Source organism: Monodelphis domestica, chromosome 2 (genome assembly GCF_027887165.1).
Source record: "Monodelphis domestica isolate mMonDom1 chromosome 2, mMonDom1.pri, whole genome shotgun sequence".
NCBI lineage: Eukaryota > Metazoa > Chordata > Mammalia > Didelphimorphia > Didelphidae > Monodelphis > Monodelphis domestica.
The window spans coordinates 191,668,210-191,727,917 of NC_077228.1; the positions used below are offsets into that span (position 1 = coordinate 191,668,210).

At 40.8% G+C, this 59,708-nt stretch overlaps 1 long non-coding RNA gene across 2 annotated transcripts; it reads right to left on the minus strand.

Annotated features, from left to right (window-relative positions):
• Window positions 1–19,855: 19,855 nt before the first annotated feature.
• Window positions 19,856–59,108, minus strand: LOC103096512 (uncharacterized). 2 transcript variants are annotated; one of them, XR_461975.3, is made up of 3 exons: window positions 58,439–59,108; window positions 36,508–36,997; window positions 19,856–23,260 (listed from the first exon to the last, which is right to left on the minus strand). It is a non-coding gene; the product is annotated as an uncharacterized LOC103096512 (long non-coding RNA). The 2 variants fall into 2 exon arrangements; XR_008916340.1 differs by lacking the exon at window positions 58,439–59,108 and adding an exon at window positions 45,975–58,425.
• Window positions 59,109–59,708: the final 600 nt, after the last annotated feature.

Genomic DNA, 59,708 nt, shown 5'->3' on the forward strand with positions numbered 1-59,708 from the left:
AGAAACAAAGGCAATAGGAAACAAAACATACTGATAAAAATTAAACATTTTGAAATAAAAGAAATTTTAGTACAGTTACGATCTTGACAAACATAAAAGAAAATGAGACACAAAATTCAAACACAATAATGCCTATTTAAAAATGTTTTGTTATTTTTCAGTTGTGTCTGATTCTTGGTGATCCCATTTGAGGTTTTCTTAGCAACAATACTAGAGCAGTTTTTCATTTCCTTCTCCAGATTATTTTATAGATGAGGAAACTGAGGCAAATAGAGTTAAGTGACTTGCCCAGGATCACATTGTTCTTGTTGTTGTTCAGTTGTTTCATTCATATCTGACTCTTGGTGATCCCATTTAGGGTATTCTTGGCAAAGATACTGGAGTGGTTTGCCATTTCCTTCTCTGGCTCATTTGACAGATGAGGAAACTGAGGCAAACAAGATCAAGTGACTTGCCTGAAGTTACACAGCTAGTAAATGTCTCAGATCAGTTTTGAACTCAGGTCTTCCTGCTTCTTGGTCCAGTGTTCTGTCCTCTGCACCACTTAACTGCCCCTTTAAAAAGTTTAGACATTAGCAAAATACAATTCATGACATCTTCATTCTTCTATCTCTGGTCTCTTTCTGAAGAAGTCTTGTCACTGTTGTTTTTCTGCACTTATCAGTGTAGCTTCTGAGTTTCTAATATTTAATCTCTTGTTTTGTATCATTTCATAGGTTTTTCCAAATCTATATTTCTTGGAATAGATTGGGATCACTGGGTGGAAGGGTATAACCAGTTTTGCAACCAATAATCGTACATGCTGCCAAACTATATCCATGGACTCTTACAACAATATGTCTGTCAAATGCCTTTGTTCAATAAAATGATTCAGGAGCTGGATGGCTTCTAAGTAATAACAATAATAATATATTTATGCAAGTGCTTACTATGCACCAGGCATTCTGTTAGGCACTTTATAATTATTATCTTATTTGATCCTCACAACAACCTTAGGAGGTAGGTGTCATTTTACAAATGAGGAAACTGAGGCACATAGTGGTTAAATGATTTGCCCAGGGTTGAACAGCTAGTAAGTGTCTGAGGTTGGATTTGAACTCAAGTCTTCCTATGTCCAGACTCAGTGCTCTAACTACTGCACCATCTAGTTGACCACAGGAACCACTCTTCAGTCAGTCAGTCAATAAACATTTGAGTGCTTCCTAATGTACCAAGAGCAGTTAGATGGAGTGGATAGAGTTCCAGGCCTGGAATTAGGAAGACTTGTCTTCTTGAGTTAAATCCGACTTCAGATACCAGTTGTTTGACCCTGGGCAAGTCACTAAACCCTGTTTGCCTCAGTTTCCTCAATTGTAAAATAATCTGGAGAAGAAAATGACAAATCACTCCAGCATCTTTGCCAAGAAAACCCCAAATGGGGTCATGAAGAGTCAGTAACTGAAGTGACTAAACAATACAAACTATGTGGCAGGCAGTGTTCTAAACACTGGGGATACAAAGGAAAGCAAAAGATAATCCCTCTCCTGAAGAAGCGCACAACCGAATGCAGGGAGACAACTCGTAAAGAGAAGCTGAAAAGGGGGGTTATTTCTAGTGTGCGGGCATGATGAAGTCCACAGGAGCGTGGCCGAGTGGGAAGTGAAGAGATGGCAGTAATGGGCCCCCCCCCCCTTAACTGGAAGATTTGGCGTCTTCAACTCTCTCTGCAAAATATTTTCCTCAAATGGCCCCTCTCTCCAAATATGGTTAGAAATATTAATGATTATAATAGCATTTGCATAATGTTTTAAGGTTTGACAAGCACTCTGCAAATATTATTTTATTCTCATGATAACTCTGGCAGGTAGGTGCTATTATTATCCCCATTTTACAGATGAAGAAACTGTAGCAAACAGATGTTAAGTGACTTCCCCAGGGTCACAGAGCTATTATGTGTAAGAGCTTGGATTTGAACATTCTTTGAAGGCAGAGAGGTGGCTTATGGATAGAGCACTGGGCCTGGAGTCAGGAAGTAGTGAGTTCAAATGTGGCCTCAGACATTAGCTAGTTGGCCCTGGGCAAGTCACTTAACCTCTGCTTGCCTCAGTTTCCTCATTTTGAAATGAGCTGGAGAGGGAAATGGCAAACCTCTCCAGTATCTTTGCCAAGGAACCCCAGTGAACAACTCCATAAATCAATGGTCCATGGGGTCACAAAGAAGCAGACATAATTGAACAACAACCACAACTTCCTGACTTAAATTCAATTATGTAGTCATTAAATCCCACATTTCACAGATTAGGAGATGGAAATTTTGTGAAGTTGCCACTTACCTCTGCATGGTCTTGTAGCTAGTGAATTATGAAACAGTATTCAAATCTAGGCTTCTTAGCTCCAAATTCAGCCCTATTAAGCCTCTTTTTTGAATTATTCTAAATGTTCCGTCATCCAAGAAAGATGGCTAGAACCTTTGGCCCAAGTGTAAAAACTCACATTTATTTAATACTTTCTTTTTTGAAACTCTTAGTCTCTCTTAGAATCAATATTATCAGTTATCAATATTATCAGGCCAAATTTGAACCCAGGATCTCCCATCTCTAGGTTGGCTAGCCTAGACTCACCTAGCTGCTTCTATTTAATATGTTAAAGTTCCCCAAACAAGTTCCTCACAACTATCCCTTAAGATAGGTAGAATAAGTATCTATTTCCCCACCTGCAAAATGAGGATAATAATACTTACTCTACCTATCTTAAGGGATAGTTGTGAGGAACTTGTTTGGGGAACTTTGAAATATCCCACGCCACCCTCAAGGTGTCTCCCTCTCTTCCCCAGAATCAAAGTGTTGGCCTCAATATATCACCCACAAATAGCCCAAAACACCAAAATGAGATGTCTCTCAAAGGAATACAATCTGTAAGGGTATTCAGCGGGGTGGATATCTACAAAAGGGGACAAAAATCCTCAATGGATTCTGATCCAATGCCTTGGAGCCATGATCATGAGGGAAAAGACAGCCTCTTTCTCCTCTCATTCTAAAGGGAGCGGAAATTGTGAGAGGGAAAGGAGAGAGTATGAGCAACCATACTGAGTGCCACTGCTACCATTGCTGTTGCTGCCACAAATATTGCCCCCATGTGACATGGGGTGAGATGATGGAAAAAGATGGCAGCTGATCGATGTGGGGTCTCCATTGCTTACTTTGCCAAGGACTGATTCTAAGGCAAAAGAGCTATAAGGGCTAGGCAGTTGAGATGAAGTGACTTGCCCAGGGTCCCACAATCAAGAAGAATCTGAGCCCAGGTCCTCCCAACTCCAAGCCTGGTGCTTTATCCACTGTGCTGCCCGAGTGCCCCATAGTAGGTCTTTAATAAGTCCTAGTTGACTGACCTTCCTCCATTGGACACTATATCTTCATCTCTGTTATTTTATTTTCTTCTCACAACACATCTAGGACTTCTTTCTCGCTGACACCATCAGATTAAGTTCTAGAAGTCTAGGGAGGGAGGGAGGAACAGCAGGAGCAGTATGGTCCGGCATCTTTCTTTGAACCCAAGCTATGAATATGGCACCTCTTCTTTCTGGTTTTCTCTTTCCTGCTTTTCAGTGGATATTGGAGAAGGAATGAAATTGGTTGTGACCTTGGGAGCTTTAATGTGCCAGGAGAGCCAGTGAGGGTCCAAAGTTTACTGACAGCAAAACCAAGTGAGACACCAGTTCTGTAGTAAAAGGCTGCTTGTATGACTCAGCCCAGCAGTCAAGAGGACTGCTCTCCCATTCATAAGTGAACTTGGTGTGGGGAATGCTTTAGCAAACACTTTCCATTTGGGCTCATTCTCCCCTCATGAATGGAGATGGGATAGAGGATCTCGTGCCCCAAATGGGTAGAGGAGAGAAAAGGATGTGTTTGAACTTCTCTTCTTACTATAACTTCCCAGGAAGTTGTGTGTAGTCATTTTTCAGGCACATTTAACTCTTCAAACCCCATCTGGGGTTTTCTTGGCAAGAATAACTGGAGTGATTTGCCATTTCCTTCTCCAGCCTCTACAGATGAAGAAACTGAAGCAAACCAGGTTAAGTGACTTGCCCAGGATCACACAGATAGTGTCTGAGGCTGGATTTGAACTCAGAAAGATGAGTCTTCCTAACTCTTCAGGAAGATGAGTTTTCCTGACTCCTTCCTGCCTTTATGAAAGCTAATTGATTGAGGAATGGTGCTAATCATAGGGGTAATCAGTTATATAGAGGAGATACTAACTATAACTGGTGATAGATAGTGGGGAGAATACACCAGAATGGGGGATAGAGCTGACATCATTAGAGGGACATCCCAGTCCCTCAGAGATCTCCCTAGAGCCACTAGGGGAAGATGTGGTCTTGCTCCAGTTTTCTAACTTGTCAATGTAAATGGGAGCTAGATAAAGACCCCCCCCCCAAATTTATATAGACCATATAACAAGCCCCAGGAATCAAGCTAAGCTTGTCCCTAAATCTTGCTAATTTTGTTTGTTGACTTCTTCTAAACACTGGTATTGTGATGTGGGTTTTTTTCCTATTCTTTCATTGCACATTTTGTACATATTAGTTATATTATTGTTTAAGTAGACTGTTAGACACTGGCTTGAAAACCTGGTTCCCTTTTATAACAGAGTTTCTAGGGGAAAATGACTCCCAGAGTCTACACTGATTCACAAATGAACTTTAGTAAAGAGCCTGATTCCAAAACAGATCCTGTCTCTGTCACTAAGATTCTATTAAAAAGTGGGCTAGAACAACAAAAAACAAAACAATAATAAATAATAAAAAAAAAAGTGGGCTGGAAGGAGGATCACTGGGTGGCTCAGTGCATTGAAAGTCAGGTCTTAAGACAGGAGGTCCTGGGTTAAGATCTGGGCTCAGACACTTCCCAGCTGTGTGATCCTGGGCAAGTCACTGAACCCCCATTACCTAGCCCTTACCACTATTCTGCCTTAGAACCAATTCACAATATTGAGTCTAAGACATGAAGTAAGGGTTAAAAAACACACACACACACACAAACAGCAGCTGGATTTGCTAAGCTACACAGGCAAATGATATTCAAATGTCCATGCAAATTCATTAGACATTCCTATGTCCATATGTATCTATCTGATCCCTTCTTGGAAATCCTGGGGTGGAGTGGCAAAGGGGAGCAATCTACATTGACATATTGGATATTGGTTCATATCTGCTGTTCCAGGACCATAGCCCTGATAATTTAGGGTAGATTGGTCTAGACAGGGGAAATATTCTTAGAATCAAGGGCAGGATGGTAGGGAATACCATTCCTTTTTTTTTTATCTCTTATTTTCTTCCTTAGAACCATAAGTAGAAAAGTGGTAAGGGCTAGGCAATTGGGGTAAGTGATTTGTCCAAGGTCACACAGCTAGCAGAAGCACTTAGGTGACTCAGTAGGTAGAGTGCTGGGCCTGAGATCAAATCCAACTTCAGCTACTTACTAACTGAGAGACCCTGGGCAAGTCACTTAATCTCTGGTTGCCTAACAAAAGGATCCACTGGGTCTGTTGGAAAAGTAAATGGCAAACTTCTTTAATATTCTTACCAAGAAAAACCCTATGGATAGCTATGGTCCATGGGGTCATAAAGAGTCAGTCATGGGAGCAACTAGGTGGCTCAATGGATTGAAAATCCAGGCTGGGAGACCAGAGGCTCTGGGTTCAAATTTGGGCAAGTCACTTAACCCCTACTGCAAAGCCTTTACCTCTCTTCTGCCCTAGAACCAATACAGAGTATTGATTCTAAGATGGAAGGTAAGAGGTTGTTTTTTTTTAAATTAGTTTATTTTTCTTTAAAACCCTTACCTTCCATTTTGGAATCAATACTATGTATTGGTTCCAAGGCAGAAGAGAAGTAAAGGCTAGGCAATTGGGGGGGGGGGGAAGGGGGTTAAGTGACTTGCCCAGGGTCACACAGCTAGGAAGTTTCTGAGGCCAGATTTGAACTATAGGCCTGGCTCTTGGTCCACTGAGCCATCCATCTTCCCTCCAAGAGGTTTAAATTTTTTTTTTAATTAAGTAAATTTATTTAAAGAAAGAACAAGTCAGACAATCACTGTATACTTAGGAGGCAGCTGGGTACTTCAGTGGATAAAGTACTAGGCCTGAATTCAGGAAGGTCTGAGTTGAAATCCAGGTTCAGAAACTTCCCAATTGTGTGACTGTGGGATAGTCACTTAATCTGTGCCTGACAAAAGGATCCACTGGAGGAGAAAACAGCAAACCACTCCAGTATCCTTACCAAGCAAACCCCTTGGAAAGCTTTGATCAATGGTGTCACAGAGTTGGACACAGCTAAACAACTAAATGACAATAACAACAATGCCCAGCTAGTAAGTGTCTAAGACTGAATTCGAACTCAGATCTTTCTGACCATTGGCCTTGTGCTTTCTCCAATGTACTAACGAGCTGCACCCAGCCCAGACAAATAACACGACTGCCTCATGCAAGATCTCTGATCTCTGACTCCAAGTCAAAATAGTCTGTTCCATTTGAAGTCCTGCCAAGGGGAGGGGAAATAGAGCTACGCATTGTCTTTGTTTTATAGATGGGGAAACTGAGGCACAGAACAGTGCCCCATCCCCCTTTCAAAAGTCAACCAGCAAGTGTATGAAGCAGAAGAGTAGAAGACAGGGAAAGGAATGTTTAATTACTGCCCTATCCTTGGGCTACTGCAAACAACAGTTGGGAGAGATAAGCTGGAAAACGATGGGGATAAGCAGTCCATTGACCCTGGCTTGAGCTCTTCGGGGAAAACAGGTGCAGATGACAGGACAGGCCTGAAGACCAGGACCAGCCCAAACAGATATGGAAGCCTTGCAGGAAGGGCAAAGGGAGAGCACAAGGGGAAGGACGGGAGAGGGAATTGCTGAGCAAGCTGAATAGAGAGAGGCGCAGCATTGCGTGTCTCAAAGTAAGCAGGGGCACCTGTACTCAGCGCCCACCAGAGACCCCCTAAACCAGAGGAACCCAAACAGGGGGAGGTCTAACCCAACTCCTTTTTGCCTCAGGCAGTCCAGTTGGTTGGTTTAATATGGAGTGTAGTTCTATTTTGTTTAGTTGTGTCCAACTCTGTGGCTCTATTTGGGGTTTTCTTGGCAAATACTCTAAATGGTTTGCCACTTCCTTCTCTGGCCCATTTGACAGATGAAGAAACTGAGGCAAACATATTTAAATTACTTGTCCAGGGTCACCTAAATAGTAAATGTCTGAGGCTTGATTTGAACTCAAGTCATCCTGACTCCAGGTTTGGTGCTCTATCCACTGTACTATCTACCTGATAGTTTCAAGTAATTGCTAAGGTTGAGATTTTAAAGAATGAGTACAATGGACACACAGAAAGTGAGGGGCCTGGGCACTTTTACTGGACAGCCACAGGGCTACTGTCTGGGATCAACTGAGTTAGTGTTATAAATACAAAATAATTCACATTCCCATAACTTTGTTCATGTCAATTTGCATGTGTCTATTGTGCCTTATCTGCAAATCTTAAAGCAATATAGACACACATTTGGGGGGAAAAAACAACAACCTTTCTTCACTATAATCTTGTGCAAGAGTATTATTATCCTTTCTTTACAGATGAAGAAACTAGGGTTCAGAAAGCTAGGCCCACTGCTAGGCCCTGGATCCATGTTTACTTTTGTCCACTTGGGTCTGCTCTTGGAGGCACTGGTAATGGGACAGGGGAGAGGGAAACGATTTAGAGTCAGAAGACTTGGGTCCAAATTCTAAGTTGATTTCTTCCTATCTGTATGATCTTAAGCAAGTCACAGGTTTCTTATCTGGAAAATGGGAAGGGGGGAATTGGAGAGGCAATTTGGTGACATTATGGTTAGGCTGTTGGACTTGGGTGGGTTACTTAATTTCTGAGTCTCAGTTTCTCCATATGAAAAATAAAGAGGTGAGACTTAATGTTCTCTACACTCCCTTCTAGCTTCCAAATCCAAACCAAACTAAACCAGAGATTCAATGGAGATATTCTCTTTGCTTAAGAGATGTTCTGCAATTAATAAAAATTCCTCAGAATCATTCCTCCAATAAATGAAATGGGAACAGAGTGGCCTAGTGAAGTAAACACTAGATTAGAAGTTAGGCTGTAATCCTGGTTCTTCTACTAACTAGCCAAATGAGCTTGGGTAAGTCACTGCCACTGGAGAGGGCTGTCCTATGATGTAAAATGGGGGGATTGAATGAGATGATCCACCAAGTCCTTTCCATCTCTGACATTCTGTGTCCTGAGGTTCTTCCATCCCTGACATTCCATGTTCTGAGGTTCTTCCATTCCTGACATTCTGTGTCCTGAGGTTCTTCCATCCCTGACATTCCATGTTCTGAGGTTCTTCCATCTCTGATATTCTGTGTCCTGAGGTTCTTCCATCCCTGACATTCCATGTTCTGAGGTTCTTCCATTCCTGACATTCTGTGTCCTGAGGTTCTTCCATCCCTGACATTCCATGTTCTGAGGTTCTTCCATCTCTGATATTCTGTGTCCTGAGGTTCTTCCATCCCTGACATTCCATGTTCTGAGGTTCTTCCATTCCTGACATTCTGTGTCCTGAGGTTCTTCCATCCCTGAAATTCCATGTTCTGAGGTTCTTCCATTCCTGATATTCTATGTCCTGAGGTTCTTCCATCCCTGACATTCCATGTTCTGAGGTTCTTCCATTCCTGACATTCTGTGTTCTGAGGTCCTTCTAGCTCTAATGTTCTAATTTCTAATGTTCTATGCTCTGAGTTCTCTCATAATATTCTATGGTCTTAGGTTCCTCCCAGCTCTAATTTTATGTCCTAATGTTCTGTGTTCTAAAGGTCCCTTTCAGCTCTCACATTGGGTGTTCTAAGATCCCTTCTAGTTCTAACACTCCCTCTTTCAGAAGAAAACCAGCTCTTTTCTGGGGCTGTGGGAACAGTAGATGGTGCTGTGGTTGTGTTCCTTCTCTAGGCCCTTTTTGTTTCCTTCCAAAACAATCTTGCTTTGCATACTAAAATCTCTCCAAGCAAAGGGCGTTTCTTCTTCCCTTCCAGTAGTGGTAAAGAAATAACTAACTCCATCTTTGCAGACTCTCAGGGATTTGCTTGGGCCTCTCTGGCCGAGCAAGCAGGCACCCACCCTGACTGGGCTGAGGGGTGAGACTCCTTGAGCTGGCATAGGGCTAACAAGACGCTCACCCCAGTGACTCCACCAGTGTTCTGGTTCAACCAGAAAATCTAGATGTGCCCTCAGAGAATCAAGGGGCCTTTTCCAAGTTGCCACGGAGCAGGTTTTCCGGCTTGGCTGTATCAGCAGAGACTTTGAAGCCCTGAGCTTTGGTGATTGCCTTTGTAGACTATAGGTCTGGTTTCTATTTGCCTTTAGCTACCTGGGCATTTAGAGGAAGTACTTGTCTGGCCACCCCTATCATGGCTGTCCAACATGACATGATTTGGTCTTTTGAATGGAGTCCTCTATTCTGTGAATTCTCAGCTCATGGATTTGTTCTCTTTCTGTCCAGAGATTTGGGTAGGTGCTTGCCTGAAGGAGGAGGAAGGAGGAGGGAGAGACATATGGCTCTGCTTCACTTTCAAAAAATCCCCCCTGCCCCCCTCCAAGACATTGCTGCTGGTTGAGATTAGAAGGAGTTGAACCAAATAGGGGAGGGTTTAAGGATCTATTTATACCTGAGTTTAAGCAGACACAGTGTAGGCTGAAATGCTATAATTATTTCCCTTTTGCTGGTTCTAACCATTCTGTGGCAGCATTTTTAAACCCATTCCCTGCTATGCTCAGGCAAACTAAAAACAAAACCCCAAAAAAGCCAAAACAAAAACAGTAATAAGGAACCACCGGCTGATCGATCTCCTTGGGCTCCCCAGATCTGCTTCCTTCTCCGGGCCTACTTTACCACTCTGGGCTGGGACAGTTCCTGGAGCCTGTGGGTAAATATGGAGTCTCTTTTGCAATCCGTTTTTGCCACCTTTGAATTTTACCACCTGCCACTCTGCTGTTCTCTGGAGCCAAGAGGATGGGCCTGGCTTCTCAGCTCCCCATCAGGAATGCTTTAAAGTCTCAAGGATGGGGCTGCCTGATGAGACAGAGGTCAGGCATTTAACATTTATCGATCAATCAGCAAGCATTAATTATATCCCTACTACACTCCAGGTGCTGGGTTGAGTTCTGGGGAGAAAAAGAAAAAAAAATGCACTGTCCTGGCTCTCAAGAAGCTCACGTTTCCCAGAGATCAGGACTAGATCTGCGATTTTATATGGGGAACTTCCTGATAGGGAAACTCCCTCTACCAAACCCAGGTCAGTACCTTCTCTGAGACTGCAGCCTTAGAGTAGCCTGGAGCTCGCTTCTGTTGGGTAAGTGAGGCAGCCAATCTGTGTCAAAGTCAAAACTTGAACCCATGCCTCGGTCCAAGGTCCGCTCCCTAGCCACCATTTCATGGGTGTAAGTTTAGGGTGCCAAGAGAGGTCCCAGCTCTATTTTCTTTTTTAAAGAGAATGTTTTTATTGACTTTACATTAGAGCAGGTGGAATTTGTCTCACTTGTTTCACCATTTTTCCATTGATAAAAAAACAAAAACAAAACAAACAAAAAAAACCCGAAGTGTTAATAAAAGCTGATCTTTCAGGATCCCTGAAGAAAGAACTGTTCACGGAACAAGGTTTCAGGGGACCCAGAGCGGCCACGCTGGTGGACCTGGAGAGTCCCGGCCTGAACAATTTAAGACAATACTTATCCCTCCCCCTTCTGGGAAGGCTTTTCCATGCGCAAACAGAGGGAGGCCGCCCCACTCTCTGCAGTCAGGATTCAGCCAAATCCTCTCCACAGCTCAGTTCCTCAGACTTCTCTTTTCTAGGTCTCGAGTGATTCCCTGGCGGCTGAGAAAACCCTTCCGCGCTTCCCTCGCCCACTTCCACAACTCCCTCCTGGGCCAGCACCTCCCTCCCCGGCTCACCCAACCGCCTCGGTCAGGGTATCTACCCCAGGGGCTGTCGGGAAGACCCCGGCACACGGTCCGAGTCACGGCTACGCTTCCCCGCCAGCTGTGGCCTCGTGGACTGCCTCTGCACACTTGCCTGCTTCTCACTAAGACGTAGCCGTAGAATAGCAAATAGAGCTGGACCAGCCTTTACAGGTTACCTAGGCCAGGGGCACCTGGACCCTCTCCCTTTGGCAGGATGGTGAAGAAGCGGAGGGGCCATTTCTCAGAATTTTTACACACACACACAATCTATCTATCTATCTATCTATCTATCTATCTATCTATCTATCTATCTATCTATCTCATATAAATATATGTATAAAACATGTATACAAAATATTTATAAATATACACACATGCACACACATATATTTAATATATGTATAAAACAAATATATACACATTATATATTTTATATAAAGACATGTACAAAATATTTATAAATATATATACATGCACACACACATATATAAAATGCATATATGAAATATATAGTGTATATAAAGTATACATATACAATACACATATTATATATTTATACAAATATATGTACAAAATATTTATAAATATATAGATGCACATACACATATATATTAAATATATGTATAAAATATATAGCATATATAAAATACATTGTATTTTATATAAACATGTGTACACATATTTGTGAATATATACACATACATACACATATTATATATTATATATGTATAAAACATATAGTGTATAAAATATATGCATATGCACATTAGGCATATACTTTATAGGTATAAATATGTGTGTATAAAATAAATACATACACACATATTACACATAAAATTATATTAATAAAATATATGTATAAGCACATTAGAATATACATACATATAAGTATTATGTATAAATTGTGTGTGAAATATGTGTAAATATATACACACACTTTATATATAAAGTATATGTCTAAAATATGTGTGTAAAATATGTATAGATGTATATACAAACACATACACATATGCTGATGTATAAACATGCATGTGCATAATGTATATAAATATAACCACATGAAAATATGTACACATGTGTACACACAGAGATGTTATATTAGATGTATGTGTAAAACATTTACGTGTGTATAAAATATAAATATACACATACATATATAAAATTATGTGTATAACTATATGTGTAGAAAGAGATAATTATACACATATAAATCACATGCATAAAATACACATGTAAACATGTGTGCATATATCAGATAGAAATATAAAATATTAATGTGGGTGTTTACATTCAGGTACACATTATATATTAATTCTACACATAAAATACATGTATATATAAATATATGCACATATACATACGGATCATACATGAAATATATGTATAAATATGTGTATATAAAACATACATGTAAGCATACATTATATAGATATTTTAATAGATATTATATATGTATAAAACTTTATAAATATATTCTCTCTCTATGTGTGTGTGTATAGAATAAGAACTTACCTTCTGTTTTAAAATCAATACTAAATATTGGTCCCAAGAGCTGGGCAATTAGAATTAAATGATTTGTCCAGATTCATACAGCTAAGAAGTATCTGAGGTCACATTTGAACCCAGGACCTCCCATTTCCAGGCCTGCATCTCTATCCACCGAGTCCCCTACCTTCCCCAGAATAATCTTAAAAAAAAAATACATAGAATTTCCAAGGTAATCAATTATCTTGAAATAAAATTATCAAAAAAGATTTTTTAAAACCCAACAAATTCAGGGACAAATCCTTGATTCTAGTCCAAAGCTCTTGTGGTTAGAGTGACTTGCTTATTGTCACACAGTAAATTAGGACAGAATTGAGATAAGAACTTGGGTCTCCTGGTTCATGTCTCTAGTATGACGTTAACACCCTAATGCAGGCAAAAAGAACACTCTGTAAATATCTAAGGGTATATTTAAATTGGGGTGCTCGTGAAGAAAAGCACACATCCCCATTCATTGTTGCTCAGTTATGTCCAATCCTCTGTGACCCCATGTGGACTTTTCTTGGCAGAGAAAGGGATTTCTTTCTCCAATTCATTTGACAGATGAGAAAACTCAGGCAAACAGGATTATATGATTTGTCCAGGGTCATGCAACTGAGGCCAAATTTGAACTCAGGTCTTTCTGACTCTAGGCCCAGCAATGGATCTGTTGTACCTCCCTACTCAGTAGGCACTTATAATTAAAGAAAGACATGATGATATTCAATCAAATGGATAGAAGACTGACAAAGTGGTTAACCATCAAATTAAGATAGTCTCCTAGAGGGAATTTCTATGAACCTTTCCTTAAAATACATTGACATTCCATGGAGTGCTATAGTTATTTTGTCTTCCCTTTTTTTTTTCCAGTTGAACTACTTTTCCCCCTCAATTATATGTAGAAATAATTTTTGACAATTATTATCTGACATTTTGCTATTCAGATTCTCTCCCTTGGGTGGTAGTCTGATATACATATTTCCACCTTCCCCATCTCATGACTGAAGACACATATCACATATACACTAAAAAACTAATGGAGGCAATAAAGTGAAGGATGATGTTGCAAACATTATTTCTAAGCTTGCCATGCGTTATACTCACACCCAAGAATACAAGAAAGTGCTTAAATGAGGAGAGGACACAAAGTGTTCTTGAAATACTAGAAGAAAACGAGATCATTCTGATTAGGAGACTTAAGGAAGGCTTCATAGAAGAGGTGGCATTTGAGTGGGATCTTGAAGGATAAACAGAATTTCTGAAACTGGAAATGGTGGAAGGGACTTAAACAGACCTTCCCAGGTTACACAAAGAGGACAATGGAAACATTTAACAGAGACACAAATGGAAAAAAAAAAAGTTATGTCACTGATAAGCTGAGGTTGAATTGGTCTCTAAGGGCCACTTGAGGGAACGTGCACCCAGAGCTCCCCAGGAAACTTCTGGGACTCCAAGGACATGGTGACTCACTGCTTGGGCTTTTGGGGAAAGATGAATGTCCTGGTTGTCTCCGACCATGCGGTGGCCCAATGCTGAAAGGACCTGGAATTTTCATAGGATGTGGTCAACCCTCAGTGGTCCCTTGTTTCTCCTCTTGTTGTGATAGTGGTTGGAGGGAGAGGGGATGCTGCCTCAGTTAAAACAGGAGTTCATAACCATGTTTGTGTGTCAATGGATCCCCTTTGGCAGTCTGGTGAAACCTGTGGACTCCTTCTGGGAATAATTTCTATTTTTTCTCCAGTAATATTTTATTATATTTTTTCCTAATTACATGTAGAGACAATTTTTAACATTTGTTTTCTAACACTTTGTGATCCAAATTCTCCCTCTTCCTCCCTTGCTTCCCCCTTTCTTGAGACAGTAAACAATTTTACATAGATTATAAATATGCTATCATGTAATACATATTTCCATGTTTGTCATGTTGTGAAAGAGGATACATATCACACAAACTCATGAAGACAATGAAGGGAAAATGGTCCACTTCCATCTGCATTTAGATCCCATCAGTTCTTTTTCTGGTTGTGGATAGCATTTTTTTTGTCATAAGTCCTTTGGAGTTGTCTTGAATTATTGTATTTCTGATACAGAGTAGTGTTTTAAAGTGGAGAAAATAGAGGGAAACTGGGTGGATCAGTGGATTGAAAGCCTGACCTAGAGACGAGAGATCCTTGGTTCACAACTGGCCTCAGATACTTTCTAGCTGTATGAGTCTGGGCAAGTCACTGAACCCCCATTGCCTAACCTTTATTGCTCTTCAGCCTTGAAACCAAAAGACAACATGGATTCTAAGACGGAAGGTAAAAGTTTTTATTTTTAATGAATAAAAGGAAACTAATTCTACTGAAATGCAATTATCAAAAGTTCACTGAACCCAAATTAAGAATCCTTGATTTAGAGTGGCAGCTTCTGGCCAACCTCTTGGTTGTGACTCATCTGTGTATTCAGTCTCTCGACAGACTCCTGCTCTCCATTGCCACCCCCCCCCCCCCACTCCAGCTCTCCTTTTGGACCCAAGCAGGCAGAGTGGCTCCTGGGCTCTGGGTTGTCTTTATTGCTTTATATTAGAAAATGAGCACCCTGAGGGAGCGACAAAAGGTAACAACATGTACCAGGCAAGTCAAACCACTGTCACCACACCTCAACCCTTACCTCCCCTCAGGCTTCAATGGAGATGGCCCAGGACCCTGACCTCGAAAGCTTTGGAAGTGGTGGTGCCCTTAAGTCTACTGGCCCCCAGCTCTTGAAGAATCACCCCTGTCAGGAGAGTTAGGTAGCACAGTGGATAGAGTACCAGTTCAGTCAGGAGATCCTGGGTTCAAACTTGACCTCAGAAATTTCCTATGTAACCCTGGGCAAGTCACTTAATCTCATTTGCCTAGCCCTTCCCTTCTGTTCTAGTTATTACTAGAATAGAAAGGAAGAAGAAGAAGAAGAAGAAGAAGAAGAAGAAGAAGAAGAAGAAGAAGAAGAAGAAGAAGAAGAAGAAGAAGAAGAAGAAGAAGAAGAAGAAGAAGAAGAAGAAAGAAAGAAAGAAAGAGAGAAAGGAAGGAAGGAAGGAAGGAAGAGAGAAAGAAAGAAAGGAATGAAGAAAGAAAGAGAGAGAGAAAGAAAGGAATGAAGAAAGAAAGAGAGAGAGAAAGAAAGAAAGAGAGAAAGAAAGAGAGAGAGAAAGAAAGAAAGAGAGAAAGAAAGAGAGAAAGAAAGAAAGAGAGAAAGAAAGAAAGAAAGAAAGAAAGAGAGAGAGAAAGAAAGAAAGAAAGAAAGAGAGAAAGAGAGAGAGAGAAAGAAAGAAAGAAAGAAAGAAAGAAAGAAAGAAAGAAAGAAAGAAAGAAAGAAAGAAAGAAAGAAAGAAAGAAAGAAAGAAAGAAAGAAAGAAAGAAAGAAAGAAAGAAAGAAAGAAAGAAAGAAAGAAAGAAAAAGAAAGAAAGAAAGAAAGAAAGAAAGAAAGAAATCTCATGGAGATATAGTTTGGAAACCACTCTTGTGGATCATCTGCTTTGGTTATGGAAGACTAGAATAAAAAGTTACCTCCTCTAAAGTCAGTGGCATTATCAAATGGTTCACCATCAGAAACTGACATTAGTTTATCAGTATAAATTGTTTTTAAGAAGATACAAGAGGCAGCTAGGTAGTATAGTGGATAGAGAGTCAGGCCTGGAGTCAAGACTCAGGTTCAAATGTGGTCTCAGACATTTTCTAGCTATGTGACCCTGGGCAAGTCATTTAACTCCAATTGTCTAGTCCTTACTACTCTTCTGCCTTAGAACCAATACCTGTATCAATTCTAAGACAGAAGGTAAGAGTTGTTTTTAAAAAGATGTATTACTATTTTCTTTGTCATAGTGCTGCAAGGACCTCTGGGTCTTTGTCTCTAACTTGCAGCTGTCTTTGTATTGTCTTTACCTTTAGAAGGTAAGCTCCTCAAGAACAGGCCCTGTTTTACTTTTTTCTTTTAAAATAAAAACTCTTATCTTTCATCTTAGAATCTATACTAAGTATAGGTTCCAAGGCAGAAAAGTGGTAATGGCTAGGCAATAGGGGTAAAATGACTTGCCCAGGGTCACACAGGTAGGAAGTATCTGAGGTCAAATTTGAACCCAGGACCAACCATCTCCAGGCTTGGCTTTCTATCCACTGAGCTACCTAGCTGCTCCCCCCAAACAATTATTGAGTAGATGGAGTTGTCTGTTTTTTTTAACTCTTACTTTCTGACAGCTCTAAGACAGAAGGATGAGGGCTAGGCAAATGGGGTTAAATGACTTGCCCAGGGTCACACAGCTATGTAGTATCTGAGGTCATATTTGAATTCAGTCCTTTCAACTCCAGGCCTGATGTTCTATGTACTGTGCCACCTAGTTGCCCAACTGTTTCTCCTCCGTTTCTGTCTCTGCAAATAGTAACTTAGTAACTACTTTTTTCATTCATTCATTACTTTTTTTTAATTATTCATTCAAATAATTCATTCATTCCTGAGCAGGATACTGAACCTGGCTTTCTAGGTTGATATATCCAGTACTGGAGGTCATCCTGGATGTATAAAAGTTACCAAAGTCCTGGATCCAATAAGAGAAGTCATTAGTTGTGGCAGATACAGGTAGAGCAAAGTTTAGTGGAGATTTGGGTTTGGAGGGTAATGATAACACAGAGCTGAGGTGAAAGGTAAAATGCCTAATCAGAAAATCTACAGACTGCTTTATATTCTTGTTATGGAACTTGGGTATCAACTACCCAGTAGATTTTAACAATTGGTTTATGTTAGTAAATCCTGTTTTAAAATAATTTTGTTTTTGTCTGCTATGATTCTTGTATGTTTAACACTCTGTTGGTATGAAGGAATAAATTAGCTGCTCTTGACTTGATTCATATTGGATGCTGAGTGCCTTTTTACTCTTTCCTTTAGTTGGGGGTGGGGTTACTAAATTTACAAAAATTAAAATTGTCCCAAGGATTTAGCCAGCCACTGAGTGAACATAAAACTTTTCTCAGAGGAGACGACCTCCTCCATCTCTGCACCTGGTCCAAACTGCTTATCTGCCATACAGAATAGGGAGTGTTACAGTGCTGTTGTGGGAACATCTGAATGATTCCTCAAAGCTAGACACTTATTGATCAGGGATACTTATTTTAGGGTGATGGATGGGGAGAAAGTGAATCCAAAACTAGAAGAAATTTTCAGAAGAGAAAAGCCAGGGGAGTTCATGTTCAGGGGTGAGCTGGGTAGAAACAGCTTGCTCATCTACTCATTCTGAGTATACTTCATGGAGAATGTCTCAAAGGTTTAGCCTGTGTTATCCAAAGATTCCTGAGGCTAAAAGTTCAGACAAAATGATCTGTCTAAAGATAGAAGTTGGCCAACTTTGATTTCAACTAAAGACAGGAAAGCCTGGGGTTCTCCCAAGTTCTCATCTTTCAGCAGTGTGGACTCCTAGAAACACGGCCACACTTGGCATCAGATCTCCTGGGTTCTCATTCTAGTTTGGCTGTTTACAGATTGTGAGACCTGGAACTAGCCAACTAACTTCTCTAAGCCTCAGTTTCTTTCCTATTTAAAATGAAGCAGCTTGAGTAGATGTTCCTCAAAGTTCCTTTGAGCTCTGGATCTTTGAGCCCAAGAACTGTGGAGGTTGAAATGGGGATACCACTAACCCTGTTAGAGAACAGAATTGTCTAGCAAGTTCAATCGAAGAGGCCTGGTGAGTTCATTATAGCAGATGAACCTTCAGCCACCAGCCACCACTTGACACTATTTATAAGCCTAATTACATCCTGCAGGAGAAGCAAATGTTGATCAACCCAGGTACAAATTAAAATTAATGAAAGGAAAAGACAACAATGAATGATCAATGCAAATACGAAGGGACAGAGAAGTCTTCCAATTAGCCTCTACAAGAGCCTAGGTGGGAAGGGGCTGAATCATTCATTGTGTGTGCCCCAGCTGGTCTAACCTCCTAGCCACCGCTCATGCATTGCAGTCATTAAAGATTCTTCCATGTAACCTTCCCCGGAAGAAAAGGCCTGTAGCTAGATGTGTCCTTTCTCTAATGGCCAAGGACTTTGTGATTCGTCAGTCCAAGGGAAGCTCAGAAACTGGGACAACTGGTGCCCCAAACCAGCGGATGTGGCAGTCTTCTGAAGATGTGTCCTTGTTCCTTCCATCTCTCAGGCCTTATACTTCCTCTGATGTAGCCTGGGAATTCAGCAGCTGCAAGCATTTTCATTCAAGTCAAGTTAAAAAAAAGGAACAAGGGTGAAGTGTTTATTCCCAATCTCCTTCCCAGCCTCCCCTTGAACATCCATCACCACTTAGGTTTCTATTATTTTTTAAAAATAAAAATTTCAATACTTTTCATTTTTATGATATTCCCTGATATAAAATTTGCCCCAGGAGATGAGATCTATGAACTTTCTTTCTTTCTTTCTTTCTTTCTTTCTTTCTTTCTTTCTTTCTTTCTTTCTTTCTTTCTTTCTTTCTTTCTTTCTTTCTTTCTTTCTTTCTTTCTTTCTTTCTTTCTTTCTTTCTTTCTTTCTTTCTTTCTTTCTTTCTTTCTTTCTTTCTTTCTTTTTCTTTCTTTCTTTCTTTCTTTCTTTCTTTCTTTCTTTCTTTCTTTCTTTCTTTCTTTCTTTCTTTCTTTCTTTCTCTCTCTCTCTCTCTTTCTTTCTTCTCTCTTTCTTCTCTCTCTCTCTCTCTCTCTCTCTCTCTCTCTCTCTCTCTCTCTCTCTCTCTCTCTCTCTCTCTCTCTCTCTCTCTTTTCCCTTCCATCTTAGAATCAATACATAGCATCATCCCAAGGAAAAAGAGCAGTAAGGGCTAGGTAATGGGGGGTTAAGTGACTTGCCCAGGGTCACACGGCTAGGAAGTGTCTGAGGCCATATTTGAACCTGGGGCCTCCTATCTCTAGGCCTGACTATCTACTGAATCATCTAGCTGCCTCTGAAGTTATTTTAAATATATATACATATATATAAAAAATTTAACCCTTACCTTCCACCTTAGAATTAATATTGTATAAGAACAGTAAAGGCTGGACAATGGGGGTTAAGTGACTTGCCCAGGGTCACACAGCTAGGAAGTGTCTGAGGCTAGACTTGAACTCAGGATGTCCTGTCTCTAGGCCAGACTCTCAAGCCACTGAGTTACCCAGCTGCCCCCTGACAGTTATATTTTGAAAGAATTAGTTTACTGTGTAATCTTGTGTATTTTTATGTTATATATTTTAAAACAGTATTCTGGGGAAGGGTTCATAGGTTTAAGCCAAAGGAGACCATGACACAAAAAAAATGGTAAGCCACTCCCCACCCTAGGACTGAACCCTACCTTATAACAAGAAAAGAGAGGGGTATGAGGGAGAATACACCTTTATTAAACATTCACTGTGCTGACCCATTTGATCCTCACAACAACCCTGGGAGACAGGTGCTATTATTATCCCTCTTTTCTGTTGAGGAGTCTGAGGCAGACAGAGAGTTAATGACTTGCCCATGATCATGTACCTAGTAAACTTCTGAGGTTGAATTTGAACCTAGGTCCTCCTAACTACCATCTAACTGCCCCAACAATAAGTTGTGAGACAAAACCCTCCAATACTGTAGCCTCATCTGACAATGCGTATACATTCTGTACCTATATCCCTGCACACCTTTTTCTTTTTTTTTCTTTTTTTCCTTGAAAACCCTTACCTTCTGTCTTAGAATCAATACTGGGTATTGGTTTCAAAACAGAAGGGCATTAAGGGCTAGGCAACATGGGTTAAATGACTTGCCCAGGGTCACACAGCTGGAAAGTGTCTAAGACCATATTTGAGCCCAGGACCTCCCATCTCCAGGCTTGGCTCTCAATCCACTTAGCCTCCCAGCTGCCCCCTGGCCACCTCTCTTTCAAGAGAAAGGGTTGCATGTTTGATTCTTCAGGACCAAGACTGGTCATTACAACTCTTCAGAGTGTGGTGTTCTCCTAGTGTGTTGTTTTGTGGGGTTTCTTCCATCCTGTTTCATTTGAATCCTGGTAATCATTGTATGTGGGGACATCCAGGAGGTACAGTGCACCAGGCCTGAAATCAAGAAGGTCTAAGCACAAGACACTTACTAGCTGTGTGACCCTGGACAAGTCTCTGAATCTCTATTTGCCTCAGTTCCTCCTCCGTAAAATGGGGATACATTGGAGAAGGAAATGGCAAACCACTCTAGTATCTTTGCCAAGAAAACCTTATGGGCAAAAGTCAATCCTGAAGAGCTGGACACAACTGAATGACTGACCAACCAGTCATTGTACATATTGTTCTCCTGGTTCTGCTTACTCCCATCTGCATCAGTTCATACAAGCGTTCCCATGTTCCTCTCAGTTCCACACATTTATCATTTCAAACTTCACCATAATATTGTGACATTCATATACCACAATTTATTTAGCTATTCCCCCACCGACAGGCAGATGGGGAGCCATTCCAGCTACTTCTAAAAGGATTCTGTCTGTTTTGGTGTTCTGGTGTTTTGGGGTCTTTCTTGCTTTGGTCTCTGTGGTACAGATATCTGGTAATGAGATATTAATCTTTTCCTTCTCTCCATCACCGCCTACATCAATAGTTTAAAAGCTTACCCATCTCTCTACCAAATACTTTCCATATTTCACTTGATTCTCACAACCGTATAGTAAGGTGGATCAATTATTATGATCCCCACTTTACAGATGAAGAATTAAAAGTTTAGAAAGGTTAAGAGATTTGTCTAAAGTTACAAAGATCCAAAGAAGCAGAGCCAAGATTCAAATAGTTCTTCAGAACCTAAATCCAGTAATTGCCATCCTACCAAACTGGGTCCTTCTGCAGAGTTCCCAGAATGCTCTTAATAGGTTCCTGGATTCTATTATGGGTTCCAAAGGCCTTAGGAAGATGAGTTGCTTCTACTACCAAGCTCAGCAGTACTGTTTTTAAATGTAGCCTCTGGCTTCTGCTGATCTAGTTTTTTTCTTTCTTTTTCTGAACAGAGGAAACTGGTGCAAGAGACTGATTGACAGTTCTCCCCCTCTCAAGCTCTCTTAATATGAGTATTTTAATCCCCTCCCCACCCAACTCTGTCATATTTCTCTGAAACATTTTTCCTCCCCCAAGAACCAGAGAAAGCAAATCTTCCCTGCTGATGGTCCAAGGCCTGGCCCGATGAACTGATTTGGGGATTATGACAGAGCCCTGGTGAGTGACAACCTGGCCACAGGGAAAGGAGTACCTGACAGTAAAGTGATGAAGAGGAGGAGTCTGACTCCTGTCCTACTATTGTGATTAAGTCTGGTAGACTGAAGGATGACAATGTGGGCAGCTGGAAAGACATTTTGTTGGCCCCGTTTGAGGCCTTCAACAATGTGGTAGAGTAGAAAGAGGGAGTCTGAGGACCTGGGTTTGAATTTGGCCTCTTTTGCTTACTACCTATGTGACCTTGGACAAGTCACTTTCTGGGCTTCCATTTCTTCCTTTGTGAAATGGGGAGGATGAACTATATCACCTTTCAGTTCCATTAAGCTCAAAATCTATTAAGTCATCAAGACTCGTGTCTCCCTTACACCAATCCCCAAACACTATGCCCAGAATTTGGGATGCAAAGAAAAGCAAACAATTTATTTTTTTTTTGGACAGTATATTATAATTCCATTTAATGTGGCAAAACACTATTAAGTATGGCCCAAGTAGAGAGTTCAATACAAAAGGTTTGTATGGTGGATGAACAATAGAAAAATAAATAAGATGTTGCTTGTGCCACCATACATGTGCACAAATAATTATAATAGAAAATGGAATATGAAGAGCTCATAAGAAAATTCAAAATTGTTACTATATAGAGATGTGATTTTGAGAAAGCTATTTTTTTAGGAGCTCACGGCCTAATGGGGGAGTACCTATGAACAAACAAGTAAAATACAGGATAAGTCAGAGTGTCTTGTGCAAGGAACAGCAAGGAGGCCACCAGTGTCACTGGATCTAAGAGTATTATTGGGGTTGGGGCGGGGTTGTAAGGCATAAGAAGATTAGAAAAGTAGGAAAGGGGCCACGTTAAAGGGAGTTTTAAAAGCCAAACAGAAGGTTTTTCTATTATTCCATGAACCCATGAGCCAAATCGGGGAAAGGTCCTGTTTGAGGCATGTGTACTTTACTTTACATGTGTACTAAAGCAAATCTTTGTATCTGGACCCTTTAAAGGGGTAGAATCTGGAGCCTTTGCAGGGATGGATACAGTCTTCAAAGCAGTGAAGTTGCCGGATAAAATGCTGCATGGAGATTGTTTGAAGGGCCAGGGGATGCTTAACTTGAAAAAAAGATGGGGGGGGGGCAGGTCAGCAATGTTTAAGGGCTTTGTTAGACTCATTCTGCTCGACTGCAGAGGGCAGGACTAGGAACTGCCTGGAATCTGGTAAGAGGCAACTTCAGATTCTAACCTTTCCAAAAATGGTATGGGCTGCTTCTCCAAGTGATGGATTCCCTGTTCCTGGATAGGAACAAGCAAAGGCAGGCAGGATTCCTGTTCCGGTACGTTGTTAAAATGAGATGGGGTGTGTGTGAAGGGAAGGGGGCTCCTTCTTCAGATACTGGTCAGATTCGAAGATCTCTTTCTCAGGGCTCTGAGAATCCGTGTTTTTGTGGCTAAAAGTCCAGTGTTCGGAGAAGGCGATAGTCCCAGGATCCATTGTGGAACTCTAACTATTCTTGGTTCCCATCCAGCCTGGTGAGTTGTTAGGGCAGGCAGATAACCAAATGGTTACAACTGTATCTTTCCTAATGGTTCTACAGAAGTCACAAGGGAAGCAAGGGTAAGTTACTTGCTACATAAACATTACAAGGCAAATAAAATATAAAGTGTTTTGTAGCTTATTTTCATTTGAGAAGTCCCAGGGGCATCACCCACAGGGGAAAGATCTGCTGTCTCAGGAGTGAGTCAGGCATGTTGGAAGAAGAAAAAGAGACAAAGATACTCAAGTCACATTTCCAAAAGGATTATTGAATTTGAGAAAATTAGAAAATTTTCTCTCCTAAAAATTATAACTCAATCCAAAGAGATTGGCTACAAAAAGAGATTAAGAGGGAGTCAGGGAAGCTAGGTAGCGAAGTGGATAGAGAGTCAGGGCTAGAGATGGGAGGTCCTGGGTTCAAATGTGGCTTCAGACACTTCCTAGCTGTGTGACCTTGGGCAAGTCACTTAACCCCCATTGTCCAGCCCTTATTGTTCTGCTTTGGAACCAATACCAAGTGTTGATTCTAAGACAGAAGGAAAGGATTTTTTAAAAAAGAAAGCAAAAAGGAATCAGGAAGTGTTCATTCCAGTTAGTAGACTGAGAGCTAAAAGTGGTGTTAGAGACTATTTAATCCAATCCCTTCATTTTACAGATAGGGAAATCAAGGCCCAGTGTGACTTGCTCAGGATCACACAGGTAGTAAATGTCAGAGTTGGTATTTGATCTGAGGTCCTCTAACTTTGAAGGCTCTGAGATCCATACTTGTGTGGATGCTTCCTTAATCTTGACCTCATTGTGCCTCAGTTTCCTCAATTGTAAAATGAGGATGATAAAAATAGTACCTGTCTCATAGGATTTTTGTGAGGATTATAAATTGTTTATCATAGTGCCTGACACATAGTAGGTGCTATCTAAAAGCTTATTCCCTCCCTTCTTCCAATGACACCTTCTCATCCTGTATGACTCTAGCCTGTAACCTCCCAGCCTTCTAGCCTCCAGACAGGTCTGGACAATGAGTCTGGGCCTTTCCTCTAGGATAAAGAAAACATTTATTAAGTGCTTTCAATGCATCTAGGTGACTCACATTTCTATTTCAAGTACTGGGGATCAATTAGAAACTATGAGACAGCCCTTGCTCTCAAGAAGCTCACAGTTTAATTGGGAGAGAAAACAATTGGGAGAAGAAAACTGCCAATCAGATGAAGGGATCTTCAGGGAGCCCTGAGGGTACAGCAGGGTTGTGGCTGGCCTGCCTGAGAGGGTTATACAAGTAGTTAAAAGGACAGTGCCAGGGGATAGCAGGGCAGAGGTGCCCAAAACATAGTTAAGGCTGAATTATTTTAGGATTCAGAGGCAATGAAGATAGTAATATCTAGGAGTCCTCTGTCTCATCAGAAGAATTTGAGTTGTTGACTTCCATCTCATCCAAACCCTGTGAGTATTCAAACAGCCGAGTAGGGAAGGGTAGGGACAAGAGATCCTTGGTGGTGGAGTCTCTTCATTCTGTCTGGCTGCTTAGATAGGTGCTAAGAGGGCCTGGGGCTGGAGGATGTAATCAATGGGGAAGGCAAAAAGTTAGGGGTGCTCTATGTGGATTGAGACCTGAGGGATCAGAGGAGGAAAGTAAAAGGCACATGGTACCTCTGGTGATGGCAGTCCACCTCCAGTCACCAAGCCATATCAAAGGGGTTCTTGGATCATAAGATCACTCATATGGAAATGGAAGGAACCTCAAAAACCCTCTAGTCTAAGCCCTTACATATACCCCCCTCCAACTTCTATCCCTCAGTTTACTTGTTTCCTGTGGCCTACTCCTCCACCCTACTACAACTATCACAGGGATGGTCATCCCTTGATCTTGTTCAAGGATGGTTAGTATCCCTGGTGTGAGGGCTTGCAGAGTCTTTTTTTCTTTTCATTAAAAAAATCCTTTCTTTCTGTCTTAGAATCAATAATAAGCACAGATTTTAATGAAGAAAAGCAGAAAGTGCTAGGCAAAAAGGGTTAAGTGACTTACCCAGGGTCATACAGTGAGTAAGTATCTGAGGCCAGACTTGAAACCAGATCTTCCTGGCTCCAGACCTGAAGCTCTCTACTATGCTGCCTAGCTGCCCTTTGCCAAGCCCTTTTCAAGGCTACTCATCCACCTCTGATATCTACCTTTTACCCAACTCTCATCTATGACTCCAAGAAGCTGTAGCCACATCCCAGTGAACCATGTCAGCAGATGGACTAAACTAAGTTGAAGGTAACTGATGAATCATAAATCTATGGATCAGTTAGGGAGATGTCTTCCCCAAGTATGTGAAGACATCTCCCAGTGGAATGTGCAGATGAGAACCATTTGTTCTAATAGCCACAAAGGTAGCTGAAGCAGGTGCTATGGAGCTTTTAGAGTTTGGTCAGACATAGAAGACTCCAAGATCATCCACTGCAGTCAGTCAGTCTGACTTTTGGCTCACCACTGGATTTGGATGACTCTGGAAGGGAGTATGGGGCTGATGCCTTCATGCAACTCTTTCTCCCTGAAATCCAACTCATGCATAAGCCAAGATATGCTGTCACTGGTCTTCTTTGAAAACAAAGGTCAAACAACAATAATCCACACATATCACACATCCATATCCATGAACTCTGATATTCCCTTATCTGACTACTTTGTTCTTTGTCCTCCCCAGGATCTCCAATTCCTCCACCTTTCATTTCTTTCCTGTACCATTCACTCCTGAACTGGCTACCTTCTTTCCCTTTCTCTTCTTGAGTGAACCACATTCATCTTTCCTTGTGCTTTTCTCTCATCCCTTCCCCCTTTATCCTCTTTAAGATCTTTCCCTGCGAAGCCTCAGCCTTGGATTACTTGGATTACTACCAACATCTACTACCTTTAATGCTATTTGTATTACTGAACAAAGACAGAGAAAAATCACAAAACCGGGCTGACTGGCTCTACTATAAGTTTGTTTTTCAATCTCACTGGGTCCTCACTATGGCAAGGCAATATTTTTACACATCTCCAATTGATTCACTATACCATTCACCACATATTTTCTAATCCTTTTCATTTTTCTTTGAACCTCCCACAACTCCTGTCCCCAACTCAGCTGAGAATTGAACCTTTTATTTCACTGAAAGCAGGATGGCTAGGTGGCACAATGGATAGAGTACTAGGCTTGGAGTCAACACTTCCTGAGTTCAAATCTGGTCTGACACCTACTAGTTGTGTGACCCTGGGCAAATCACATAACACTGTCTGCCCCAATTTCCTCATCTATAAAATGAGCTGGAGGAGAAAATGGCAAACTACTCTAGTATCTTTGCCAAGAATGGGGTCATAAAGAAAAGGACACAATTGAACAATAATTTCACTGGAAAATTTTAGACCATTAATTGAGAATTCTCTTCTCTTTTCTTTATCCCATTACAATTAAATGACTTCTTTTTTTTTTATTTTTTTTTCTTTTCTTCTTTTTTTTTTATTTTTTTTTAATATATTTTATTTGATCATTTCCAAGCATTATTCGTTAAAGACATAGATCATTTTCTTTTCCTCCCCCCCACCCCCCATAGCCGACGCGTAAATCCACTGGGCATTAGATGTTTTCTTGATTTAAACCCATTGCTTTGTTGATAGTATTTGCATTAGAGTGTTCATTTAGAGTCTATCCTCTGTCATGTCCCCTCAACCTCTGTATTCAGGCAGTTGCTTTTTCTCGGTGTTTCCACTCCCATAGTTTATCCTTTGCTTATGAATGGTGTTTTTTTCTCCTGGATCCCTGCAAGTTGTTCAGGGACATTACACCGCCACTAAATGGAGAAGTCCATTACGTTCCATTTTACCACAGTGTATTCGTCTCTGTGTACAATGTTCTCCTGGTTCTGCTCCTCTCGCTCTGCATCACTTCCTGGAGGTTGTTCCAGTCTCCATGGAACTTCTCCACTTTATTATTCCTTTTAGCACAATAGTACTCCATCACCAACATATACCACAGTTTGTTCAGCCATTCCCCAATTGATGGGCATCCCCTCGTTTTCCAGTTTTGGGCCACCACAAAGAGCGCAGCTATGAATATTTTTGTACAAGTCTTTGTGTCCATTATCTCTTTGGGGTACAGACCCAGCAGTGCTATGGCTGGGTCAAAGGGTAGATATTCTTTTGTCGCCCTTTGTGCATAGTTCCAAATTGCCCTCCAGAATGGTTGGATCAATTCACAACTCCACCAGCAATGAATTAATGTCCCTACTTTGCCACATCCCCTCCAGCATTCATTACTTTCCTTTGCTGTAATGTTAGCCAATCTGCTAGGTGTGAGGTGATACCTCAGAGTTGTTTTTATTTGCATCTCTCTGATTATAAGAGATGTAGAGCACTTCTTCATGTGCTTGTTAATAGTTTTGATTTCTTTATCTGAGAACTGCCTATCCATTTCCCTTGCCCATTTATCAATTGGAGAATGGCTTGATTTTTTGTACAATTGATTTAGCTCATTGTAAATATGAGTAATTAAACCTTTGTCAGAGGTTTCTATGAAGATTTTTTCCCAATTTGTTGTTTTCCTTCTGATTTTAGTTATATTGGTTTTGTTTGTACAAAAGCTTTTTAGTTTGATATAGTCAAAATTATTTATTTTACATTTTGTGATTCTTTCTATATCTTGCTTGGTTTTAAAGCCTTTCCCCTCCCAAAGGTCTGACATGTATACTATTCTGTGTTTACCCAATTTACTTATGGTTTCCTTCTTTATGTTTAAGTCACTCACCCATTTTGAATTTATCTTGGTGTAGGGTGTGAGGTGTTGATCCATTCCTAGTCTCTCCCACACTGTCTTCCAATTTTCCCAGCAGTTTTTATCGAATAGTGGATTTTTGTCCCAAAAGCTGGGATCTTTGGGTTTATCGTATACTGTCTTGCTGAGGTCGCTTTCCCCCAGTCTATTCCACTGATCTTCCTTTCTGTTTCTTAACCAGTACCAAATTGTTTTGATGACTGCTGCTTTGTAATATAGTTTAAGGTCAGGGACTGCAAGGCCCCCATCATATGTGTTTTTTTTCATTATTTCCCTGGATATCCTTGATCTTTTGTTCTTCCAAATGAACTTTGTTATGGTTTTTTCTAAATCAGTGAAGAAGTATTTTGGTAGTTCAATGGGTATGGCACTAAATAGATAAATAAGTTTGGGTAGGATGGTCATTTTTATTATATTGGCTCGTCCTATCCATGAGCAGTTAATGTTTTTCCATTTGTTCAGGTCTAGTTTTAGTTGTGTGGCGAGTGTTTTGTAGTTGTGTTCATATAGTTCCTGTGTTTGTCTCGGGAGATAGATTCCTAGGTATTTTATTTTGTCTAAGGTGATTTTGAATGGGATTTCTCTTTCTAGTTCTTGCTGCTGAGCTGTGTTGGAGATAAATAGAAAAGCTGATGATTTATGTGGGTTTATTTTGTATCCTGCAACTTTGCTAAAGTTGTTGATTATTTCAATTAGCTTTTTGGTTGAATCTCTAGGATTCTTTAAGTAGACCATCATGTCATCCGCAAAGAGTGATAACTTGGTCTCCTCCTTGCCTATTTTGATGCCTTCAATTCCTTTATCTTCTCTAATTGCTACTGCTAGTGTTTCTAGTACAATGTCAAATAGTAGAGGTGATAATGGGCATCCTTGTTTCACTCCTGATTTTATTGGGAATGCATCTAGTTTATCCCCATTGCAGATGATATTAGCTGTTGGTTTTAGATATATACTGTTTATTATTTTTAGGAATGACCCTTCTATTCCTATGCTTTCTAGTGTTTTTAATAGGAATGGGTGTTGTATTTTATCAAAGGCTTTTTCTGCATCTATTGAGATAATCATGTGGTTCTTGCTAGTTTGCTTGTTGATGTGGTCAATTATGTGGATGGTTTTCCTAATGTTGAACCAGCCCTGCATCCCTGGTATGAATCCTACTTGATCATGGTGAATGATCCTTCTGATCACTTGCTGGAGTCTTTTTGCTAGTATCCTATTTAAGATTTTTGCATCTATATTCATTAGGGAGATTGGCCTATAGTTTTCTTTCTCTGTTTTTGACCTGCCTGGTTTTGGAATCAGTACCATGTTTGTGTCGTAAAAGGAGTTTGGTAGAACTCCCTCTTTGCTTATTATGTCAAATAGTTTGTATAGTATTGGGATTAACTGTTCTCTGAATGTTTGATAGAATTCACAGGTGAATCCATCAGGCCCTGGGGATTTTTTCTTAGGAAGTTCTTTGATGGCTTGATGGATTTCAATTTCTGATATGGGATTATTTAAGAATTCTATTTCCTCTTCTGTTAGTCTAGGCAGTTTGTATTTTTGTATATATTCATCTATTTCTCCTAAATTGGTGTATTTATTGCCATATAATTGGGCAAAGTAATTTCTAATGATTGCCTTAATTTCCTCCTCGTTGGAGGTGCTGTCCCCCTTTTCATCTTTAATGCTGTGAATTTGCTTTTCTTCCTTCCTTTTTTTAATTAGATTGACCAGTACCTTGTCTATTTTGTTTGTTTTTTCAAAGTACCAGCTTCTTGTCTTATTTATTAAATCAATAGTTCTATCACTTTCGATTTTATTAATTTCCCCCTTAATTTTTAGGATTTCTAATTTGGTTTTCTGCTGGGGGTTTTTAATTTGATCGCTTTCGAGTTTTTTCAATTGCATTTCCAATTGATTGATCTCTGCTCTCCCTTGTTTGTTAATATAAGCTTTCAGGGATATGAATTTGCCTCTGATTACCGCTTTGGCTGCATCCCAAAAGGTTTGAAAGGATGTTTCGCCATTGTCATTTTCCTTGATGAAATTATTAATTGTTTCTATGATTTCTTCTTTAACTAAACGGTTTTGGAGTATCATATTGTTTAATTTCCAATTGGTTTTAGATTTGGTTTTCCATGTACCATTACTAATCATTATTTTTATTGCCTTGTGATCTGAGAAGGCTGCATTCATTATTTCTGCTTTTTTGCATTTGTGTGCTATGTGTCTGTGACCTAATGTATGGTCAATTTTTGTGAATGTGCCATGTGGTGCTGAGAAGAAGGTGTATTCCTTTTTATCCCTATTTATTTTTCTCCATATGTCTATTAATTCTAATTTTTCTAAGATTTCATTCACTTCATTTACCTCTTTGTTATTTATTTTTTGATTTGATTTATCTAAATTTGATAATGGTTGGTTTAAGTCTCCCACTAGTATGGTTTTATTGTCTATTTCTTCCTTCAATTCTCCTAGTTTCTCCATTAGAAATTTGGGTGCTATATTATTTGGTGCATACATGTTGATTAATGATATTTCCTCATTGTCTATAGTCCCTTTTAACAAAATATAATTACCTTCCCTATCCCTTTTGATCAGGTCTATTTTTGCATTGGCTTTATCAGATATCATGATTACCACTCCTGCCTTCTTTCTATCAGTTGAGGCCCAGAAGGTCTTACTCCATCCTTTAATTCTGACCTTGTGGGTGTCAACCTGCCTCATGTGTGTTTCTTGAAGACAACATATGGTAGGGTTTTGGATTCTAATCCATTCTGCTATTCGTCTACGTTTTATGGGTGAGTTCATCCCATTCACGTTCAAAGTTATGATTGTCATTTGTGGACTCCCTGGCATTTTGATTGCCTTCCCTAATTCTAACCTTTTCTTCTTCGGCTCTACCTTTTAGTCCAGTGATTTACTTTGAATCAGTCCCCCTTGTCCCCTCCCTTGATGTTTCCCTTTTTAGTCCCTCCCTTTTTGTTCCCTCCCCCTCCCCCCTCTCTTTCCCTCCCTTTTTGTTCTCCCTCTCCCCCTCCCCCCCTTGGTTTTCCCTTCTCCTTACCCTTGTTGGGTAAGATAGAATTCAAGATCCCAATGGATCTGGATGTTTTTCCCTCTCAGAGTTGATTTCCCTGAGATTGAGGTTTAAGTAAACCCCCCCCCCCTCTCTTCCTCTCCTTCTTTTAGGAGTTTTCTTCCCCTCCCCTTCCCATGTGAATCTTTGTGTGAGAACCATTATTCTATTTGGTCTTTCTTTACCCCCTATTTATACATTACATTTTCCCCACATGTTAGTATACATAGATTGATATAAATGCAGTCCTTATAGAAGAGAGTTTGAGTAAAAGAAGAAGATAACATTTTTCCCCTTTCCTTAATATTTACCTTTTCAGGTATTCCTTGCTCTTTGATTTTCGGTATCAAACTTTCCACAGAGCTCTGGTCTTTTCTTTGCAAAAAGTTGGAAGTCTTCTATTTTGTTGAATGCCCATACTTTCCCTTGGAAGTATATAGTCAGTTTTGCTGGGTAGCTGATTCTTGGTTGGAGACCCAGCTCTCTTGCCTTTCTGAAGATCATGTTCCATGCCTTACGATCATTCAGAGTAGAACTTGCAAGGTCTTGTGTGACCCTGATTGGCATTCCTTTATATCTAAATTGTCTTTTTCTGGCTTCCTGTAGGATTTTTTCTTTTGTTTGATAGCTTTGGAATTTGGCAATTACATTCCTGGGAGTTGTCTTTTGGGGGTTTAGTGTAGAAGGTGTTCTGTGAGCTCTGTCAGTGGCTGTATTGCCCCCTTGTTCTAGAATCTCTGGGCAATTTTCTTTGATTATATCTTGTATCACCATGTCCAGTTTGGTGTTTATTTCTGGCTTTTCTGGGAGTCCAATTATTCTTAAATTTTCTCTTCTCCCTCTATTTTCCAGATCTATCACCTTGTCGGTGAGATATTTTATGTTCTCTTCTAATTTCTTGGTGTTTTGGCTTTGCTTTATTAGTTCTTGCTTTAAAGCCTGGTTTTCTTTTACAGTTTGGTCAAACTGGTTTTGTAGATGCATGAATTTCTTTTGCATTATTTCCCACTTTTCCTCCCAGAGGGCTTCCATCTTTTTGGTCATTTCTGATTCAAATTCTTCATGGGTTTGTGGAGAGTTTCTATTTCCTTTGGAAGATTTTGGAGAATTTTCTTGTATATCTTCTTCTGTCTGCTCTGTATTTTGTATTTTGGCTCCATAGAATGTGTCCAAAGTCGCCCCTTTCTTCTTATTTTTCTTGGTATTTTGGGGCTTCTGTGCTTCTGTGGAGTTTGCTGCCATCTCTGAATGTGGAGGATTAGCTTTTCTTATCTCTGGTGATCCGAGGCTTTAGTCCTGGGCAGATGTTGCTTCTAAGAGCTTTCCCTGGGTTAAACTGAATATGCCTCACTGGAACTGGAATGGAAGGGTCGGACCACGAGGCCACACTCTCCCCCTGGCTCGCTTTCCGGAAGTTGCCTTCAGAATCGCTGGCCGTGAGGCTGTTTCGTAGGCCTGCGGGGGGATGGGCTGCAGCTTCCCCAAGCTCCGAGCGCAAGGACTTTCACTGAGACTTGGAAAGCAGGATCCAGCCCGTGAGGCTGTTTTGCCCGCCCTGAGGGTTGCTGTTGTTTAGACCAGCTCTCTGCAGCGGAAGCCCCAGGCAGTAACTTTCACCCGGACTCCAAGGACTCGGGTAGAAGGCCCTGAGGGTTCTGCTCTCTGAGCCCGGCTGGGCTGCGGTTTCCGGGAGCCTTGGACTCTGCGCTCCTACCCCTGAGGTCCGAGTGATCTCGGGTTCTGGCTTTTGAGGGGAGCCGTACCTTTTGAACCGGGTCCAGGTCCAGGAGGAGGGTTCCCAGGGTCTGTGCTGTTGATCGTTTTGAGTTTCGGCGCCTTAGGAGCTTATCGTTTGAGATCGGTAGGGAAGGGTTTTCCGGAGATCTGAGCTTCAGCTTTCTCTAAGCCGCCATCTTCACCGGAAGTCAATTAAATGACTTCTACCACTATCTCTTCCTTCACTTCTGGTTCACATGGGGAGGTGACCCTTCTCCTTGCCAAGTCCAAACAGCAGATTGCTCTTTTTATCATTCTTCTCTCACTTATCTTCAATCTTTCCCAAACTACTGGCTGCTTCTGTACTGCTTACAGACATGCCTATGTCTCCAGATCCTCAAAAAATCTTCACTTGATCTGCTCCATCTCTAGTTATTATCTTACATCTTTCCTCCCTTTTGTGTCTATACTCTTTGAGAAAGCCATTTATAATAGGTGTCTCCACTACCTTTCTTCTCATTCTCTTCTTAAAGTTTTGTAGTCAGACTGAGGATTTCTCATCCAACTGAAAACACTGCAAAATTTCCAGTAATCTCTTAATTTCTACATCTAATGATCTTTCTCAGTCTTCATTCTTCTTTTAAAAAAAAAGTCTACTTTCTCTCTTGGAATCAATACTGCACATCAATTTAAAGGCAGAAGAGTGGTAAGGGTTAGGAAATTGGAATTAAGTGACTTACCCAGGGTCACACAGCTAGGAAGTATAACTGAGGTCATATTTGAACCCAGGACTTCTGGTCTCTAGGCCTGACTTTTTATTCATTGAGCCACCTTGCTTCCCCAATCTTCATTCCCTTTTGATCTTGTTGCAGCCCATGACATTGTCAATCACCTTACTTTGTCTTGATGATCTCTTCTGTCTAGGTTTTCCTGACATTCTCCTAGTTATACTTCTGACTACTGCTCTGTTTTGTTCACTGGATCTTCATCTGCACCATGTCTGCTAATTGTTAGGAGATTCAAACCTGGGCCCTCTTCTCTTCGCTTCTCCTTCTATACTGGTATTGGTGAACCTATGGCATGCATGCTGGAGAGGCTGTTCCCCTCCCTCTCTCCATGTGTGCTTAAGGATATTTCTGTCATCACCTGCCTCTCTGCCCAGCAGCTCAATGGAAACACTTCTTCTCTCCCCTGTTGGGGTAAGGCAAGAGGGAGGTAGTTCACATGTGGTGTGAGGATTGCAGTTTGGGCAGTCGGTCTCTAAAAGGCTTGTCATCACTGCTCTATGCTATTGATGATCTCATTATTTCCTTATGATTTCAATTATCAACTTTATGCAGATGACTCTGAGATCTACTTGTCTATCCCTGAACTCCCATATATTTAATCACCTATTAGACATCTTGAACTACATTTCTCACAGACATCTTAAACCCAATGTGTCTAAAACCAGACTTATCTTTCCCCCCAAACCCTCCCTTCTTCCTAATTTCCCTATTATTATTATTATTATTTTACACTCTTACCTTCTGTTGTAGAATCAACACTAGGTATTGGTTCCAAGGCAGAAGAGAAGTAAGGACTAGGCAATGGGGGTCAAGTGACTTGAAAATGTCTGAGACCAGATTTTAATCCAAGGCTTCCCATGTCTAGGTCTGACTCTCTATCCACTGAGCCACCTACCTGCCCCCCACTATTATTTTTGAAAGTACTATTATCCTCTAAGTCACCCAGGCCCACATCCTATGCATTATCTTCAACTCCTCGCTCTTCCCTGACTCCTTACAATCAATTCAATGGTCAAGTCCTGTTATTTCTACCTTCATAATATCTTTTCTATATGTTCCCTTTTCTGCTTTGACACTGCCACCATCCTGGTGCAGGTCCTCATCACCTCACACTGGAACCATTAAAATAGCCATCTTATTTGTCCTCCCTGTCTCAAGTCTCTCCTTGCTCTTGTTTAGTCCTTTCTTCGCCCAGCTGTCAATTGTTTTTCTTAAGCATAGTTCTTTTATTTTTTTTTAAATCCTCATCTCCTACCTTAGAATCAATACTAGATATTGGTTCTAAGTCAGAAGAGTGATAAGGGCTAGGCAACGGGGAGGGGGAAGGGGTAAGTGACTTGCCCAGGGTCACACAGCTGGGAAGTATCTGAGGTCAAATTTGAACCCAGGACCTCCTTCTCTGGGTCTGACTCTCTCAATCCACTGAGCTACCCAGCTGCCCTCTCTTAAGCAGAGTTCTGACCATTTCCTGCCCCAACTCCCTGATTCAACCAATTTCATTGGTTTCCTATTATCTAAAAGATCAAATATTTGCCTTTTTTTTAACCCTTACCTTCCATCTTAGAATCAATATTATATAGCAGCATTGACAAACCTTTTAGATATTACATGTCCAAACTGCACTTTCAAGCTGCCTGAGAGCTTGATAGAGGGGCAAGGCATGTGAAAATTATCCCCAGGTGCAGTGGAGAGGGGGTACAGGGTAGTCCCCTCTAGCACACCAGGGCACATATGCCATGGCTTTGCCAACAAAGCTATATAGTGATTCTAAGGCAGAAGTACGGCAAAGGATAGGCAGTTGGGGTTAAGTGACTTGTCCAGAGTCACACAGTTTAAAAGGGTCTGGGGTCACATTTGAACCCAGGACCTCTTGTCTCCAGTCCTGGCTCTCTATCCTAACTGTCCCCTATTTCTCTTTTAAAGTCCTTCATAAACTGGTCCTTTCCTCCCTTTTCCCTGTTTCTCATACTTTATTTCCCACTATAGGTATACCCTGCAGTCCAGTGAAACTAGCCTCCTTGCCATTCTTCATATCAACCCCCCATCTCCCAACTTGTAATATTTTACTAGCCATCCCACTTCCCTGGAATGCTGTCCCTCCTCTTCTCTGCCTCCTAGCTTCCTTCAAGTCTCAGCTAAAGACCTATATCCTTATGGGAAAATATTCTAAATTAATAAAAATTTTCCCATTCTAAATAAATAAATACAAATATCAAAATAGGTCTTGATCAATGACACAAGTAAAACCCAGTGGAAATGCACGTCGACTATTGGGGGGGAGGGAAAGAACATGAATCATGTAACCATGGAAAAATATTCTAAATTAATTAAATAAAAAGTTTCAGTTAATAAAATAAAATAAAGACCTATATCCTACAAGAAACTTTTCCTAGTCTCCCCTAACTTTAGTGCCTTTCCTCTAAGATTATCCCCAATTTAGCCCATCTATAGCTTGTTTGTGCAAAATTGTTTGCAGATTTTCTCCTGCTAGACTGTGAGTTCCTGTAGAACAGGGGCTGTTTTTAAACCTTCTTTGTATCCCCAACACTTAGCAAGTACAATGCTTGACATACAGTAAGTGCTCAACAAATGCTCTATTCAAGGAATGTTAAAAGACTTGCCCAAGGTCATATATAGTTATAAATACCAAAGGCTGGTATTTGAACCCAAGCCCTCTGACTCCAGAGTCAGTGTTCTTTTCGTTATATGCCCTGCCTCCTTCTTTTAATATTTACATAGGTATCAGGGTTAGCACACAGCCTATCCATTCCCCTTTCTTGCTACATGTCTGGACTGCTTTCCCCATCATACATCAATTTGGTAATTTCTTTTATGTCATTATTGTGCAAATCACAGTTGGAAGTTGCTGTAGCCTAATTTATATCCACCATAGTCTCTCCATTGCCCTCTGACCCATAAATTAAATGTTTGGGGGATTGTGTCGTACCATGATTTGTAGTCATAGAGCATCCTTGGAAGATTACTGATGTTAAAAAAAATAACTTTTTTTTCCTCTTAGAGAGAAATGCCCATTTGTTTCACCAAATGTAAAACTATCTTCTCTCTTCCTATTGGTTATCTCTGTATGTAGCCAATTGTTCATTTGCATTATCTTTTCAAGATAGAAGTATTTATGGACCAGTTCAATGGGTGGACCATCCAACGGCATATCATGGACCAGGCAATAAGCATGCTTCATTTCTTCAGTTTTCATGTGCAGATTCTTTGGCTGATCTTTTCTGAGTCACCATGAATTTCATTTCAGAGCCTCTGCAGTGTTCCAAGGGCTTGATGCAATCAGCACAGATTTATCTGCAAATGGGAGCTTCTGAAGAACATCCCCATCTATAGGATCCCTTCCTTTAGGAATCTGTACAGGATATCCACCATGGTAATGGCAAACACCTCCAGCCAATACATTTTCCCTTGTCTTGTACCTAGATTAACAGGAACAACAAGAACATGTCTTTACAGTCTTATAACTGACTGAAGTGTTCAGAGTGCACAAGATAAATAAAAATATATAATTAGCATTTAAATAGCGCTTGAAGATTTACTAAGTGCTCTACATTTATTGTCTTTTCCTTTTTTTTTTAACCTTTACTTTCTGCTTAGTAACAACTCTAAGATAGAAGGTTAAAGGCTAGGCAAATGGGGTTAAGTGATTTGCCCAGGGTGAGCATCACACAACAAGGAAGTATCTAAGGTCAGATTTGAACTCAGGTCCTCTCAACTCCAGACCTGGCACTCTATCCACTGTTCCCCCTAACTGTCTCTACATATGTTGTTTGATTTGATCCTTAACAACAACATTGTGAGGTAGGTGTTATTATTATTCCCATTTTACAGGTGAAGAAACTGAGACCCAAAGAAGGTAAGCAACTCAATCAGGGTCACACAGTTAAAGTGTCTAAGACAGGATTCTGACTCCAACGTTTCTACCTCCAAACCCAGCACTCTATGCAATATACCACTTAGCCGTGTCCATTGTCTATTGACTCTGAAAGAATATTTGATTTGGTAGAGCGAAATTTATAATCTTCGGTAGCATCAGCAAATATTTGTACGGTAAAACTCTTGCTGATAGATGCCATCTTGGACTTCATTTTAAAAGGACCTTGGAAGTTATCCAATTCAACCTCCTAATTTGATAGGTGAGGGAACTGAGACTCAGAGAGGTAACTTGCCTAAGGCCACACAAGTAACAAGTGTCAGAGCCAAGACTTGAACCCTTTACCTTTCAAAGAGGTGTTCTTTTAAGAAAATTTTAAAAAATCTTTCTCTTCCATCTTAGAATCAATATTGTGTATTGGTTCCAAGACAGAAGAGAAGTGAGAGCTAGGCAATGGGGGTTAAGTGACTTGTTCAGGGTCACAGAGTTAGCAAGTATCTGAGTCCAGATTTGAACCCAAGACCTCCCATCTCTAGGCCTGGCTTTCTAGACACTGAACCACCTAGCTGCCTCCCAAAAAACTGTTATTTGAACCAAACAATGCTGCCTCCTTAAATCTTGCTTTTATGTCTTCCACTTAAGTTCCTCTCCAGTGCTTCACTGTGTCCCCTCGGTTTGGCAGGTTATATCTTCACAGCCCAAGCTCTGGAAGGTCCAGTCATGCTGAGAATATCAGAGTGTGGTCCAAGTGATACACCATCTTTCTTCTGAAAACTAGTCTAGCTAAGTTCAAAGAGTTAAGTTCACTGTAAGACTGACTGAAGGACAATGAAATCTCATAGATCACCCAGAAATGGACAGATGGAAGGTACCTTAGAAACGATCTAGTCCAATAGTTTAATTTTACAGCTGAGGAAACTGAGGTCTAGAAAAAGGAAGTGATTGGCCCAAGATCATGCAGGTGATATCAGAACTGAGATTCAAGCCTTGGTCCCCTAGCTCCAGATCTGATATTCTTTCCACTGGGAGCCATCCACCATGACTGTCTAAGTAAGCCATGGAAGGCCTGCCATACACAGCCCTGGTTGCACTGTCCTCGTTTATCTTAAAATTCATAGAAGACAGAGAAGGGATAGAGTCTTCATCATTTCGCTCCCTGACGCGCTCTCTTATGCAGATGATCACGTGGCTCGAGTTGGAAGGGACGTTATTAACATCAATGTTTTTATTGGACAGACAAGGAAACCAAGGCCCAAAGAGGATAGCAGGGATCCCAGAAGATGAAGTTGAAGGTGAGCAAAATTGGATCAGGCAAAAGAGAACTGTGCAAGTCATAAAATAAAGGACACGATGTTCAAATAATCCTGTTGGTAGAGGATTGGGTGGAAGCACACTGGATTTGTTGCTTTTCACAGACAGATTTTCAGTAGGTGGCTAAAAGACATGAGAAGAGTGATTGTGGAGCTGAGTTGTGGTAAGGGAGAATAGTGGGCCTATTGTTGGAGCGCAGATAAACAAATTGAGAGCTTTCATCTTTGGGTGTGGGCCTGAAACAAGTTCCAAGACAGCTTAATGATCCATCATATGTCCTATCCAGGCAGTGAGTCACTGGTGAATTATATTAACCCAAATCAGCCTTCCTTGCACTGTGGATCAGTAAGAAGGCAACCAGGAGAGCTAATACACTCACATGGCCCAGCCACTCTCTTGATAAAGCTATATTTTAGGCAGTGGGGAAGATAAAAATGGCCATGTGCATCAATCAATCTTTCTGCAGAAGACAAGCTGGACTTCACTTGCAGGGGCTGGTTTGGCATAATTAGGTGAATGCCTTAGGGGATCATAGGTTCATGGAATTAGAGATAGAAGAGGCCATAGAGGACAACCACCTCATTTTACAGATGAGACAGCTGAGGCCCACAGCTTTTACATGCTTTGCCTGAGGTCACAGAGCTAAGAAGTACTTAAGGTGGGATCCAAACTCAGTTCTCTCTGACTTCAAGTCCAGCATTCTGTACCAGCCTGCACTAATCACTGAAACTTGTGATTCTATAGTTCACTAACTAACTAGGGTTGGGAACCCAGATTCCTGTTGGGATTTTTTTAACCCTTAAACTTAGCATCATACTGCGTATTGATTCCGAGGCAAAAGAGCAGTAAGAGCTAAGGCAACCAGGGTTAAGTGACTTGTCCAGGGTCACAAAGCTAGGAAGTGTCTGAGGTCAGATTTGAGTGCAGGACTTCCCATCTCTAGGCCTGGATCTCTATCTACTGAGCCACCTAGCTGCCCCCCCCAATTTCTTATTAAAAGGAGTATTTCAGATCCTGGCATAGAGACATGAACATAAAAGAATGTTCCTCTGTTAGAAAAGACAAAGAAGGAATTCAGAGAAATCTGGGAAGGTTTATATAAACTGATGCAGAGTAAAATAATCAGAAGCAAGAGAGTAAGAAACAGTTACAGTATTATAAATAAAAACAATAGAATTGAATGAATAAATTGAATTGAATGAAAACAAAAAGACTTCAAAGATAGGACTATGGAGAGGGATTTGATCTGGGATTTCACAGGTATAGGGAACTCTTGTGTGTGCAAACTCCTTCTAACATCATAGATAGGCACCTTCTTTGCAACTTTTAGAGCATTTGGGAATTGAAGAAGTTTTGCCCAGTGTCACACAGCTAGGATATGCCAGAGGTTGGACTGAGATCTAGGTATTCCTGCCTTTGAGGCCAGTGTTTTTGCAATCATCCATCTTGACTCTAAGAAGAGATAAGGGAACCAACTCTCCTCTTTCCATTGCAGAAGTGACATATTCAGAAGCCTACATTTACTGACATAAGCCTTTACTGGATCAGTTAGGTTTCCTTATGTCTTTGTCATCAAGGGAAGTTGACTAAATGGGAGGGGCATGGGCAATTTATACAATTTCTCTTTGGAGATTGCAATGCCTTTTTTCTTTTCCTAGTATCCTTACATTGCTAAGCCCCATGGGATAATGCATGTCATTCTGCTATGCCCTCTTGGTTTTTCTACTACTAGGTGAGATTTTTCCTGTGATTGTGGTTTAGCTGTAAGACACTATTGGGGGGGAGGGGTAGCTAGGTTTCCCAGTGGTTAGAGAGACAGATCTGTAGTTGGGAGGAACTGGATTCAGATCTGACCTTAGATACTTCCTAGCTGTGCTACCCTGAACAAATCACTTGCCCCGGATTGCCTAGCCTTTGTCCTATTACAGAATTGTTTCTAAGAAAATAAGGGTTTAAAAAAGAAAGAGCAAGTACTTAATATATGTTTTGGAGGCAGTTAGATGGCACAATGGATAGAGTGCCAGGTCTAGAGATAGAGGACCTAGCTTCAGATACTTCCTAGCTGTGTGACTGGACAAGTCCCCTAATTCCCACTGCTTAACCCTAATTGCTCTTCTGCCTTGAAAACTATTCTAAGACAAAAGATAAAGGGTTACTTTTTGTCTTTTGTTTTCCAAAGACACTATTGTTGGGAGAAGGGGAACTTATATAAATAGAACCATACCTACTAAGTGCCAAAGTAGATATTTGTATGCTCTTTATTTTACAGTTGAGAAAAACTAAGGCAGTCTAAGAGACTTGCCCAGGATCACAAAGTTAATAAGCACTTGAGACCAGATTTGGACTCAGGATTTCCTGACTCCAGGCCCAGCACTCTATTCACTACAACATCAGGCACCCATGCCTCTGAAGGAGAGAAATCCTCTTTTCTTCCCCACTCTCCATTTGCTTCTCTCTCTAAAAAGAACAAGATAAAAGGCTTGAGCAAGTTTTCATCTTCTCCAAGATTTCCTGGTCCTCTTTCCAAAGTACAAGGGGCACCAACTGAGGATATGGATTGATCTCTGACTCTTCAACTCATAAGCTACATTCGTTCATCTAAAAGGAGGTAAAGAGACACAGAGTCAAAGAGATACCCACTGGCCCAGCCTCAAGTCACCTTGCTGAGTCCTGATGCTCTAGCCACCATCAGTAGGGGAACAGTCAACAGGCTGCTAGAATGCCAAGTTTCTCCCAACCTTCATGAGAAAGGCCTGGAGTTACCTGATACAACCTGGAGGAGTAATATGTGTCTAAGACATTCTCTTTCTAAAGATCCAACTGGACATCATCTCTTCCTACTCAGGAACTGATAATGGGATGGCATCATCATCCCTAAGCGACTGAGTACTTTGGTACTGTCACATGTGGTTGGCTGCAAGAAACCAAAGAGTTTGTCATTCCCAGAGCTCCCAAGAACTGTGTAGCTACACAAACCCAGTCAGAGGCAGGCAGGGCACCTCTGCAGGTACCCACTTGCACTTGCATCTGGAAATGACTGCTAGGGAAAAACAAAAGGCATCAATAAAATCTTAAAACAATTTTAAATAAGTGTTCTCCTGAGGAAGAAGCCCTTCCAGGCTCCATAAATGTTTACTGAATTGAATGGAGGATTTGACTTATGGGGACTGATTTGATTGATAAGGGCAGTCTACTGAAGTTGTATTAAAAGTGAAATTTGGAGACCACTGGAGGAGATGAACAAACTATAGCAAAACTCCAGGGTTTCCAAAAGTCAAAGAGTCTTCCTTTTCAACCTTACTGGGAGTTCTCCAGTGTTTAATCTGGCCTAAATTGACGCTGCTAAGAGTATTATATTATATTGTTAGACTTGATATTCCACAAGGGGACTGATGAAAGAAGAGAGACACCATTTTTACACAACGTTTCTAGCAACACTTTTTGTGGCAGCAAAGAACTAGGATCCAAGTCAACTCACATGTTAGAGAATAAACAAATCAGCATAGGTGAATATAATAGAATATTACTGTGCAATAAGAAATAGACATGATGGATACAGAGAAGCATAGGAAGACTTACATGAACTGATACAAAGTAAACTTAGTAAAGTCAGGAAAACAATGGAAAAATGAAAATGGAAAGAACAATAAAACATAGGAATTGAAGGTTTTCAAATTATAATGACCGGGGGTAGCTGGGTGACTCAGTGGATCAAAAGCCAGGCTTAGAGACAGGACGTCCTGAGTTCAAATCTGGACTCAGATGTTTCCTGTGTGACCCTGGACCAGTCACTCAACCTCCATTACCTAGCCCTTACCACTCTTTGCCTTGGCCATACACTGTATTAATTCCAAAATGGTAGGTTAGAGTTTAAAAAAATAAATAATGACCAACGCTGGCTTCAAAGAAAAGATGTGAAAAGATGCCTATTTCTTCCCCCTGTTCTTTACAGAGCTGGGGAGCATGAGTGTGGCACAGTTCATGTTATGTTAGAATTCTTTGAAATGCCAGTTAGTTTTAGTGAACTTTTTTTTTCTTTTTAAATAACATTTTATTATAAGGGATGGCTCTCCGGGAAGGTATGGAGGAGAGATAGAGTGGGGGGGGCATGTAGAGAATGTAAAAGCCAGAGACAGCATTACAATTTATTAGAATTTTTTTTTTTTGGAAGGGGGAGACGGCATCTTCCTGTCTCATCTAGGCTGGAAGTTCAGTAGCCACTTATTGGCCCAATCTTACCACTGATTTTCATGGAATCTTTGACCCTTTATGTTTCTGACTTGGGAAGCATTTGCTCCTCCTGAGGTGGGCTGGTGACCCACTGTTCCCAGAGACTCTTCATACTGCTGCTGGACTTAATATAGATTCTGTATTAGCTTTAGCTCTACTGCAGCTCAGAACTCCTGAGCTCAAGCAATCCACCAGTATCTACTTTTCTCCACCAAAAGGGATTACCAACATGCATCACGAAGCCTGGCCAAACTATTTTTTTTTAAAGAAAGTATTAGAAGAATAACAACCTGATTTTTGCTGGCACAAAAGGACAAAGAAGCCCAAGGTGATGGCTTGAGCTAGCTCTGTAGATTGGGAGTTTGGGGCCAACAAGGAGAACCCAGCAGAATGTTGATCAAAAGTAGCTGAGCTCACATTCTGAACCTCCTTTCCAGGCTAACAGTAACTAATCTCAGTAAAAGTTAGCCTACAAAACTTCAGTTCTCCTTAGTCCAATTCGGCAAATATTTAGAAAATCCTGCATGGCCACTTCTCAGAACAGCCCCTTTTATTTATTTTTAAAGGGATGTTGATACCTCTTATATTTATATCACAGTTATTTTCAGATATATCCTTCCCCCTTGCTACCTAGTGAGCCTTCCCTTGGAACAGGAAAAAAAAACATAAAAGAAGAAGTAGAAGCTGATTCACAGTTATTTGGCATAAGGTTTGCCTGTGAATAATGAATGGGCAAAAAAGCCTGGCATAGGGAAAAGCATTGGCCTCAAGATTCAGAAGGCTTGGATTTAATTCCCAGCTCTGGTACTCCAGCAGCCTTGTGAGCTAGGACAAACCCTTCTCTTTGAGCCTCAGTTTTTTCATCTGAAAAATGAGCATAAGATTTGCTCTACCCACTCACGAAATTGTTTATAAGTATGTTTGGAGTGATGAGGATAAGAGAACGGTCACGGCTATATGATCAAAGCTCATTTATCTACCAAGAAGTGCTATAATAAAAGTGAGCTAATGTCCAAATGCAGAGAAGTCTTTTGAGACTTCTAATACCTTAAGGGTTAGCCCAACTTGGGGTTAAAAAAAAGCTATAATATTTTAAGTTGGGCTCCCTTAGACATAGAGACTTAAATTCAGTGCTGTTTAGAGGTGATCTTTGAGTCTTAGTCACTACTAGGTACTGCAGAGCAGGAGAGAAAAGGACTTTTTAACTGGAGTCATTAGATTTGGGTTTAAATCCAACTGTTACCATTTACTACCTGCGAGACCTTGAGCAAGTCACATTAGTGAAGTATAACAGGGTCCTAGACAAATGGAGACCCAGTATTACACATGTACTTAATCAGCACTGTGCCTGGTACTGACCCATGGATTTGCTTGGGGGACCTTCCTTCTGGGCACCAGCAATGAAGAGTCCTGCCACCTACTTCATTACAGGGGCAAGTATTTTGTGACTGTTTCCTTCATACTATACCACAAAGAAAAGCCTTTTAGGTGTAGCTAGGTGGCTCAGTGGATAGAGAACCAGGTCCAGGGATGGGAAGTCTTAGGTTCAAATCTGACTCCAGACACTTCCTAGCTGTGTTACCCTGAGCAAGTCACAACTCCAATTGCCTAGCCCTTACCTCTTTTCTGCCTTGGAATTGATATTTAGTGTCAATTCTAAGACAGGCGGTAAAAGCTAGGTAACTGGGGTTAAGTAACTTACCCACTTTTTAAAAGCCTTTTAATTGGTTGCTGCACCAGCATTAGTGCCTATAAAGCCGCCAACAGAATTTCTGAAGCTATGGAAGATTGGCCTTATCCCTATTGGGCTAGTTCATGAGCATATGGCCTCTTAGGCAAACACGGTTCCAGGATGGAGTCACCTCCTCTCTGGGCCTTCTTTCCTTTGGTACAAGGTCTTATGAGACCTGAAAAGGTTAGGACTGCTCCAGTGGTGGAGCAGCTGAGCCCAGGAAGAAGCTAACCTCAGGGTTGACTGAAGCTAACTCTTCGGGGGTGACTTGCTTGATTCAGCCCAGAAGTGGATCAGCCTAGCAGCCCAGATACAGTACAATCTGCCCTGGAAACGAAGGCGAGACCTGTCCATTTGGCTGTGCTGGATCCAGGAGTTAAAGGAGTCTGTTTGTAGCTCACCCTTTAAGTTTGAGCCCACTCTCCCTAAAGACTAACCTGGAGAGGGGAGAGTCTACCCCAGTTTGGGGGGTAAAAAAAAATATTTTTGTACTTTGGCGCTAGCTATGTTTTTTTCTATTACTATCCCTTTTTAAAAGCTAATTGATGTTCATTGGTTAACATCACTGCAGGTAATCAATCATGATTGACTGTGAGAGAAACACATTGGAAAGGGAGCTCAAGCTGATGGCATTAGAAGATCCTTGTTGTCCCTGATACTCTGAAGGGGGAGAGGTAGCCCCCTGTGCTCTCAAGGCCTGACCTTATAAAAGATGCAGAAGTCAAGTGTTTTGGCAGAAGGAGCACTGGACCTGTACTGAAGTCCGTGGGTCAAATCCTGATGCCTCTACCTACTACCCACATAACAAATCCCTCTCCCCAGTATGGGCCTCAGTTTCCCCCTCTGTAAAATAAGAGGTTTGTATTCGGTGTTCTCCGAAGTCACTAAATCCTGTTTGTGAACTTTACAGCCCCACTTACCACTGACTTCCTCTCACATGACCAGATAAAGGTGTGATGTGTGTATTTTTTTACATTCAAGTCCTTGCCAGTTGTTTTCAATATTTTAATTAATGTATACTTTATTGTGTTTGGGCCCCATAGACTCTTTGAATCAAGTATCCAATTAGAAAGAAGTTGAAACAGTAAAAACCTTTAGATAAGCAGAGCCCACAACCACTCTTAGAGCTGGGGATTACATTTCCTGAGACTGGATCTATGAATCTATAAATCTAAAAAAGGTTGGAGCATGTGGGTCAGTCCAACAGATATTTTTTTAAACCGTTACCTAGTATTTTTTTAACCCTTACCTTTCATCTTAGAAGCAATGCTATGGATCGATTCCAAAGCAGAAGAGGAGTAAGGGCTAGGCAATGGAGGTGAAGTGACTTGCCCAGGGTCACACAGCTAGGACGTGTCTGAGGCCATATTGGAAACCAGTCCTTCTGACTCCAGACCCTTAAAAGGCTTTTCTTCACTGTATAGTATGCAGACAGGAAACAGTCACAAAATACTTCTTGCCCCTGTAATGAAGTAGGGGGCAGGATTCTCCGTTACCGGTGCCCAGAAGAAGGGACCCCCAAGCAAATCCATGGGACAGCACCAGGCAGAGCAGAATAAGTATGTGTGCAGTACTGGGTCTCATGAGCAAATTTAACCATTTACAAAGTGCCCTGATTATGTGAAGGACAATGCAGGAGATGCTGAAGGAGGCAGGACTTGGTTCCTGCCATCAAAGAGTTTATAGTTTGGAAGAGAAGATAAGACATCCATAAACTAATGTCTATCAATGGTGGGTATCAGAGTGAGGCTTTTATGTCCATTGGTTTCCACTACAGACTGATGGAAAGTTGTCATTTAACCTGTTTTAACCCTAGGCAAAAACTAGCTTCAAGAGGGATGAGATATGGGTCTCAGTAAGTTCCGACACTCCTTTTCATAGGGTTATAGGATTAGAAGGGACCAACGCTTCGGTTTACAGATGAGGTTAGGTGAGTTGACCAGGGTCATTCAGTTAGTACTCTCCCCTCTCTCTTCTTCTCCCTTTCCTTTCTCTTCTTCCTTCTTCCTCTCCACACTGATAGAAGTTTGTCTCACTGATACAACTTTTCTGTGAGTAGGCAAGAATCAATAGTCTGTTGGAGTTTAGGGATGTTATAATGAGTTGGGCTTTAAAGGTCTAATTTGATGTGATGTTCAATACAATATTGCGGAAAAGCATTACACTTAGTTTTAAAAAGCACCAAGATTTTTTCCATTTTCCTGGTTGAATTAAAAATAGATTATTGTAGATATTTTAAAACATTCTTTTCCTTCATTTTTTTTCTTTAGAATCCTGGCCATTATGAATTTAGGGGTTAAAGCAAGGCAGAATTTGATAAGGCCATAAAAAAGATAAATACAGAATGCTACAGGATTTCAGAGAAGGGAGACATTGCTCCTGAGTGGGTGGATGGGGCAAGCCTTTGTAAAGGAGGTGGTATTGGAGCTGGGCCTTGAAAGTCAAATAGGAATCCAGCAGGCAGAATCCTAGGACAATGATGGTGAACCTTTCAGAGACCATATACCATGCCCACCCCCACTACCAAGTTCTGAGCATGCCCCGCCCCACTTACCTCATACAGGGGAGGGAGGAAGCACTCCCATTGGGCTGCTGGGCAGTGGGGCAGGTGAAGTGAGGAATGTCCTCAGCAAGCGTAGAGAGGGGGATGGGAGTGGCCAGAGTGTTCTGCTCTCCTCCACTTCTGCCACCTGTGAGCCACCCATCTTATCCCCTGTGCACTCCCACTGGGCTGCTGGGCAGAGGGGGTGGGGGATGTGAATCAGACACAATGGAGAGGGGGAGGGGAGCAGCTCCCCAAGTCCCTCTGTCTTTCTAGTAACAAACTCCAGGGGGGATGGAGGGGGGGGGGTAAGGTGGCATGCATGCCCAACAGAGAGCACTCTACGGACCATCTTTGACACACAAAAGCATTTATCATACAGTGAAGACTGAGCAAAGACTGTAAAACAGCAGAATCTCATGAGGTGTTCATAGAGGAATATGGTTTTATCCAGAGTACAGCTTAGTGGATAGGAGTGCTTTCTGTAGTTAGAAAGGTAGGGTTGAATTGTTGGGGTGAGCCTCAAATGTAGTAAATTAAGCATTCGGAACTTTATTTGGTATGTAACAGGGAGTCATTGGATATTTTTGATCAGAGTAATAATCTCAGAGGATACATTAGGAAGAGGCACAATATAATAAGCGATTCCTCTCCATCACTATATATTTTTTTGGTGGAGAAATTAATACACTTGTGTGTGTGTGTGTGTGTGTGTGTGTGTGTGTGTGTGTGTGTGTGTGTGTGTTGAGAGAGAGTTGGAACTTCAGAGGTATCCTCTCCAGCTCCCTCTTTTTATAGATGAGGAAACCTAGATTCCCAGGAGTTAACTGATAGGTAGAATTTGAACTCAGGTACTCTGACTCAAGTTAATGCTCTTACCACTGTATAGAGGCAGAGACTTCTGCATTTTCATCTCCATAGTCTAGCACAGTGCCTGGTACACAGCAGGCATTTCTTAAGGGCTTCAACAAGCTGCCTAACTGATACTTCTCAGAGCCCTGAATTTGGGATCAGAAGATCTATGCTTAAATTTTAGATTACTACTTACTCTTTGACTTCAAAACATTTTCCTCCGTTTTCACATTTATAAAACAAGGTGGGGCAGGGCAGCTAGGTGGTACAGTGAATAGAGTGCCAGGCCTGGAGTCAGGAAGACTCATCTTCTTGAGTTCAAATCTGGCTTTAGACATTTAGCAGCTATGTGAACCTGGGCAAGTCACTTAATGCCATTTGCCTCCGTTCCTCATCTATAAAATGAGCTAGAAGAGGAAATGGTAAACCACTCTAATATTTTTGCCAAGAAAACTGCAAATGGGATCATTTAGAGTCAGACATGACTGAAACTGAACAAGAAAACAAAATAGGGGAATTTGACTAAATGACCTCTAATATTTCTTTCAGCTTTAAAATCTACAATCCTGTAAGAGAAACATAGAGGATTTCTCTTACAGTATGGGAATAGGGTGACTTGGAATGGGGGGAGTAAATGGAGGTAGAACTATCAATTAGATGACTTTTAAAACAGGGCAGAAAAGAGGTAATAGGAGCCAAAACTTGAATGGTGGTTAGGAGGAATGGGAAGGAGGAAACAGCTACAGAGGACTTGTTCATGTAGGGTATGGGAGAGGGAGTGATAACTCTGAGGTTTTGAACTTGAGGAACTCCAAGAATGGAGGTACCATTAATAAAAATAGGGATGTCAAGAGGAAGATGGTTTGAGGTGAGGTAAGGTGAGAGGAAGGAAGAAAATGACGAATTCAGTTTTGGACATGTTGACTTTGAGCAAAATTTCGAAGTGGAGATGCCATGGGAACAACTGTTATGAATAATCAAATAAAAAATAAACCCCTTAAGCTCCCTATCTCCTGTTCTACTTTGAGGGTCTTAAGTGATATATATGCTCAGGACCAGATTTTCCCTGAGGGTAGGCAGTGGGGTCCAAGTGGTCCAAGTGGGTCTATGGTATTTGCACCTAAGGGTTTAAAAAAAAAGATCTTCATTGCCACTAGTAAGTCATCTAGGATCACAGGATCATTTCAAGCTGGAAGAGACCTCAGAGGCCATCTTGTCATTTTACAGATGAGGAGCCTGGGGCCCAGAGAAGATAAGTATCTTGACTCAGTGGAATGAAGTTCCTAGGATTTAGTTTTGAAAGGAACCCTATCCCTCATAAAGTCCTACGCTGATGCCTTGCCTTGGTGTGGAGATCATCCTGGGCTCCCAAAGGGTATGCCAATAGCACGTAAGTTCTGGCAGAGTCTACCTTGCTGAAAAAGATTTAAATATGGCCCTGGCAACAAACCAAATCTGTTTTCCAAAGACCAACCTAGCTAAGTACAGAGAGGCTCATTACTAGTAGGCTGACCATCTGGTGATGGATTATTTGGCCATGGCAACCCATGAATCAAATGAAAAATACAAAATGATTCTCCGACCTCTATGGAGCAGAGTGGTAGGAAAGGGGAGCAGAGAGTACTAAAAATCACATATTTTTTAGCCTGCCTATAAACTTTAATTTGATTATTCATACTCTAAATGTGTGATGCTTTTCCAGTGACCAGCAAATAGACATATTGCTAGAGGAGCTGAATCATAGCAATCTTGACATTCTTGCTAAAAAATGAAACCAGAAGAAAATTGCATCTGAAAGGCAGGATGGCTCATAGCCCCTCCTTGGAAAGGAAAACAAAGAAGTTGGTGAAGTGGACTTTATTATATGCCCAAAGGCAAAAAGAAATATTATCTTATGAGGTGTTTAGACATCACATGTTGCAATACTAGTGATAAGTATTTGCAAAAAAGAACACCCCCCAAATAATGGCAGCTCAAGTGACTTGATAGGTAGGGTACCAGGCCTGTAACTAGGAGGACCTGGACTCAGATATCTACTTCCTAGTTGTGTGCCCCTGGGTAAGTCACTTAACTCCAATTGCCCAGCCCTTACCACTCTTCTACCTTGGAATCAATAGGCAGAATTAATTCCAACATGGAATTGATCCTAAGACAGAAAATAAAGTTGTTGTTTTTTTAAAAGGGAAACAAAATTGCAATAGCCACTCATATAGGTTGCTGCAAATGAAGAAGCAAAGAAATTCTATAAAAAGAACATGTTAAAACCCTCCAAATTAAGTCAACATACTTGGTGACTTCAACTGAAGGTAGGAAAAGAGTTGGAGAAAAATATGGGGAAGCCCACAGAGGAGGAATGAGAAAGGCCAAAGCCTTTTTTTTTTAACCTTTACCTTCCATTTTAGAATTAATACTGTGTATTGATTCCATGACACAAGAGAACTAGGCAATGGAGGTTAAGTGACTTGACTTGCCCAAAGTCCACAGCTAGCAAGTGTCTGAGGTCAAACTTGAACCCAGGACCTTGCATCTCTGGACCTGGCTCTCAATCCACTGCCTCCAATAGTTTTTATTTTTGACAGATCATGTAACCAGTGTCCAATAAAGCCTAGGCCATTTGTGAGACATGACTCTGGATTGCTAAAGAGAATGCAAAGCATTAAATGACACAATTCATGTGTAAAGAGAAGAGCAGCCGCCACACTTGCCTGGGAGATGGATGTGGTTCCAAACTATAGGTATATAGGGGAAGCTGACTCCTACCATGTTCCTGATTTCCAGCATGCCTCCCTTGAGATTGCTAGAATGGACTTCATTGGGTGAGGATAGTCTTTCCTTCTCACCCTACTCCTGCCCCCTATCCTCTGTTTCTCTTTCTCTGTGTCTCTGTCTTGCTCTATGAGAGTTACTCCACACAAATATTTCTGGTGCACTTTTTTTTTTAACCCTTATTTTCTGTCTTAGAATCAACATTGTGTATTAGTTCCAGTGTAGAAGAGCACTAAAGGCTAGGCAATGGGGGTTAAGTGACTTGCCCAGGGTCACACAGCTGGGAAATGTCTGAGGTCAGATTTGAACCTAGGACCTCCCATCTCTAGGTCTGGCTCAATCCACTGAGCTACCCAGCTGCTCCCTTTTCTAGTACATTCTAATCTGTGGATTAGTTTCCTTTCACCATTTCATTTGCATGAATGAGTTTGTTCTCTTTTTTCCTATTTACTATGGTAGTTTTTTGTAACCAGGATTCATTGGAAAGGAAGGAGTTAGGTTGGCCAGAAAAAAACAAGGGCTTCTCTCCCCTTTAGAAGCAACCAGGGAAGCAGCTTTCCTTCTGAACCAGATTCAAATCCCTCTACTAACAATATTTAAGAAAATAGATGAATAATTCTAGACTGTTACCATTCTTAGAGATGGATGAGGGAAGCAGTAAGTGCCAAGCCATGATTCTTCTCTTTCTCCCCTCAAGGCAGAAATTATAGTCTCTTTTGAGAGGGGTGGGCCAGATTCCAGAGATATTTGTCTGTGCCATCTGCAAGCCGAATCTATACCTTTAGACAATCCAGGGGAACACACCCATCTTACATGAACATTACTATCCTTCAGATGGAAAAGACTTTGCTAAAGACGTGGAAGTTATCTCAAAATTGTGCAAAACTAGTAACAAGGCAAGAAAAAAGAACAGCAATTAAAAAAGATATGTCATGCAATTGAGACATCTCAGTCCTAGAATATTTACAAACTGAAAGTGGTAAAGAATATAAGATTCCAGGGGCAGCTGGGTAGCTCAGTGGATTGAGAGCCAGGCCTAGAGATGGGAGGTCCTAGGTTCAAATCTGGCCTCAGACACTTCCCAGTTGTGTGACCCTGGGCAAGTCACTTGACCCCCATTGCCTAGCCCTTACCACTCTTCTGCCTTGGAGCCAATACACAGTATTGACTCCAAGACGGAAGGTAAGGGTTTAAAAAAAAAAAGAATATAAGATTCCACTGTGATATTATTTGTTGGGTGTGGAAAAGTAAAGAAAAAATTTAAGAAGCAAAAAAAAAAAGTAAAGAGAAAGAAAAAACCCAAAATCCTGCCTTATACACTCATTTCCAACAAAATACCTCCCATCCATATTTCAAAATTATTCATCCCCTTGACCCCAACATATCTTGGCATTCCTTTTGTCAGTAGCTCACATTTACTGATCTGTGCCCATATTTTCTCCCTCCAATATTATATGGCAGAGATGATTTTGGTTTTGCCATTGCATGGACAGTACCTAGTAAGCCACCTAACCATGGTTCTCTGAACTTTTGAAAAAAGACTTTGATAACTATTTCACTGTAATCCTGTAATTTAACAGAACTTTCTTTGTAATTCTATGCATTTTGTATTGGGCATTTAAGAACATGATTCTGAGAAGGGGTCCATAGGCTTCATCAAATTGCCAAAGGGATCGATGTCATACAAAAAGTTAAGAACCTTTTGAGCTTAATAAATGTCTCAAGCTGAATAAGTTATACTTGTATGAAAATTATCTCACCTATATGAAAATTATTTGGCTAAAAGACCTACTGCTAGGCGGAACTACTATTAGTTGGAAGGCCTGAGGGCAGGTTGGGAGTCTGCAGATTGCTGTGAGTCAGTTTCCTGGTGGACCTGGTAACCTGTTTCTTATGCCTAGAATAGCTTCTCCACCCCCTCTTTATCCATTGAGTTCCTACTTGTTCTTTAACCCCCCACCAGATGCCACCTTCTCAAAAAGTCTTCCATAAGCTTATTTATTCAGTTAAAACTTTTTACCTCTGACTTCACATAATACTTTAATTTATAGCACTCTAATGTTCTTATCACACAATATTGTGTACTACAGATACCAATGCCTATCTAATCCCTCGACTTAACTCACCTTCCAAAATGGTTTCATGGGGATGTGGCCATTGCATGAGCTACAGCTTCTTGAAGCCACAGGTGAGAAATAAATGACAGATGGACACCAAAGGTGGATGAGCAACCCTGGAAAGGGTTTGGCAAATCCTCACACCAGAGACACGCCATGTACTCCAGCCAGGTTGAGGGCCACCAGTAGACCTCAAACCTGTCAGTGAGTTAGGGGAGTATCTCTCACAAGCACGTGAAGACTTTCCCCCACAGAATGGATGAGATGAGAATGATTTGTTCCAGTGGCCATGAAGATGACTGAAGCAGGTGCTGTAGAGTGCTTAGGGTGCTGGTCAGACATTGAAGACACCCAGGTCATTACTGCATTGAGGACCATCGTCAGTCGTCCTGACTTTTGTCTCACCCCTGGATCTGGAGGACTAAGTGAAGTTGGTGATTTTGTGCAACTCTTCCTCACTTGAGTCCAGTTCATTGGCAGGTCAAGATATCATCCCGTGATGTTACTGGTCCTCTTTAAAATAAAAGATGAGGGGGTAGCTGGGTAGCTCAGTGGATTGAGAGCCAAGCCTAGAGATGGAAGGTCTGAGGTTCAAATTTGGCCTCAGACACTTCCTAGCTGTGTGACCCTAGACAAGTCACTTAACCCTCATTGCCTACCCCTTTCCACTCTTCTGCCTTAGAACCAACACACAGTGTTGACTCTAAGATGGAAAATAAGGGATGGAAGAAAGGGAAAGAAAGAGAAAGAAAGAAACAAACAAACAAACAAAAAGAAAGAAAACAGAAGGAAGAGAAAGAGAGAGAAGAAAAAGAAAGAGAGAGAGAGACAGAAAGAACAATAGTTACTCCACTAGACCAAGCTTCAAGAGGGCAGGGAAATATTTTGCCTTAGTTTAACAAGCCTTCTAGACTTAGCCCAGTGTTCTCTGAGTAGAAGACACTTGATAGGTTTTTTACTCAATGAATGAATGAGCATAAATACATTCAAATCTTTTTTTCTGGCAATGTACAAGCCCAGGTCAGAGAAAATGGAGTCCCATGATCAGGCCAGTCATAATAGTACAGTAATGGAAAATGTGCCGGACTTGGAGGAGGGCCTGGTTAATAAGCTGTGCTCTTTACTACCTTTTTTACCTTAGGCAAAGCATTTGAATTTCTCTGGGCTTACCTATACAACAAAGTTGTTAGATCAGACAACCTTCCAGCCCCAAATAAAACTATATTCTTATGATAAAGGCTGATCTCACTCTCTACCAGTTATAAGGAACATGAGGTCTGGACAGCAAAGTCCCACAAAAGATCATTCTATATTTAGATCCTGGACAGAGGACCTTTTAGCCAATTACGAATCTCAAAATGCACAAAAAATCGAATCATTCTGAAAGTGATACTGTAATGGAAATGGAGTGGCCCCCAAGGGAAGTGGGGGGAGGCCTTCCAGGTCCCCTGGTGATAAGAACCCAGTGCTTATTCTTGGAGACAAACAGGTAGGCTATACCAGTGGAAAATTCATCGGGAAACATGCTGCTCGGAAGAAAGAAAGCAAAACAAACTATTAACTGGCTCCTCAGGACCAACCCAAAGAGGAGGAAGGATTTTCCAAATATAAGAATGTCAATTTGATTCTTTCAAGGGACTTGGCTCTTTTCTCCACTCTGGGTTGTCTAATGATGGAGCTTTCAGTCTAAGCTAAACTTCCCATTCTAAAAGACCTACCAAGAAGAAAGGTGCAAATAAAGGGAATTTGGATTCTAGTAAGCAATCAATTGTGAATCTACTTTTTTCCCTTTGCTCTTTACAGAACTAAAAGTGAATAGTCTGTTGGTAAAAATGAATATAAATGGAAGAAGAGCTGGAGTTTGGGGACAACTGAGTGCAGCCATAACTAGGGCAGGGTAGCTATGGCTTTTTCCCAGGTTGCTTACATCTGGGGGAAGTACTTTCTCTTTGGGGGTGGGGAAGCATGCTTCTTCTCTGCAATGGTCACCAGCCAACACCTCGGCAGGGATCATAGGGGAAGAGGATATGGGAAGAGCCTTCTACTGTTCCAGGTGAGGGAGCAAGAACATAGGCCAGAAGAGGATGGGGAAGAAGGAAGGAATTGGTTAGCCCCTCTATCAATGTAGACAAACTGCCCTCTGTATATGCAGCTTTCTTCCCTCCCTCTTCCCTGAATCAGGCAGGTTTCCCTGTCTGCCTTGCTCCTCTGACTTTTTTTTAATTGTTCCCCATCTCAACAATTATTCTTGTCACAGATAGAAAAAATGTTCTAGGGAGAAAAAGATAGCTACAGTTCTAAAAACTAGAGATATTTAGACAGAGAATCCCTTAACTAGGGCTCCTATACTGGGGTGGGAGGTGATCTGTGAATTAAATTTTTTTTGGTAACTTATTTCAACATAATTGATTTCTTTTGTAATTATTTTGTCATTAAAAACAATATTCTGAGAGGCGGTTCATAGTCCACCAGAGGAATCCATGATACAATGAAGATTAGCAACCTTCAATTTAGGAAGAAATAGCACCTACTAAGATATTTTGTCTGAACTAAACAATTATATATTAGAAGACATTCTGCTATTCTTCCCTTCCTTTTCCAGGACATCATAGCAACCCAGAAATCAATCAGGATCCATAACATCCATCAGTTTTTCAGACATGGGGGATAAATGTTTGATTTTTTTTAAACCCTTACCTTCTGTCTCAATATCATTTCTAAGATAGAAGAGCAGTAAGGTCTAGGCAATGGAGGGTAAGTGACTTGCCCAGGGGCACATAGCAAGGACGTATTGATTCAAAAGCAAAAGATAAGGGTTTAGGAGGAGGAGGAAGACGAGATGGCCATCAGGGATGTGACCCTTTCACATATGTTAATCTTATCTTAATTAAAACATGAAGACAAGAAGAAGAATATCTTATGAGCACCTTGGATATTTTCATACTCCCTTCAACATCTCAGCTAGAGCAGTTGGTCCAAAGAATGATGAACATTTTCATTTAAGAGGATAATGACTGACATTTAAATAGAGCTTCAAGGTTTGCAAGGCACCTCATATCCTCTTGCATCATCTCCTTTCAGCCCTAAAACCTGTGGAAGTAAAATACTCTAAATTTTAATATTCTAATTTTACAGATAAGGAAATTGAGGCTGAGAGTGGTTAAATGACATCTAGGGTTTTACAGTCTTTCAGAGTTTAAATTCAGATTTGAACACAGATCTTCCTGAACCTGAGTCCAGGTCATGCTCTTTAGAGAGGCAGTGTAGATAGGGTGATTTGGAATCAGGAAGATCTGAGGTCTAAGGTGCTGGTGCTCACCAGCTGCAGGACTCCAAGAAAGTCCCAAATTCTTTTTAAACTTCATCTGTAAAATGTAAAGAACAAAATCAATAATCTCTGCTTACACAGACTTGTCAGAGTCAAGGAAGATAATTTAGGTAAAGCACTTTGCAAACATAAAGACACTACATAATGGTCAGTATAATCCATCAACAAGTATTTTATTAAGTGCAGAAAAAGGGGCTAAGTAGGAATGTTGACAAAAGTGAAATCATTCATCCTCAAGTAGCTTATCTTCTAATAAAGCAGGCAACGTGAAAATATATAAGCATATACAGAATACACATATGAAAAATAAAAACAAGGTAATTTGGAAGAGACCTCTGTCACCTGAAGTGGGGGGGCGGGGCAGAATCAATAAAGGCTTTGTGTAGAAGGTGGTACTTGAACTGGGTGCTGAAGGAAATCAAGGATTGTATGAGGTGGAGGTGAGAAAGGAGAGGATTCCAGCCACGAGAGGCAGCCAATGCAAAGATGCAGGAATGGGAGATAAAATAGCATGTAGAACAGTATGACAAGACGTAGGGTGTATGAAGGAGAGAAATGTGTGAGAAGGCTGGAAAGGTAGGAAAGAATCAGGTTATAAAGAATATTAAATGCAAGGCAGAATATTTTATATTTGATCCCAGGAAGGCACTTGGGATTACTGAATAGGGGCATGACATGGTCAGAAAACACTTTAGTAAAATAAAATCACTTTGATCAACTATTTGGAAGATGGATTGGAATGGGGAAAGACTAGAGGTGATAAGACCTAATAGGATTGCTGTATCCCATGCAAGAGGCATTAAATGCCTTGAATTAAGATAGAGGTCATTGAAGAGTAGAGAAGAATACATATATGAGACATATTGAAGAGATAGAAACAAGACTAGACAACTAGTTGGATATGTGAGGAGCAAAAATAATATCAACATTGTGAATCTCAGTGACTAGAAGGACATTGGTAACTTTGACAGTTGTAAGAGTTCTGCAAAGTAGTAAGTTTTGGGGGTAAAAATAAAAAATTTTGTTTTGAGTATGTTGAGTCTACAAGAGATCCTTTTCTAAATGTTCAACAGACCATTGAGATGTGGTACTGGAGCCCAAGAAAGAGAGATTGATAGATACCGATATGTCATTTTTTCTTATCTTATTTCAACTCAATCTGTCTGTCTATCTATCTGTCTGTCTGTCTGTCTAGGAGTCATTGGCATAAAGATGATCATTGACTCAATGGTTGTTGATAAAATTACCAAGTGAGATAGTAGAGGAAGAAAAGAGGGCACACCTACGGCAAATGAACAAAACTTGGTAGATGAACTAGCAAAGGAGACTAAGAAGGAGGGATTAGACAGAGATGAGAAGAACTAAGAGACAGTAGCATCACAAAAACAGAAAGAGAAAATATCCAGGAGGAGAGGATGGTCAACAGTGACAAATATTACAGAGAAATCAAGAAGGATGAAGATTCCAAAGAGGCCATTAGACATGGTAATCTAGAGATCATTAGTAATTTGGAAGTGAGCAGTTTTGGTTGAATGATAGAAGTATACTACCTTATTACCAAATCCATTAACCTTTTTACTTTAAACAAGAGCAAACATCTTTATTTGAATACAAAATGGGAGCTTCCCACATATTTTTTGGAGGGAGAAGACTTGCTCTAGATTGGGAACCAAAACATGGATGAATAAGAGTATGACTTGTTTGGCATTCCAGTTCTTACTCCTGAAGAAGTAAAATTTAATAATAGATTTAGCTTCTAATATTAATATTAGAGGAATCAAACTGTGGTGCTGACATTCAAGGATGGGGAAAATTAGCAATGTGTTAAGTTTTATAAACTTGAGCCCTTAATTCTTTCAACTCTGGAGGTTATTAAATATCTTCAATTGACCCAAAAGAACTCTGATTCATCTCTATTGGAAATTCCTTCCACCATGGTGATGGTAACCCCTTAATGCTTTAGTGGAGCTTCTCCATGAATTTCTAAGTCTAAAAATATTTATCAACCGGTGGCCAACCTTTTGGTCATGAAACTTGAACTTAGCCAAGCCATTCCTTTAATGAGAGACACACATACAAATACACATACACAGTTTGTCTGCCCATACCTGTGATCTTTCCAGTTGGTACGTACGGCCTGTCAAAACTTATCATCCAATGATGGAACCTTTGAGAAACGAAGGTCAAGTCTATATCCCAATCAGGTATAATAACCATAGCTTCAAAGCCCTGCCAGCAGATATTTCCTATAGCTATAAGAGGAATAGAATCTTGGGGGTGGAGGCAGTTTAATTTTCTCCTGGAAACTGTTTTAACTGTCAGAGACAGAGACAGAAGGAAGAGAGGAGAGGACCTAAGAAAACAGGCGATAAGATTATTGGGGAAAGAGCTTTCTCCATTTTATTGTAGAAATTTGGAATTCAGGGTCACAATTAATTATTGAGAAAAAGCATGAATTTTTCTTGATCTGTGAGGAAAAATAGCCCTTGCCAATGAGCTCTCATTATAAAAGAATGAAGGATACAATAAGTAAATAACTTCATATAACATATATGCAGTATAACTGGATTACAGCATCAGAGGGGAAGCACTAGCAATAAGGGAAGGGGGTAGATGGGTCCTAGGAAAGGCCTCGCTAAACACAGTTGGATTTGAGAAAGCTAGGGTAACAAGGAAACAGAGACTAAGAGCATTCCAAGCATGGAGGTCAAGCCAAGGCAAAGAAGGAAATGAAGATGACAGATGGACAGGGGGCAGCTAGGTGGTTCAGGGGATAAGAGACTTGAGCCTAGAGATGGGAGGTCCTGTGTTTAAATTAGACCACAGATAGTTCCTAGCTATGTGACCCTAGGCAAGTCATTTGAGTCCCATTGCCTAGCCCTTACTTCTCTTCTGCCTTGGAACTGATATTTAGTATCAATTCCTTTTTTTTTTAAACCCTTGCCTTCCATCTTAGAATCAATACTGTTTATTGGTTCCAAGGCAGAAGAGCAATAAGGGCTAGGCAATAGGGATTAAGTGACTTGCCCAGGGTCTCACAACTAGGAAGTATCTGAGGCCAGGTTTGAACCCAGGACCTCCCATCTCTTGGAGTGGCTTTCAATCCACTGAGCCATCCAGCTGCCCCTAGTATCAATTCTAAGACATAAGTTAAGGATTTAAAAAAAGAAAAAAGATGAGAGACAGAGTATTGTGTTTAAGAAATTGCAAAGTAGGCCAGGATAGCCAGATTGTATGGTACACAGAAGAGGAGCAAAATGTAAGAAGGCTGGAAAGGTTAGAAGGAGCCAAGCAATGAAGGTCTTTAAAAGCCAAGCAGGGATTTTAGATTTGATCCTGAAATAGGGAGCCACTGGAGCTCATTAACCAAGGGGGTGC